Source organism: Gobio gobio (assembly GCF_949357685.1).
Source record: "Gobio gobio genome assembly, chromosome: 18".
Lineage (NCBI taxonomy): Eukaryota > Metazoa > Chordata > Actinopteri > Cypriniformes > Gobionidae > Gobio > Gobio gobio.
The window spans coordinates 42,828,806-42,896,538 of record NC_137111.1 but is presented as its reverse complement, the minus strand read 5'-3'; the positions used below and the strand labels follow the sequence as shown (position 1 = coordinate 42,896,538).

The 67,733-nt window shown below is 38.5% G+C and overlaps 1 protein-coding gene across 3 annotated transcripts; it reads left to right on the top strand.

Annotated features, from left to right (window-relative positions):
* Positions 1-13,102: 13,102 nt before the first annotated feature.
* On the top strand, positions 13,103-41,710 carry zfand3 (zinc finger, AN1-type domain 3). 3 transcript variants are annotated; one of them, XR_013818471.1, is made up of 7 exons: positions 13,107-13,445; positions 29,468-29,508; positions 29,596-29,775; positions 30,144-30,209; positions 34,460-34,627; positions 35,439-35,556; positions 39,997-41,423. XR_013818471.1 is itself a non-coding variant. In XM_079843320.1 (6 exons), exons 1-6 carry the CDS (start codon positions 13,375-13,377, stop codon positions 40,149-40,151), a joined length of 681 nt encoding a protein of 226 aa, XP_079699446.1. In that variant the 5' UTR covers positions 13,103-13,374; the 3' UTR covers positions 40,152-41,710. The 3 variants fall into 3 exon arrangements, 2 of the variants coding, with proteins under 2 accessions (XP_079699446.1, XP_079699447.1); XM_079843320.1 differs by lacking the exon at positions 35,439-35,556 and having other exon boundaries at positions 13,103-13,445; positions 39,997-41,710; XM_079843321.1 differs by lacking the exon at positions 35,439-35,556 and having other exon boundaries at positions 13,103-13,466; positions 39,997-41,710.
* The last annotated feature ends 26,023 nt before the right edge of the window (positions 41,711-67,733 follow it).

Below are 67,733 nucleotides of genomic sequence, written 5' to 3'. Positions count from 1 at the left end.
GGAGGTGCTCTGACCTCATATGTGGTGCCATTTGAAAGCGTAGAATGTCTTCTTTCTGGAGATATGCATCACTTTGGGATTTGTTTTACACAAAGTAACTTATTTACACTAAATTACTCTGGGAACATTTGGCCTACCCAAATTTAAACGCTCCCCCTAAACACATACTGTGGTCTAAATACACAAATTTGCTTTCATTTTACAGGAAAACCTTTGAAGTTACATAAAACACTGCAAAAAGTGAAAAACGTTTAAGTATAATAAAACTGTAATAAGCTGTAATAAAGCCGCGTGTAATATTCAGGATGGTTTAGCATGCAGGTTTCCGTAGTGTAGTGGTTATCACGTTCGCCTCACACGCGAAAGGTCCCCGGTTCGAAACCGGGCGGAAACAATGTTTTGAAACTAACTTTATTTTACAACAAAATTATTCTGTCCTTTTTCATCTACACATACAACAGTCTTGATTTTTTTTTATTTTCACATGGCTGTAAACTAATTAATAGCAAGATGTTTAGATGAAACAAAAAAGGGTATATCTCAGGCCATGTGTGCTCTAACACTCTGCAGACAGTTTTGGCTGTTTCCAGCACATGTCAGCAAACACTGGAAAATTTATTGATATTGCATTTATACCACTGTATATGGGGAGACTTGTATATTGGAGAGATTTGGATAGGCAAAAATTACATATAAAAGGTAAAAGATCCATTTGAATAAATCTAGCATACATGATACAGACAAAATTATTTTTTCCAGTATTTGCTGCCATCTAGTGGAAACAGCCAAAACTGTCTGCAGGGTGCCAGAGCACACACTTTCAAAAATGAATTTATAACCATAAAAATAAAAAAGTGCCTCTAAAGGGGGGCTAAACACTTTTAGCAGTGTTTTATGTAACTTCAAAGGGTTTCCTGTAAAATTACACCAAAATTATGTATTTAGGCCACTGTATGTGGGTATGGGAAGCTTTTAAATTTGGGGAGGCCAAATCCAGGTGGAAATCCCCAAATATTGTCCCAGAGCTAAGGAGGCTAAGAAGGCATTAATTGATTAGTCGTGGGAGAAATTGTAAACTTACTAATGAGTAGGGCTGCCCCAATTCCTCGATTAAATTAGAGTTCTCGATTTAAAAAAATCCTCGATTGCAATTTACAGAATTTCCGCCGAAATACCGGAAGTGGCTACATAAGCTGCACCATTAGACCATTTTCTAAGGCTGCAAAATGTATTAAAATAGTGTAAAAACCATACTATAGCATAGTGCTATTGTGAATGGCTGCGATTCAATTAAATGAATATAAGCCCTGCAGGTTTAATATATACGTGCCTTAAATTGTTTTTTTGGGGGGGGGGCAAACACAACGTTTTTGGGGGGAATGCAAAACATTTGCATTTGTTTATAACGTTCAGTTATAGAAATGGAGAAGTGTAAAATCAGTGATGAAAACATATCGGTTGTTCTAGAAGTAGCTTAGTGACAATTCCTGGAGACTAGGGATGCACGATATATCAGCAACATATCGTTATCGGCCGATAAATGTTTATTTTTTGATGTTATCGTTATCGGTCCGATAAGAAAATTTGACCGATATAGTCAAGCCGATAGATAATGTATTATTTCCTTCAGCTGAGACAGACGCGCGCGCTGTCCACCATGATGGGTTTTGAATTGCTCTAAATACGCAAGTCTAACATATAATCTACATAAAATGAAAATGAGAATACGGCTGTAAAAGAACGTGGTGTTTCAGCGCGTTTGTTGAGGGAAGAGCGCGCCCACGGAGTTACACCTTCACGACAAGCACAGTCAAGTTCGCTTGTGCATTCACAGCCTTTTGTGCCATTGTAAGTTGTAATATTATATTTAATATTAAATATATTTATTTAATGATCTACTAATTATCTTCCACAATCGGCACGAACACTTCGACATGTGCCTAATATTAATGTTACCGTTAGAACAAGCAGCCTTGTAAAGTGTACTTTTTGATGATGTTTGAGGTCGTGCGTCACCTTTTTGTGGTCTGTCTTATCCTCTCGAAATCTTCCCACACTTTGGATTTTCTACCCGACATAATACCTCATGGTCCAACAGTGCATGATCTGTCAGTGCGTGAGTTCGCCACTTCCTGAAAGTAGTTTTTTTTTTGCGACTACCCGACTAATCAAAATTTGATCGACCAAGTCTCTTCTAGTCGACTATTAGGGTGCAGCCCTAAAATCAGCATAATTAGAAGGATTTCTGAAGGATCATGAGACACTGAGGACTTTGCATCACAGTAATAAATTACATTTGAAAATATATTAAAATAGAAAACAGTAGGGCTGTAATCAACCAAAGAAAATCTTGGCCTGAAATGTTTGACTAAAAATGATGTTAGGGAAAAAAAACGTTAAATTAATTAGCTGTGCGCAGTACTTGGTAGCCTTGTTGTCTGCCTAAATTAATTATAAATAAACATAAACTAGTAGGCTATTTGCAGTATATTAAATCGTTTTTGGACTGAAATGAGTCTGACACACGAGTCTGTCGGCTCTGACAGTGTTGCGTCACGTGCACCTGCGCAATATCATAGCCTATGATTTCCGAAAATATAGTACTATGTTGTCAACTAGTGATATCATCACAAGAACTTTTGAGGAATATGCAACATAATTAAGACAATTGTTTTTGTCACATGTATTATAATAACTGACGGACACTATCATTTCAGCCGCTCTGTGCAGCTCGAACATAGGATCAGCTCAGCTTCACGGCTGAGACACGAATAGACTATTAACTTAAAGCTTTTACTCTTAAACACAAAAGGCACGTCCACTTTAATAAAAAAGAAATATTTATTAAACTTTGAACAATTTGAAAAAGTGCTTATTTGCATACTTATTCTAGTTAAGCTATGATAAACACTAAGAGGGGCAAATTGCTAAACCTCACACACCACAGCTTCATAACACTTTACTGTAGACATTACATTACTGCAACAAGAGTCCAATCCAGTTATAACCTGATTAATGTTCTTATAAGATGGATGTATTCTGTTATCCTATCCACAACCCTATAAACACAGAAACACTGCTAGCGCTCTGTCAATAAAGCTCTCGCTCTTTCTTGGGAAGGAATTAAAGGATAAGAGAAGCACTCGTTTATGGAAAGACATGCACACATAAAGATTTCCCATGAAATCCATGGCTGTTTGTATCTTAAACATCCCTCCTCTGAAATTGGCCCTCGTGAATCAAGCAGCTGTATTGACTTACTAGTTTCTAGAGCAGCACGTGACACTTTTTAATTTTTATTTTGCTATTGTGGTATCATTCTATCTATTGTTCTGTCTGATTGTCCACTTCTGCCATTTTAAATTTTGAGACAATTTATTGGTCAAGCAAACATTTTACATTTGTCTTGATATCTTTCTTTTCTCGTTAAATCTGAATCATACTGAGAACTGGTATAATACTTTTTGAGCTACATGACATTAGTAATAGATAATGTAGGAACCAGAAATGCCTCCCTGTGAAACCCCCTTTTGGAATCTTTTTTTTTTAAGAGTGTGCTTGTGAACTAGGAACTTTCACTTCATACTAGTTTGCTTCAAGTGTATTTGCACCTGCGGTAGGTCCATGAATGGCTTTGGACACTGTATCACTCTGGCCCTGTTTACACCTGGTATTAAGATGTGTCACCCAAATCTGTAAATTCTGTCATTAATTCCTCACCCTCATGTCATTCCAAACTCGTAAGACCTTTGTTCATCTTCGGAACACAAATTAAGATATTTTTGATAAACTCCGAGAGCTCTCTGACCCCTTCATAGATAGCAACACAACGACCACTTTCAAGGTCCAGAAAGGGAAAGACATGGTTAAAATAGTCCATGTGACTCCAGTGGTTCAACCACAATTTTATGAAGCGACGGGAATACTTTTGTTTGCAAAAAACAAACAAAAATAACGACTTCAACAATTTCTTCTTGTCTGTGACAGACTCTTACGTTGTTGACATAGTGTAAACAGTGCAGCGCTTCCAGAATGCCGGCTTACCATTGGCCGACACTGTTCATGTGAGCACCACGATGCATGCACACGAGTCGGAAGCACTGCACTGTTTACACTACGTAAAGGTCTTAGTAAGATCATTTTTCATCTAAGTATCCAAACATTACGAGGCAGATGACAACATAATGTGATCAAATACCATAAACGTGTTACAGTATTTCTCAATTGATTTGACACATTACTTCAAATGAATTTAGTTGCTCTCAAAACAACACCACACAAAACAGTCTTATGTTGACAAAACAGTTCAATATTCACAGCATATCTAAGCACTGCAGTTTATTCTAATAATGCATTTATTAAAAGTAAATGCTATTATCAAAACTACAGATCTATTCTCTATTGATTTTATATTTTATAATATTCAGCTATAGACACAAATATACTAATGAAAATACTTATTGTAAAGTTTTTTCAGGGGTTTTGTTATATACATTTTTCCTCCTACCCCAAAAAATTACTTACACAAACATGCAGCAAATGTTGACTGTTGTACTGAACTGAACTTTACTGATCACATTTATTGATTTACATCTGACCAGAGAATTTCCCCTACATGACAGAATATATTCTTATCATATTCTTATACTATCAGCAATCATGGTATAGTACTCTTAAATATAGACACGGAATGCCAAAGTAAGACTTTGGATCTGTTTCCTAGCTTCTCTCAAGAAGAGGCCATGATTTATTACATGGTCAATTATAGGGATGCACCGATATGAACATTTTGACCGATACCGAAAATTCTTTATATTTGAAAGCCGATAACCGATATCTAAATCCAAATTTTATATAATTTTTGAGAGCCTTATTACAAAAAAAAAAGTCTTACCAAATATCCCAAGCATACAATTATAATCATATTTCAAGCAATTCAAAACCATCATGGCGAAACAGTACGCATGTAAAGTGTCTCTCAACTAAAGGAAATAATCCATTATTTATCGATACAATTTTCTTATCGGGCCGATAACGTTAAAAATGAACATATATCGGCTGATACCGATATGGTGGCCGATCTTTCATGCATCCCTAGTCAATTAGGGTGATTCCCATTACATTTGAAAGTCTGTACCTTCTACGTCTCTTCACTCCTCTTCCATCCTTCTGGCCCCTTCCTTTCTGATCGTGTCTTCTTACAATTTCTACTCTTATTCTTTCCGCTTCACCAATGCCCTACCCATATCTTCTCCCTCTCGTTTTCTCCATTCTACTCTTCCTAAGCCCTCTCCTTTTCTTAAAGGGGATAGTTCACCCAAAAATGAAAATTAGCCCATGATTTACTCACCCTCAAGTCATCCTAGGTGTATATGACATTCTTCTTTCAGACTAATAAAATTGAGTTATAGCCCTTTCGCATAACATTATGCATATTATTTGTAATTTGTATGAAATGAATGAAAACTTACAATTGTTTAGGACAATTACAAAGTGTTCAGCTCACTGTGAGTTTGGAGAAGTGTGTCAAATCGACTGAGAAAAACCGTAACAGGCTCCACAGCGCTACCCAGTGCATTTAATTATAACTGTGAGTTTTAGTGCTTGGGACTTATAATGGATTCACAGCATTTACGGCCAGCAAAGCAATATAGTAAAATTCAAATAGTATTTTTATTTTTCGAAATAATAATTACAGATCGAATATTCGACTATTCGTGCACATCCCTAGTTCAAACAGCCACAAAAGACCGCCTACTCTCCGCCTACTGACCTGATGCGTAAACATTATGGGAAGCGCGCTAGCCAGACAGGAATTAAACTTTGTTGGCTGGGGAGTTTGGTTTGAAGACGAAAACCGTACCAAGCGTCTCTCACCTTGCGGCTGTCGGAGCAGAAATGAAAGCTGCTGCTCTCCATATGTTTTTCTGTCGTCTCCGGGCGCATTCATAAGTAAATTTCACAAGTATATTTTGTTCATTAGATTGAAAGATCTGAAAAAAAAAACATACATTTACCCGCCCATAGACCCTCCCCTCAAAGAAATCAGGACAGAAGGGGTTGAAAGTGGGCAAAAGAGACAGATCAAAACACCAGATGTAAACGGGAATGTGTCTCCCTCGTCTAATTGTGATCCGATTGAACAAAACGCATCTTAATACCAGGTATAAACGGTGCCATCATTTTCATTGTAGCACTCAAAGGAAGCTTTTGAATGTACCTACTTTGATATAAAAGTGAAATCTGAGTATATTTTACCCAAAGGCCTTGTTGCAGTGATATTGAAAAGCATGAAAGTTCATCCGTGTTCATCCATTCACTGCAAAAATGATCGCAGTTGTTTTCCCGCTCTTCCAGGCACCTTGAGCTTCTGACTCTTTTTTTGCACATCAATGCATCTTCAAGGTCCCGCTGCACCACACCTCCTGATTTTCCCCATTAAATAATCAAACCTCCTTTGAGAGCGTCGTCTTTGTAGTTTTTCTTCAGGCAGGAAACAACACAGAGGGTACATGGGGATTTCTAACTCTGTAAAAAGTTGAAGAGTTGACATGAACTCTTGTAAACCCTCATGAATATGTGTATCAATCAGATGGTTATTTTCCTGAGTGACTGTTCGGTGTTTGTGTGCGACTCGAGTGAACGAAACGTTGCGAAATAAAGCGAATCTGTGTCACTGTTGAAGCGCTCAAGCTACATTATAGTTCTGTCATCTTTGAAACAGTTTCTCATTAATTCCTAAAGTTCTGTGTGTAGAAATGAGGGGGAATTTGTCTTTGAAGTTTGTGTGGAGGGTCTCAGGAGACCCGGAGGCCTTAGGCTGGACTTAGCCAGTGATGAGGGAAGATGTTGCTTTGAAAGAGAATCATTCCACCCTCCGCTCATGTTCAGCACATGGTTGCACAGAGCATATGCTGATACAGAAAGGATCACTTGCTACAATGTTTGGTAGGTCATGAAACGGTGACTAAATTTGCTTTACAAATTCTGTAGACAGATTTTTCGGACCTTGAATATTTGCAACACGCCAATGTACGGACATTTTTTGACATCAAGCCTTGTGGGAAAAAAGTTGGGGGAAATGTTATACTGTTGTTAAGTAACAGTAACAGTAAAAGTCTGTTGGTGCCACTGCCTAAGTGACTACTTCGCTCAGAGAAGCTGTCAATCATGACGTCACACCCAAGCGGCAACCTCCCGCAGTTTCTCTTGAAGCCAATACGGAAGTGACTTAAACTGCAATTCCTCGACTGGCCGCTAGGGACAGGCTCCAGAAGAGACCAGAATCAGACTCCATTTTCAAATGCCCAATTTTACAGCAGAAAACACATGTTTACAATCTGGTACAAATTGTGGCTTTGGTCTATACGGCTAATTTTGCCCTTCATGACAACTGTGAGGGGGGTGCAATTTTTTATAACTAATTTGTTTACATTATATAAAGCCTTAAAGTCCTTCATAACCCCGTTTTTATAGCATCAAATAACTAACTAAAAGCAAACTTATTTAAAGAATGAACACTTGAACTAACGTTATAAAAACTGCTTAAAATTATAGAAATCGTCTTTGGAAAAAAAATTTTTGAAGTGTAATTTGATTGTTTAATTTGTCTATGTCCCATTACATTTCACGGAGAGGGCGGGCTTTATGGCCTATACTGTATCCAGGCTCCTGGGGGCAATCGAGGCGCTTTGGCTTCACTTTTCAGGACTCGTGTGGCACATTTGGGTCACACTTTTTATCCCATTAACTGTTGCGGGGTGTTTGGCACTATTTTTTTAATTGCCAAAGTTTCTTCATATATTTTAGCAATCATCATGAATTAGGTGTAATTCGAAAGCTTACAAACTCAAAATTCATCCTGAAAACCATTTTGAAATTGGACGTTGCGTTCCCATTGAAAGGGTACTCTATGGCTGTGTCCGAAATCGCACCCTATACCCTTAAATAGGACATTATTTGAGGGGACAGCCATTTGTAGTGGTGTCTAAAACCATAGTGGACGTTATTGAGTGCAGTCATTCAATCCCACAATGCACCGCAATAACGAGTGTACAACCGGTGTACGCTCAACGACTAGAGAATACCCATAATGCATTGTGAGAGTTGCACAAGTTTACGTTTTGTGATAGAATTGACATTTGGACAGAAATGTATCAATTTGTTTCAGGAGAGTGCATCAAACAAAACAAAAATCAATGGAATGTGGATGACAACCAGTGGCTATTTCTGGTGCAGCGCCTACATAAAATCTCATGGGAACTACGATTTTCGTGATATCAACTTCAAATTTGGAACACAACTTAGTTGGACATCTGTCTTTGATTTTATAGTAATTTTGTTGTAAAATATATATTTTATTTATAAAAATGTGTCCAAACTTAGGTCTATATTCCAAAGCATTCTTGAATTACAGCCATTTGGGTTTGGATAGCGCATTTTCACATCTATTCTCTAAAAGGGGGGTGACAGTTAAGGGGTTACATTAGGTGTCTTTAAGTACTATGCATTTATATCCAAAAATAGGTACAATGAGGTTTTGCAAAACGTGTGCTGCTATTGAGGTGGGATACGGGTTGGTTAGGGTCATGTTTGGTTAAGGTGTGAGGGAAGGGTCAACAGTATAATTACTGAAACGAATGTAAAAACGTGTACACATAATAATGCAGGGTATTCAATTATTAATTTAAATGTTAGTACACATACTGCATAGTAGTTAAAGACACTTAATATAAAGTGGGACCTGTTATTGTAATTATTAATTACAAGTTGTATTAGCCACAATGATTAGATATATTCATATGTTACTTTTTATTTTTGTTGTTTCATGAATTATGCTCTTACTGGCCCCCCGACTGAGCCTGGTTTCTCCCAAGGTTTTTTTCTCCATTTCTTTCACCTGATGGAGTTTGGGTTCCTTGCCACTGTCGCCTCTGGCTTGCTTCGTTGGGGACACTTTATATTAAGCAATATTACTGATTTGACTGCACTGACACTATTGGATGAGAACTGAACTGAGCGGGACGATGACATCCCTGTATTTTGCAGAACTGCTTTAAAGATGAAGTGAACTAATTTTAGTCATTGATGACTAGTTATTACATCGGAAGTGAATCAACACTGAACTGACTTCAGCCGAACAATGACACTATTTTCCTTTAGAGCTGCTATACAGACAAAATTAGCGCTGCATCATAGAATCACTTTCCTGTGAAGCTGCTTTGAAAGAATATGTACTGTATAAAGCGCTATATAAATAAAGTTAACTTGACTGCCTTTGGGGCACATTGTCGCAAAACAAAATGTTTATATGTTGTAGTTTTATTATTATAATCATTAATTGCAATTTCTCGTTGCCACAATGCTTTGATATAATATGCTACTCTTTATATTGCTGTTTCATGATTTGTGTTTTTACTGCCATTTTGTTTGTATAAAGTCAACGTGTGATGAACGAATATGATTCTTAAGAAATTGTGCGTATCAAAAATATACGATCTCAGGCCGACATCATAACCACCTTCCTAATATTGTGTTGGTCCCCCTTTTGCTGCCAAAACAGGCCTGACCCGTTGAGGCGACCCCTGAAGGTGTGCTGTGGTATCTGATATCAGATGCTTTAAGTCCTGTAAGTTGGGGCCTCCTTGGATCGGACTTGTTTGTTCAGCACATCCCACAGATGCTCGATAGGATTGAGATCTTGGGAATTTGAAGGCCAAGTCAACACCTCAAATTCATTGTTGTGGTCCTCAAACCATTCCTGAACCATTTTTGCTTTGTGGCAGGCGCATTATCTTTTTTCAAGATTCAAGATTCAAGAGTTTTATTTGTCACATACACAGTTATATACACAATATACAACTGGCAGTGAAATGTAAACAGGTCCGCTCCATGGACAGTGCAAATAACAGTTACAAGAAATTAAATAGAAATAGAATAAAATTAGAATAAAAAGTATTAACATAAGTAGAATTATAAATAAATCAAGTAAAAGATAAAAATAGGAAATAAGATTAAAAAAAAATATAAAAAAATATGTGGATATGATAAGTGAGATAAACTGTAGACTTAAAAATAAGTGGTTAACATAAAATATATAATATGTATATATAAAGAAGTATAATGTGCAAGGTTTATTACAGGTTGTTACGCAGTAACAATAGGAACGTAAAGTGCAGTGCAATTGCAGTATGTGGATGTTAATGTTAAAAAACTGTATGTTTATGTGTGTGCGGGGGTGAAGTGAAGTCACGTGACTGAGTTCAGGAGTCTGATGGCCTGGGGGAAGAAACTCCTCCTGAGTCTTTCAGTCTTTGCCATCAGGCTACGGAAGCGCTTACCAGATGGCAGCAGGGTGAAGTGAGAATCTGAAGTGAGAATCTGCTCTATCTGCTGAAAGAGCCACAGCCACCAGGGAATACCGTTCGCATGAAAGGGTGTACATGGTCTGCAACAATGCTTAGGTAGGTGCAGAGCCATAGAGAGAGAGAGTTGCGACAACGGAAGTTCAAAACGCTTGATAGTCACGTGATTCATGTAGACCTCGAATAGTTCCAGGAAGTGCTTTGACGGGCAATTCAAATTGATAGTCACAGTGACAGAACTGCGCTTTTTGGTAATTAATAGTCAATAAATGCATTGATTTTCAATAATTTTATTACACATCGACATGTGTATGTAGCATGAGTATGTAGTTACAGAGATGTTGTTTTTAAAATATATATTTTTTTAATGATGAATAATCTACACAAGCAGGCTTTAATGTACAAGTTATTTTGATTAAAATGTGCTGATCATTTAAAATCTTACTGATTAAACGTCTTACCTTTTAAAAGTGCATCACAAACGGTCTGTTCTGCTGTTCTCTATGGCGTGGCTGCTACTTCCGGGAACTATTGAGTCTCCGCGAGCCGCCATTGCTGTAAAAAAAAACGTTCCATTGGAGTCTATGGAGTTGTCGCAACTCTCTCTCTCTATGGCTCTGGGTAGGTGGTACGTGTAAAAGTAACATCCACATGGATGGCAGGACCCAAGGTTTCCCAGCAGAACATTGCCCAAAGCATCACACTGCGTCCCCGGCTTGCCTTCTTCCCATAGTGCATCCTGGTGCCATGTGCTCCCCAGATAAGCGACACACACACACCCAACCATCCACGTGATGTAAAAGAAAACATGATTCATCAGACCAGGCCACCTTCTTCAATTGCTCCGTGATCCAGTTCTGATGCTCATGTGCCCACTGTTGGTACTTTCAGCGGTGGACAGGGGTCAGCATGGGCACCCGGACTGGTCTGGACGCAACAAACTGTGATGCTCTGTGTATTCCGACACCTTTCTATCAGAACCAGCATTAACTTCTTGAGCAATTTGAGCTTCAGTAGCTCGTCTGTTTGATCGGACCACACAGGCCAGCCTTCGCTCCCCACGTGCATCAATGAGCCTCGGCCGCCCATGACCCTGTCGCCGGTTCACCACTGTTCCTTCTTTGAAGCACTTTTGATAGAGACTGACCACTGCAGACCGGGATCACCCCACAAGAGCTGCAGTTTTAGAGATGCTCTAACCCAGTCGTCTAGCCATCACAATTTGGCCCTCGTCAAACTCGCTCAAATCCTTACGCCCGACCATTTTTCCTGCTTCTTACACATCAACTTGTTCAAAATGTTCACTTGCTGCCTAATATATCCCACCCACTAACAGGTGCCGTGATGAAGAGATAATCAGTGTTATTCACTTCACCTGCCATAATGTTATGCCTGATCGGTGTATGCCTATTAAGAAATGGATTTTGAAAAATAAACCATCTTTAAGAAATATTCACTGTAGGAAAAAATGACAACTATAGCTCCAGTTGACCTATAATATATTATATATGTAACCCTCCTGTTTGAACCGCCCGCTCCAAGCTGGACTCGAACCGGGTCTGCCGACATGAGAGTTGGATGCTCTAACAAGGAGCCTAAAGGCTGCAACCCCTAGCGTCAGTCGCTAGAGCGTCTCTTGAGATCAGATGAGTGAGGTTTACTCGCACAGCGACTACTAGCTGGCCTCCGTTACATATACGTGTTTAAAATGTACTCTGACTTTGCTAGAATATTATAATAATACAAATGTGAACATGGAATCTCTATTGTGCAGTGTTTTTTCAGCATTTTTATTTCCGAAATCTGAAATTTTGACTGATACTCCAGTTAGGGTTTAGGAAAAAGTCCCAAACCCCAAGACCAAAATTTGGACTGACTCATTCTAGATAGAACTTTCCATTACATCCACCCAACTCATATGTATATTTGTATTTGGCTTTCATTTCTTTAACCTTAATATCTATGATGGAATTAAGTACTTATGTGAACAGAATCCCTTTTATCCACCCATCTATCTATGATGCAGCATTTTAGTATTCATAAAGTATTCAAGTTCATTAAGCACATACAGCAACTCTAAAGCGTTAGACATTCTGGCAAGCCAACAACAGTTTGATCCACCTTTTCTAGTTTTAATTCACAATGAATCGTGTAGACAACCCTAAATAAACCCCTTTGAACCCTAAATATTTTCAACACACAAAGCAATTTTTGTTAATCCTACGAAAAAGGCTCATATATCATTTACTTTGTGTATATAAAATGCAATCACTGGAATCCCCTTCCAGTTGCGAGAGAAAGAGAAAATACTGTATGGCCTTGAGCCAGTGTGTTGTCAATGTGATATTCAATGTCACGTATTTGTAATGTTATTTCATATTTCTAAGGACTTTTTGCGTCCTGCTTAAATATGTGTTATAGTCAAGGCCATCGTGAGCAGCTCATCTTATACAGGGGTCTGCAGCAGGTCTTGTACTTAAACAGCTTTGAAGCACAAATCCCCTTTACAAACAAGGAATACAGCTTGGACCGTTCCACTTCCTTTTGGGGCAACATTGGTTCGATAAAACGTTATTAACACGTGATATTAGTATATATCGACAACATTTAAACATCATAGTTTGTATTTAACTTTTTAACAACAAGATTTTGTGTAAATATGAGTACAACCGGAATCTGAGAATTTAAATGTTTTTACTCATGATTAACAAAACCCTATTTAGGAGTTGGTATCTTCCACTCGCCAGCTGATCGGCCTCAACTCCCGGTGCGGTCCGTCGGACTGTACGCGGCCATTAATTTCTTGAATTTTGTCTAAATTACGTCGAATTTATAGTAGCGGCTGCTCGTCTCCGTTTCTATTAGTTCTTACGCTGCGTTTTCAGCTCGGGGATGTCGTTGTAAAGCGTTTTTGATCAAACGTCGAGCCGAGGAATTCCCGCACAAGCACTAGGCCGCAAGTGGATCCCCGGTGTTTCCTGCAGAAACCTGCCGCCTTCACATCGCCGCCATGGGGGACACAGGAAGCGAGCGCAGCAAGCCGCCTAGTATTCCTCCCCGCTGCCCTTGTGGATTTTGGGGGTAAGATGATTCATTTTACACGTGAGTGTACCCGTGCGGCGAATTTGATGTGGATGAAGGCGAAAAATGTGAATGAAATGTGGAGTGTTTGTTGTTCATTGTTGTAGGCCGATGGATGGGGGTGGGGAACAACCACTCCTGTTTTTCACATCCACAGCTGCTGTTTCTCCCCAAATTCACGCATAAAACATACACTTCCATCAAACACATATCACATTTAAACAGCAGGGCTGATCAAAAGCAGATTTGGGCGATCCTGTAGTTTTTAACGAGCCGTGTGAGCTGGACTGACAGATCACAGATATCTCACTGTTCTCTATCTCAATCATGGGCTGTGTTTGAAAACCTTATATGTTCAGCACATTTTGGCATTATATATTGTAAAATGTTGCTGTTATATATAAAAGCCTGGTTAATATAGACGTTTGCAGATTTTTTTTTGTTGTGGCACCATAGGGAGACATCGTTTTTTGATAATTTTTTTTAACCTGCCTAGCCAGCATTATTATTAATATTATTTTGGCTATAAACAAATCCTAGTGTGCTTCCTACCAAGAAAACATGTTTGCAGTTATAAGTGGCACCATTTTTTAAAACCGTTTTAGAACCTAGTAAGCAGCCTACCTAGACAGCCCTTTTAGGGCACCACAGGGGACCGTGTGTTTGTGCTGTATTTCAAAACATTATGTGTTGGCTAACTTGGCTTACTAGACCAGGGGTTTGCAATCTTTTAGATGATATGGACCCTTAAATGTGATCTTCATTGCGTGAGGGACCTCCACCCTAAAATTTAAAAAGCAGCTCTATATTTTTATGTATAAGGTCCCAATTTATACACTGAACCTCATTAATATAATACTGTATTAACTTGATTTAAATCCATTTTGTATTGTTTTAATCATCATCATCATCATCACATTTTTAGTATTTTGTAAGTTTATTCGTTTTTATCAAAACCCCTGTCCTAGACAACATATTGGGCATGTTTTTACATAATTTTTTCCTGCATCTCAAAACCTAGTGTGCGTCCCACCTAGAGGGTTTTGTAGATGTTGGCATTGTAGGTGCTTTCGGCATCATTGGGGGCATAATTTGTGTGCTGTAGGTCAACCTAGTGAGTAGCCTACCTAGACAGCTGGTTGATCATTTGGTACACACCTCTAATGTCTTTAAATTCGGTCTAGGTAGACACCTCCCTAAGTTGAGACACTGCCCGTGTTCACATAGCCGAATCAAAGTACAATGATAGATAGACTTTTGCCTGAGTGACACATCAATCAGGGCTCTTCTTCAAGCATGTGTCAGGCTCACAGGTGCAGTCATTTGACACTCCACATTGTCTGTTCTCCAAACAAATGCACCAGATCTGGGCAAGACCAAGACAGACCTCTGACAGGTGATTTTTCATCAGCCTTTTATTTTTAGACATTTTAAAAAGGATGGTTGGATAAAAACTAATAAGTGTTGGTTGGTTGGATAAAATGCTGATGATGGTATACCTGTTATTACATGTTTCATGGCTCGTGATTTAATCACATTAGCCCCTCTCGCATTACTCAGTAACTAAGCTATTATAAAATAGGCTCAATCTGCGGTTTTGTGTAAGTTAGACTGTAAATCCAGAGCTAAGTGGTTAATTTTTACTTGCCAAAGTTTTCACTGGCCCCACCACAAAAAAGTGATAAATTAAAGTACGTATTGTTTTCGTAGTTATTTTTTTTCCAGTGTGATGATGAAAATTATATTAACATGTAAATTAGGCTGCTGTCTCTTTAAGACATACGGATCCAATGTACATGACCCGCATTTTCTTACTCAACTGTGTAAGTTCAGATAAGATGTTACTGAATGAGAGGATACTCGCCAAGACTGACATTTTGGCATAATTGTGTGTGTTTTTGACCTTTCAAACTTGGACACCCTGCTAATACTACATACTAGAGCTGCCTGATTCTGGATAAATTCTGTGTGAATAACGGGGCGCGCGTGCGCCTACAGCGCGTGACGCTCGCTGTCTTTGTAGTCTCTGAGGACACGAACGCATAAACTGTCCCTTCATGAGAATTTACCATTTCATTTGAAAAAACTGTCATATCATGAACACAGACACTCGAAGGTCTTCACGGCAACCCGTCAAAATAAAAGTTTGGTTTAAAAAATTTTAATTGGCAGAATATATCAGGCTACTGTTGTAGCCTACAGTAGATTTAGCTACGTCTCTATGTAATAATAATACGTCTCTACTAGGGCTGGGTAAAAAATATTGATTTCTCCATTTTAATCGATTCTCACTTTTGCAAAACAATATCGATTCTTTTTTTTTAACGAAATTCAAAAACCTATAGTGTTTTGGCGCTGTGGCGTTAGATCGCTCTGCCGCAGCTCAACTCAAGAGAACCAGCAACGCGGAGCAAACATGAACGGATCTTCTCTTCCGCCTTAATACCAGTAACGGCGCGAAATAAACACGTATGAGCTTCTGAAAGTGTGTTAAAAGATACAGGACAATTTACCGAAATCTGTATCATGTCACACAGAATCGCTCAATCAGTGTTTCAACCGCAGAAAGATGTAACGTTAAGTAAAACGGCTTGTAAACAATGCCACGTAACGTCAAAGTTACCTCTGAAAAACCATATCCAGTGTCCATAAACTCGTTAGTCAGCTAGAAAAATTCAAGGAACACTCCACTTTTTTTGAAAATAGGCTCATTTTACAAGTCCCCTAGAGTTAAATAGTTGAGTTTTACCGTTTTTGAATCCATTCAGCCGATCTTTGTATCTGGCGGTAGCACTTTTAGCATAGCTTAGCATACGTCATTGATTCTGATCAGTCCATTAGCATCTCATTCAAAAAATGACCAAAGACACTTTCAATATTTTTCCTATTTAAAACTTGACTCTTCTACAGTTACATCGTGTGCTAAGACCAACTGAAAATGAAAAGTTGCGATTTTCTACACCTATACGGCTAGGAACTACTTTCTCATTCCTGCGTAATAGTCGCGGATCTTTGCGGCCGTACCATGGCTGCAGCGGCGCAATGATATTACAGCGCCTGAAAGTAGCCCCCAGCTAGGTAACTTTCAATGTGACCGGCACTAAGTTTGTGTAGTTGCAAAGAAAGTTTCAGGCTTGCAGCCGACAAATTGTGTTGTGGATTTACCTGTGATTAGCCATGGTTCTGTGTGTTGTAAAGGGCTGTGATAGTAAGTCAAAGGTGTAAACTACCACCATGTTTCACAGAATACCAACGAATCATTGCGCCGCTGCAGTACCGACTACTGGAATTTTGGTACCGTGACATCCCTAGATACAATCTTTATTTGAACTGTTACTTTTGAAAGGTAATTTGATCAATTTTCATCACTACCATAGACATCAGTGTTTATATCCTTTTATTATAACTATAACCTGTTGAACCTATTGTAACAGAAATAATGATATTGTGTGAATAAAAAAAGTCTTTGTGACGCTGTTTGATACTTCTACATGACATCGGCTCTCTCTGGCTCAGTGGCACTGCCAGCGCATGTTCTGCTGTGATTGTACTTGTCAAAGGTTTAATAGACAGACAAATCGTTGTCGTTTAGGAATAAGATCGTGTGGGTGTTTGAATAAAGATCACTGTCTTTAAACGATTAATTGTGCTGCTCTACTGCATGCATATTTTCAAAATTGATTAATTAAGGGTGGATCTATCTCAATGATAAACCCATCATCCAGCAACTAGTTGACCCTCATGTTGAGCAATGTTGTGAGTTTGGGGTTGAACTACCTGAATGAAGAGTAATTTTTTGTGATTCTGTTAAGTGCTGCTAGTGGCAACAAATGGCAGATGCAATTGACAAAATGCAATGTTATGTTTCATTCCAGCCCTCATGAGAATAATATCCATTCAGTGTTTACCATTTCATTGAGCATGTTTTATTGAAATCTTAATAAGGTTATGACACCAAAAACTACTAGCCTAAATCGTATACATTTCAAGTATTATTTGTTACAGACAAACTGTCAGTAATAAAATAAGAACAAATAATCAGATTTTGAGCAATGGCATATAACAAATAAACAATGCTTTTCAGGATGGTGTAATAGTAGTTTTCAGGTAGAGAAATTGAGTAATCAAATGTAAAATACTGTATAAATTCAATGCTGATTATTCCGTATTAAAAGTTACAGAAGTTATTTAGTCAAGAGCACTGAGGTTTTTTTTTCTTGTTTTTTTTCTGTCTTTGGTTGTTTGATTATCATTATCTCGGACAGCTGCAGGTTTATTAGGCTGCTGTCACTTTAAGAGCTGCACTGATCCAATATACTGTTACACATGCGTTTTATTTCCCAACCTTTTACATAAACCTAAGACATAACCAACTATGTTTATGAGGATATTCGCCAATATGGGCCGTTTGACATAATTTTGTTTGCATATGTCTGTTCAAGCGCAAGAAGACGTGGAAGAGAACTTGGTTCGGTACTCACTGTGTGAGAAGTGTGTGATCTGAAGCGTGCGCCCAGAAAGCCGCCTCTTAGACTCAAGCGGAAAGTATACTTTGTTGTTTTAAGCGTACGTGGATGTATACGAACGCACAGCCTTGCAAAGTATACTACTTTTGAGTCGTATGCGCGTACACAGGCATTCAATGCATGCTCAGTTTTAAGCAGTCTCTCGCCACAAGTTACAACCCATGTAAATACTGCAACAAAAAATAAATAAATGACAAACCTGGCCATACAAACATACGCTGACCCTCGTGTACACGTAAATAGTGAAGTGTACTTCACACAGCGTGTATCAAATTGGGTTCTTTCACGTCTTCTTGCGCTTGAATATTTAAATTGGCAAGGCTTAAATGATAAATGTTCGTGGCGATGCATCACTGGCCCGACTGGGCAAGTGACAGTTCTGTCAACTCTCCCGAGCATCTTTTACTCTGGCCCCAGGCCGTCAGGCAGTCCTTATTGTCTAGCCCTGTTCTGGAATGAAGTCAGGGTGTACTTCAAGGTCTGTGTGACTGTACATGGGTGTGTGTGTCTACAAATTGGTCTTTTCATCATCATAATCACTATAGTCATGTTCAGCTTTCTGCTTTTAATGTGTCATTTGTGCGGTTGAAAGACGTGGTTTATTTTGGACTCTTTATTCAAGTGACAGTAGCTGTCATTGAAGATGTACATGAGACATGAAGCTGGGCGTTGACATAGCACATCATATCTGGCCTTTATAAGGCAATAAACTTTATTCAAAAATGTCACAGACTTTTAATGGCTGTTTATCCCACAGCCCATCCCTATTCTGGTTCCGTTTTTCCCATTCAGACAGACTTTAACAGATTGCCTGGTTTGCTTTGTGGCAGAAAAAAATATGAAGTGATACAGTAGAGGAGGTGTACGTTGAATCAGCCCTGTAAGAATTGGTAACACATGGTTCTGTTTGCTTTTAAAATCAGATGTTTAAACCATTTTACCAGTAACAAGTTTGTCTGCACAGTGGTTTTGGTGTGTAACGATTATGCTGATGATTTCTGACTGAAACTTCTGCCATCATTTTCTCGCCCCTTTTTTGGCATATTGTCCTTTTACGTTTAGTTTGATAAAGTACACGACTCAAAAGTGTTTTGAAGATGACACAATAGTTTTATATGGTTAAAAGTCCATGTTGCAAGTCATTATTTGCTGTAGCAGCTCTTTTGTTTTAAATGAAAAATGAATCATGCAAATGACACAAGGATAAATAACTTCGGGCTTTCCATTTGTTTGTCTCATCACCTTCTGCTTGGCATTTTCCATATATTAAAATATTAGTAAAAACGATATGTTGGTTGACTGTTGTATCAGTGCATATAAGTTGGGATGATTAAACAGAATTCTTGTGATTTTTATTTAGTGTGAAACTTTTTTTTTTTGTTGTCTGATTGTAGTTTGAATGCATTAATGTGGACCAAATGAGTTACTGATGGCTTGTAATGTCACTAAAGACAGTGGTCTCTCATAATTGTTATCCGTCAAAATCTGAAATGTATTTAATGTAATTTAATTGGGAGTACATAAAACCTAGTGAACCGATACTTGAGGAAAAGGTTTCGGCTAACCTGTTTCATGTGTAAAAGCAGTCTCAAAACGTGAGTGGTTTTTCCCTCAACCTTGTACTTTGTGTAGACTTGCCTAACTGGTGTTGAATGACACAAGCAAACACTGCTCTGTTTTGATAACCAGTGTCAAGAAAAATTGTGCACACCTACATCTTCACTAACATGTCAAGATTAGACCTACGGCTAGAAGTATCTTGAAGTCACGTGAGTAAAAACGGCCAGTGTAATTAATTATACGGAGTAAAAGCGAGGATAATAATAATGAAATAAAACCGGTGCAGCTGTTGCTAATGCTATAGTTATTTTAACAAATCAGTCAAAATGACTCCCCTAGTTATTGCTTTGAATTGCGTTTGAAAGAAACTCAGAATTTGCTGAGTGTGCAGAAATTACATAATCTTTTAAAGATGCACATTTGCTGGTGCTGCTGTTGCGATTGTCACACTGATTGATAAAAATGTTTTGTTTGTGATCAACTTTTTGCTTCAGAAATTCTAGTATCATTAGTATCCTCTAGAAAATGAGTCTATTAAAGGGTTAGTTCACCCAAAAATGAAAATTCTGTCATTAATTTCTTACCCTTATGTCGTTCGACACCCATAAGACCTCCGTTCATCTTCGGAACAGAAATGAAGATATATTAGTTGAAATCTGATGGCTCTGAAAAGCCTCCATTGGCACAATGGCACTTTACACTCTCAAGACCCTTAAAAGGTACTAAAGACGTCGTTACAAAGTCCATCTCACTACAGTGGTTCTAAAATAACTTTATGAATCGGCGAGAATAGTTTTTGTGCGCAAAAAAACCCCTAAATAACGACTTGCATAGTGATGACTATTTCAAAACAAGGCATCATGGAGCTTCGAAGTGTTATGAATCAGTGAGTCGAATCATGATTCGGATCGCGTGTCAAACTGCTGAAATTTGGAGATTCAAACCGCTGATTCGACTCGCTGATTCATAACGCTTCGAAGCTTCATGATGCCTTGTTTTGAAATCGTCATCACAATGCAAGTCGTTATTTAGGGTTTTTTTGCGCACAAAAACTATTCTCGCCGATTCATAAAGTTATTTTAGAACCACTGTAGTGAGATGGACTTTGTAACGACGTCTTTAGTACCTTTTAAGGGTCTTGAGAGTGTAAAGTGCCATTGTGCCAATGGAGGCCTTTCAGAGCCATCAGATTTCAACTAAAATATCTTCATTTCTGTTCCGAAGATGAACGGAGGTCTTACGGGTGTCAAACGACATAAGGGTAAGAAATTAATGACAGAATTTTCATTTTTGGGTGAACTAACCCTTTAAGGTGTAATTTTAATTTATGTCATGGTAGGATTATATGTCCTAGTATAGTTATGTTTGCTGTAAATTATTTGTATATTAGAGAACTGTGGGGCAATGTCTACTTTTAGATAATATAGTGAAGAAAAAACTTCATCACTTTGTATTTTTTTTTTGTCCTTTTTTATTTAGAGCTTCATGGATACTAACCACAGGATCAGATTATTCAAAATAAATACGTCTGGTCTAAAAGATCTGGTCCAAAATTGCTACTGGCTGGCACATTTCCACTGTTGCACGTAAGGGTGTGAACCTACACTGGTCTCACGGTTCGATTATCATGCGTTCGATTCAGTTCAATTCGATATCACGATGCACTGCATCCTCATGTATACAATTTTGTCAGTCAGTTATATGAACTGAACCTTTAATTTGACCTGCTCAAAGAAAACACGCTGTTTGAATGTATCAAACAAAACTCAAGTCTGGGCACAGAAGACAACAGGAGCGTTTAGAACAAATACACAAATACTAAAAGCTGCTTCAGGAGGTGATCTGGGCCGCATTACAGTCAAAACTAAAGTCTAAATGCATCTGGTTGTTGAAACATTTTACTCCTCCCAACAATGCTAAAAAATTAACGTGTGAGAGCGTGTTATGGGCTATATGACATGTTATAGCCAGATATGACAGCGCTACTGAAGCACGCATCGCCGCAGACGAGCAGCTGTGTATCTCTTCATCAAGCTAACGCACAAACTACTGAAAGTAAAGCCGTAGATGCTCAACATCCAATCATATTCATGAAAAGTAATGAAACTGAATGATCTTACCAGTGCTGTTGCTGCGCTCTCTCCTATTGCGTTCTTTGATCTTGAAATGAACTGATGATCAATAAAATGCAGCTCATATCTGTTGTTTTCAGTGACATGAACTCGTATAAATCTGCATATAGTGCGGGAATTGAAGATCGGATTTATATCCGTTTGGCAGAGATACATTTATGTGCCCAAATGTAGATTAAATGGTTTTCGTTTTCCCTCTGCCATTATATGCTAGCGCGACAAAGCACGTACGCGACAAATTACGTCAGAAAAGAATCAGTACATTATGATCGGTTATGGTCTATTAATGAACCAATCCCGAATCGTCCTTGTCTGCACCGCGATGCATCAAAGAAAGGGTTAATTTCAACACCCCTAGTTGCACGGTATATACCGTCCTAATTGTATTATGTTTGCTCTGGTTCTAAAGACATTTCTCTGTTTGTGTAGATGGCGGGCGCTGCAGTTCAGAGGGGCTGAAGTGTGAAGGGCAGCTGTGGCATTTCATTTTTCATTCGATTTCCATACTTCCATCTGGCATCTTACATTTTAACACCTGTTAGCATGACAGCCTTCTCATTTTCAAGCATGCATGATCATTTGGGAGCTGGTGCGGGCTGGGAATGAGTGTGGAATGGATGGTGAGATCATCTGTTGTGTTTGGTTGCACCGTCCCCTGTGATTCCCACAGAATACTCTCATTATTGCTAAAGAAAACCTTCACCGTTTCAATGTTGCTTTTATTTCCTTTCAAGGTAGGTGCGGTAATATCAGACCATAGTGTAGGAAACCTTGAACAGCACCTACCTTTTAAAACATGCAACATTCCTGACAATCCACTGTAGATGTTTACTTTACACACTTTGTTTCTGTGTGTATTCAATTATAGGTAGGACTTCACTCTGTTTCTGAAGTCCTGTTTGAGTGAAACAGAGCTTTTGCATAAATACATATGGAATTGTTAGTCAGACAAATAAGAAACTCTCTTGGTTTTCATTGGTCTTTCACAAACACTGTTTAGTCAATTTAGTTGATTAATATTTGGGGTTTTAACTTGTGTCTAATCCCAAATATGTGCAATACAGTCCATGTTTGCTCTTGAAACACACTGTTGAATGTGATAAAAGACTAAGTATGATGAAATAATTAGGGCTGTAATCAACCAAAGAAAATCTTGGTCGACTGAAGTCCTGAAATTTTCGACTAAAAATCGACTAAAAATGACGTTAGGAAAAAAAAGTTTAATTAATTAGCTGCGCACTGTGCGCAGTACTTGGTAGCCTTGTTGTCTGCATAAATTAATTATAAATAAACATAAAAAACTAGTAGGCTATTTGCAGTATATTAAATAGTTTTTGAGCTGATTATTTTGCACTGAAATGAGTCTGACACACGAGTCTGTCGGCTCTGACAGCATTGCATCACGTGCACCTGCACAATATCATAGCCTATGATTTCCCAAAATATAGTACTATTGTCAACTAGATATCATCACAAGAACTTTTGAGGAATATGCAACATAATTTAGACAATTGTTTTTGTCATATGTATTATAATAACTGACAGACAGTATAATTTCAGCCGCTCTGTGCAGCTCGAACGTTAGGAGCTCAGCTTCGCGGCTGAGACACGAATAGACTATTAACTTAAAGCTTTTACTCTTAAACACAAAAGGCACGTCCACTTTAATAAAAAAATGAATATTTATTAAACAAGCCAGATCAAGAGCAGAAAAAACGCTCTCACAATTAAATAAATAATATAAGTTACAGAAAACTAGCCTTCTTCTATCTGTCTCTCTTCTCCAGTGGGTTGGGCTAATCCAAAAGTGAAAACAATGGGGGTGTTTTGAAGACAGTCTGTTACCTGTGAAACACGGGTGCTCTGAAAACACCCCCATTAGCAATTAGTGCTTTCCACCTGATGAAATGAACGCGGCGCGGCAAAACTGATGAAATGAACGCGGCAAAACTGATGAAATGAACGCGGCAAAACGGACAGTACAGATCCACTTTTGCGGCACGACTGAAGCGTGGTGTTGTGACGCTTCCCCTCATGTGTATGTTGATGGGCGTTCCTCAAGTTTACCGCTATGGGTGTGGGTTTGAGCCAGCGGGGAATGAAAAAAAAGGACCGGCGAGAGACTTCTCTTCGCCAGTTGGTTGGGCCAATCCAAAAGAAGTGAAAACAATGGGGGTGTTCTGAAGGCAGACTGATACCTGTGAAACAGGGATGCGCTGAAAACACCCCCATTAGCAATTAGTGCTTTCCACCTGATGAAATGAACGCGGCGCAGCAAAACTGATTAAATGAACGCGGCAAAAACTAATTAAATGAACGCTGCAAAAAATCGACCAATCAAAATTTTGGTCGAGCCAGAACGTATCGACCAATAATCGACTAATCGACTGGGAGATTACAGCCCTAGAAATAATAAATCCGATAAAGCTAGTTATGTTAACAAATCAGTTGAAACAACTATCGAGTTATTGGTTTGAATTGCTTTTAAAAAAGGTTTTACTGGTGTTTGCAGAAATTACATAATATTTTAAAGATACACATTTGAAACCAGTTTTATTTTAATTGAGTTAGATCCAGTTATTGGTAGGTGGGTTTATTTTGTAGGAAGCACTGCATCAATCACACCTTCAAATTAGATTCAGTGTTATTGTGGTTATTTAGTAAAATGGCTTGATTAATGGTGTGATGTGATTTGTGTTCCTCAGGTTGTTGAATGTGTCGCGCACACACACTGACTCTTCAGAAGGTGGGCTGAGGTGTGTGCGCGTTGGAGTCTTGATTGGGCTGTTGCCTCTTTTCATAAGCAGTAATTGCGGATGACATTTAACAGGAGATGTCAGATTAATCCAGAGAGAGGCTGGCTTGATTGGCTTGGAATCATGTGACAGAGGAAGACATGCACACAAACTCACTGTTGCATTCTCTGAAAATATGTAGAAGTTTATCAGTTTTTGTGTCAAATGCGGTATTTATTTACTAGGGTTACAAATGGTTATTGTGATTAGGGTTGGGCCGATAGATGATGCCATCGTCCATCGCCGATGCCTGACAGACATCACGATGTTGTGACTTCCCCCTCCGGCAAATATTGAAGTTGTTCCCGATCACAATACAAATTACATTCAAAACAGTTCAATTAACTAAACTACATTTAAACACTAAAGATTTTATTGTGCAAAAAAAGGTCAATCGAGTTATAGGCTACTAGATGTTTTACACTACCAATGATATTCAAATTGGGAACCGTGGTACGCATCTGGACACTGGCATGTTTCCACCGCTGCCACGATAGCATCATTTTTCTGTTTCTAGACGTGAGCAGAGCATCAAAACAGCGGTGCGGATCACACCACAAGCACTCAGGATCGTTTGTGGTAATGATATATCCGCACTTTATCCTCTAGTAGTTTTATCTAAGCCAAACACATTAACGGAGCTTAGCGCTCAAACGCAACCCCCCGTTGTCATCGTACATCCCGATACTTCACTGTAGACATCGTCTGATGCCAATTTGGTAGGCAAGCTAAGTTGTTAATTTATTAATCTAATGATTATTAGAACAATTATTCGACTAATCGTCAATTATTCCACAGATTATTTGACTAATTGTCAATTATTTTCCAGATTCATCAGTGGACTTTGATCGGTTATTCCGTTTTTGCAATTAGTTAAAGTATTGACGCTTTTGAAAATGTCTAATGAACTTCGAGTCAACCGAATAGACCAAACTCCTTCAGGTGTTACACTGACTGGTACTGTTTTTATTAGGGCTGGCCTTTGACATGAATTTCACCATTTCTGTTCATAAGCTTGCAATTCAATTCCGATATCGTTTCAATATCAGTTCAGTTGGATATATATCAAATAGAGTACATTTTCATTTTTACATATTATTTTTTAATAGGTAAAAAGTATACATTTTTCATCAATTTCATTTTTATCAACTAATGCTGTAAACTCAACAGGGAATCCAGTCTGCTGGTACATTACTTATAATATTAAAGGTTAAAATAAAACTACTGATTTGAATACAATTGCATTTCAGTCATGACAACTCTCAGAGGGTTTGGTATGGTGATGGATATAACAGTGTAATTGTATTTGGTCTTGTTGGAATAGATCTGAATACTAACCATCTGGAATTTTCATTGTGGTTTATTGTCAAACCAGTAACTGTTTCATCCATAGTGCTGTACGATTGGAGTAACTAGACGATTATTTTCCACCAGTGTGTTCGATTCAGACCGATTTGCGGATAAAATTGTAATAGGCGTGCACTATAGCATTCATCAGCCCATCATAAGTGCTTGTGAGGTGGATCAACAGGTGTAACTGTTTCAGCTCATCTCAACTGCAACCGTCATACGTTATTCAATCAGCACTTTTCCGACCTTTTTATTGCTCCTGCACACGCAGCTACCCCATCGGTGTGTTCATGTGGTGATGTGCTCTTCTATACTCGAATGTGCTCATCTTCTTAATATGCATTATTCCTACCCACAATGCCCTGCTCTCTCCCCATGCTTCCTTCCGCCTCCTTGATTGGCCGCTGATTATGATTGCGCTTGATTGTGCCGAAGAAGGTCTGTTGTTGTTTTCATTGCTAACCTCTGTCATCCTGAGAGAGAGTTTCGAGTCGCATGCAGGAAGTGCAGTGGTTGTTTGTTGTGTCTGTGTAAATAAAGTGTTTGATATGTCACCACCCTTAGCCCGCAGGTAAAGAACGGTGAGGAGCTCTCCACTGAAGAGGTGTCTGAGGCTATGTCCACACTAGTGCTTTGTCATTTTAACACCGTGTTTTAAAATGAAAACGATCCTTCTCCATACTGGCGATTCTACTGCATTTCAGAAAGGATCTCCGTCCACACTACACGACCGAAATCGCTTGTCACATGACCTTTCATGCACGTACAAGTGTAAGCAGCTGCCAATTGCTCTAATAATTGCTTGTGTCTTGTGCATGTAGGCAGCTGCAGTATTATACAATGTAGAGTTTTACTGCACAATGGCTGCTAAAAATGACAACAAAATCAGCAAAGCTTGCAGTTCCGTCTCCATGTTATTGTTTTGTTTACATGGTCGTCGAGGCTGGTCTGTTACAGAGATGTTGAGAGAGACGGCTCTGGTCTATTATCATCATGTTCCGGTAGCGTAATGGTCATATAATATTGGCTTGACGAATCGGGGAAGGATACACAGTGATCCAGAAAACCCAATCAGGAGCGAATGTAGGCAGCCATGCCTTTTGTTTTCAAAAGTCTCCAGTCTCCGGGTTGATCCGTCTACACTGAAACGCTACCCCGGAGTGTCTGTTTTCGAGGGTCGAAAAGTCTGGGTTAGTATGGATGCCATGCATAACGTTAGCAAAAGTTATGCATTTTAAAGCGAAAACGCGTGTAAATGGGGCCTGAGGTTTTTTTCATCCTGCAAACAATTAAGATTGGTTTTTCAAATGTCCCCATTAAAATATCATTAAATAGGTATAGCACTTGTGTAGAGTAAAAGTTGATTGCAAGCCATAGTGTTGTTTGTTTTGTGAGGTAATTTTCAGGACTTCATTAGCGAATATTTCTGAATTAATTTCTAAACATTTTTACCCAGTAATCATAAGCAACTGGAAAGGTCACACAGGAAATTTTATTTAGTCAAATAATTTTGCTAAAAACATTTTCATTTTGTGTAATTAATTAATTTAATATTTAGATTTTTAGGTTTTCAATAAAGAATGATTTGATTTTTGTGGTGGTGTTGAAATCTTTGTCAACAATCATGAAATTTGATTGTTGACAAAGATTGGTGTTGGTTTCAACTACTAATATTTTGGCGTTGTAATGGTCATTTCACAATAGACATGCAGGGATCGTCATTAAGCCTGTTCACGTGCTTGTCCTTCGGAAAAGCAAATCTGTCATTCACTTAGTCGAGTAAAAAATGTGCTTGTCTGGGAATTTTTTTTTTTGTGTTGTTAATATAATTTATTCTGAAGCAGTATTCTCACCTGTGTTCAATCAGCATTGACATATTTAACCCTTAAAGAGTTTCTGTATCTTGGAGGATACAGACATTTAACAGGCTGTAGGGGGAAGGGCCATGGGGGGATGGGCATTATGTGGTTGCAGTTGATGAGAAACACTAATGGGAGGATGGGTCATGTAATCAGGGTCATGTGACTTTATGCCAACATTCCAAACATTTGTATCAAAATCCAAAATGGCAGCATACGTGGACAAAGACACTGGCCATGAGATAAGTGTTTTTATATTTTCACAATTATGATATTTTAGAGTGATTTTGTTTCAGAAAATAGTTTTTTAAGGATAGTTTTACATGTTCTTGTGCATATTTTTAAAATAATCGTCTCACAACTTTGATTATCAGCCATTGAATGTCTGTATCCTGGGGGATACATTGCCCATATAAGGGTATTTAACAGGGCTGATCACTCACAGATATTCTTATGTTTTGAGGCCTAAATGTTAGTAAATGAGTGGAGGGAAGAGGGAAGGAACCCCCCTTCCCAATACTTTATTTCACACACACACACACACACACACACACACACTCGCACACACACGCACACACACGCGCGCACACACACACATACACACGCACACACACGCGCACACACACACACACGCACACACACACACACGCACACACACACACACACGCACACACACGCACACACACACACACACGCGCACACACACACACACACACACACACACTCAGACACAAATGTATACCCTGCATAGGCATCTTGGGAGAAAAAGTTCAGTTTTTTCCAATTTTTCTAATGTTGCATGGATAACATGAAAAAATTTAGCTAAATAATTGTTCATTCAATGTTTTAAAAGTTTTCATATGAACTATAATAAAAAAAAAATACATGTTACAATGTAACCCTAAATGGGCAATGTATCCTGGGAGATACAGACTGTAACTTTGAAAATAAAGGTCATATTTTGAAAAAAATTTATGAACTGTGTCATTTTAGTCTAGATACATACAAAAATAGCAATGAATCATTTTTCCATCAAATTTATTTATGCTTGCCCCTTTAAGGGTTAAATGTGCATTTTTTTTTTTTTTTTTTTTTTACCTTTTATAAAGTGCATTTCCCTCCTAATCTTATTAAATATAGGCCATGCTTCAACTTTCATTTCAATTCATTGATTAATTTCAAAACACTGAATCATTCAGTTACACACACTTGCTGTGAGATGCGTTATGCTTCTGATGTGATCTTTGTTTGGAAATATTTTCGCTGCTGAAATAGAACAAAAACAGTCAATATTGCATCTAAAATGTTAGTGACTTAATGTTAATTAATTGTTTATGGAACTGTCATATGTAATCAGTTTCACATTTTCAATCGTGATTGTATTCAGGAAAACAGCACTCTTGGTCGTGTGATGTTGCTTAACTGTATCTAATGTTATAAATATAAAAAACTCAATTTCAAATTTTTACAGCAGTATGTTAACTGAGTTTCTCTGTGTGAGAGGCGTTCATTTGTTTCGATTTCTCAACAGCGCAACCTTGGTACCGTCAGTTCATTATATAATATATTATCCACTATCGATCGCCACTTTTTCCACAATCATTCTTGCATTTTGGTGATTCCCTAGTTATTTTTTGTTTTTGACATTTTTAATCAGGCTACTTGTCCGGTCGGGCAAGTAAAATTCTTTCACTTGCCCCTTCAAAAAAATCCACTTTTCCCGACACGTTAATTTCGAGCCCTGGACGTGCTCTTCCTCTATACAAATATTAAAGAGAATATCTCCTTTTCTCTCTCCAGGTCCAGCAAAACCATGAATCTTTGCTCCAAATGTTTTGCTGGTAAGTTACTTCTAGTACGTGGTCTATATATTCAGTTTGTCTGAACTGTGTCTGAGAGACTCACATTCTCTCTGTTCTCTCCATCAGACATACAGAAGAAACAGCCAGACGAGGACTGCACTCCAGAGCCCGCCCCCAGCTCCAGCAATAGCCAATCAGCAGTCTTCTGCAATGAGACGAGCAGCAGCAGTAGCCAAACCCTGTCCTCCAAGCCAGCCAGCTCTGAGGAGCCCTCGACAGAAGCCACGCCTCTTCCTGCACAGGACGGTGAGGACAGTTTTCTGTCTTGCCTGTAATAACCAAGATATTTCAGCGCACATCGCATCTAGTCTCAGATGCGCCCTAATCATTTTAATATTCCACAGCAGTCATGGAGAATGATAGGCTGCTGAATATTGCGGATGCAACGGACACATTTATAATAAATAAAGACAACCAGAAAGTCTGAAGATCCTAACAGATCTAGACTAGTGGTTCTCAAATGCTGGGTTGCAGGGAAAAACACTTCTAAATAGCAACGTCAAGGTCATAGGTTTGATTTCCAGGGAATGCATGAACTGATAAATGCAATGCAAGTCACTTTGGATAAATGCATGAATCTAAATCTTATATCATTCTCTCTCTCTCTCTTCCAGAAGTCTCCAGTACAGACACAGCTCGCGGCACGCTATCCACTCCTACAAAACGACCCTGCGACTCAGGTACACCTCACCACTGCTCGTGTTTCTGTGTGTCTGGCAGCTTTTAATAGTCTAGCACATCACTCCACTTTGGAACTGAGCTGTAAACAGCAGCGTACAAATGTGGTTAGAAAGTCTCATAGCAGCTGCTTGAAGGTAATCGGGTGTTACCAATTGCACAAAACGTATCTCTTATCTCTTTACTAAAATATCTTTTTAGTAAACTTAATTTAAATATCCCATTATTATAGTTTTTTTGTTGTGAATCGATGCAGAAACTTGATGCATTAATGTGTATTTTCTCCCACCTGTTATCTACCTTACACATTCATTACCACGTCTCTATCCACAAAAAAGAAAAGTTTTAAAGCTCTGAAAGCACCGAAAGCTCTGGTTTAGACTGACTAACCAAGGTCAGAGAGGGCTAAATCAATAGAGTTCAAGCTTTGGTCAAGTCGTACTTCTGTCTAGAGTATTTGCAAACTTTCTGCCCACTCTGAAGGCCCTCCTCAGGGGCTCCATGATGTTACCGCTTCTCTGGGCTGGGTGCTATGGATGCTGATATTGTAGCGACAATATGAAATTCCTGTTGATAGAGATTTTGGTATATAGTTTTTATTGCAGTATGTAAATATATGCGGGCTGCCTAAAGTTATTGACACGTTAGAGCAATAAAGAAACATGCATGAATGAGACAATATAGTATGGGAAGTGTTTGATATTAAAAACATTTATTAAATGCAATAAGCCTAGAAAAAAGAAGTCTGTGCTCACGCAGACTGACACGCATAGAAATCAGCCTCTCTGAACAGCATGCCAGAATGCCAGTCATCACATAAACACAGTTATGTCTTAAGTGAATGTAAACCGCTGGAAATCAGATGTGTGTCAGTATATTAGATCCATGCATTAGTGACAGCAGCCGAATAAACCTGCGGCCGTCTGTGTCATTAATGTTAATCAAACGAGAGAAAATCACTCACTGCTCCTGACTGAATAGCTTTGACTGGAGCTTTAATAAGGAATGAGTATGTATTTAATTCGTACCGTGAAGACAGGGTTTTATTATAATGTATATTTAATTTATATTAATCATGACATCACAAATTTTATGATGTCATCCCCTATGGTATTAATCATGACATCAATACTTTCATTTTTCATCACCACATCATCACTGCATTATTCAAGACAGCACTGCATCCATAACAGGGCTCTAGACTCATTCTTCCCACTGGTCGCTCTGGTGCGACTAACTTTCTCAGTTGGTTGCACCGAATTACAATTTGGTCGCACTTTTTTTATATTAATTATAATGACCTTACATGTTGATGAATCGTTCTCTTAATTTATATATGCTGGTTTTTGCATTGATATAAAGAGTGACAGTAGGCTTGCTGCGATAGTCTGTGTTGCCGGTGTTCAGGCGCAACACCAATTACATCACTTTCCCACTGCGGCAAGGCCCCCCAACGTCGTTTTGATTTTCACGTAAAATCATTTAGTTCAGTTAGAGAACAGACACTACAATTAAAAACTGAACGTGTCTGCTTACAGTCTGATGAGCGAAATGTAGAAGCTCCTATTTAAGGGAGTTTGTCATCGTACTGTTTTGTTTTTGTGTTCTTCATTAAGAATAATAGGCTAATGAACCCACCATTCAAGCAACCTGCCCCCCGAACTAGCGCTAATTCTAAACCGAAAGTAAAATGCACATGGCCGCACTGTCATTCATTCATGGCTCTACAGTCATTCACAGTGGGTGTACACTGGCGTATATCTATCGCTTTTATTTACTTTTTTCCTTTTTTATTCAAAATATTCACAAACTTGTTGGCTGTGTCATCAACTAGACTACCTGATATTCCGATTCTCAAATGCATTTAGTCCTAAGTGAATGTGTTTTGTTGTTGAGAAAACCTAAACCTCATGTGGTTGAAAACACTGAATAGTTGTGATATGACAAGCTCAGCGCCAGCCAAATGTAGCAGGGTGTGATCGTACGCGTTAAAGGGGTTAACGAAGGACATGTGCCAAACAGGTACCAAAACAACCTGAACATTATGCACATTATGAAATTAACTCGCACATTATCAAAAAATTTGCACATTTGCGACCGTTTTGGTCGCAGTCTAGAGCCCTGCATAATTAACCATGATTGTCATCACCACTGGCATTAATCATAACATCATCAGTAAATTCATGGCGAAAGCTAGATGTTTTACTTTATAACGTTTTAAATATGGATATTTTTCTTATACAAACTCAATCGATTCACTTCAGAAGGCTTTTATTAACCCCCTGGAGCCATGTGGATTACGTTTATAATGGATAGAAACACTTTTTTGAGCTTCAAATTTTGGTCTCCTGTTCACTGCCATTATAAAGCTTGGATTAGCCAGGACATTTTTCAATATAACTCTGGTTGTATTCGTCTGAAGGAAGAATGTCTCGTTCACCTAGGATGGCTTGAGGGGGAGTTAATTAAAATTTTTGGGTGAACTATCCCTTTAATCATTACATCATCACTGCATTAATTGTAGGGATGCACCGGTTGACCGGCCAAAAACCGGTTTCTTTGTATTTTTCTGCCGATTTATCCGGAAGTGCGCCCGCGTGCACATACGCCTATATTGCAATCATTCGCGAACATGTCACTTGTGTGTTACAAACGGAAACTGGAGAACTGAGGGAAGAGACGAGATACGCTGAAGGGAATGAAGAGCCGCTTTCCTGCGCGAGCTGAAGTTGCCTCTCCGCGCCCTGCACAAGTGTAGAAAGTGAGCGTTTGTTCATCTCAGATTCTCATGTGTTGGATCGGATGAGAACGAAACAGACTAACTTGTGAAAAAGCCGAAATACTTCTTTTTGTAGCCTAAAGAAGAACATGCATGCATTTTAGAAATGAAATACTATCAGTTCTGTAGCCTATAGGATGATAATTTATATTTGGTAACGGTAATGGTAATGAATAATGGTCATTAGTTAACTACATTAGTTAACATTAACTAATAATGAACTGCACTTATAAAGCGTTTATTTATCTTTGTTCATTTCAACATTTACTAATGAGAGATAACTGCATTATTAAAATCTTGTTAACATTAGTTAATGCACTGTGAACTAACAAGAACAAACCATGAACAGCTGGATTTATATTAACTAACGTTAACAAAGATGAACAAATGTACTGCTCATAGTTAGTTCATGCTAGTTAATACATTAACTAATGTTAACTAATGACCATTATTCTAAAGTGTTACCTTTTATTTTACCTTAAAATTACATTGACTTAATTTGATTTAAAAAGCACCTGCTGTGTAGCATCTTAGTTTTTTTTCGTTGCACTAAACATTATTTGATTTAACATTTTGGAACAATTATATACTTTGGTTTTATTGAATTTCACTGGTAAAGACTTTTTTTCTTTACACTGAATTTAAAAACAAATGCTGATTTAAGTAACATCTTTGTTTGGATGCAGAATAAGCAGTTGTTGCCTTTAATTTCACCTTTCAGCCTTTTAATTTCCAATTAAATTTCCTGTTAATTTCAGATTGCGGACTTGTTTTCATTAGCCAAAAGCCAATTTAGCCTGTTAAATACCAAATAAACATCTTGTTCATGTATACTTTCATTACTTTATTGTGTAAAAAAAAAAATCGGTATCGGAATTGGCCAGTTTTCTTGAAAAAAATCGGTATCAGAATCGGCCATGTAAAATCATGATCGGTGCATCACTAATTAATTGTGTCATCACCACTGGCATTTAATAATGACATTTATCTATTCAATTTCTGTATTTTTTTCGTACTTGAGTCCTACTATTAAATAGACCCACTGTACCTCAAAGACTGTTTATAAAGCACTATTGTATATATTTCTTAAGCATTTGTCCTGTTGTTTTTTTATACTTAATTGTAATTATAAAAAAAAAACATTCTTTAAACCTCAAATCTTTCTTTAAACTGGCAAAATATTAAAACTATATATACACTGAATGTAGTTTGAATATTTGTGCAGTTTGAAGAGAGATTTGAGGTTTAGAGGATGTCCTTGCTAGGTTGTTACTATGGTGTTCTGAATGGTTTAACCTTCAATCCATTACAAATGTATGGTAAGTCAAACACTCGCTACAATGCAACCCAACTGAAGTTCTTTGTGTTCCCCAGTGTGTTTTATAGCGCAGTTCGACTCGCACCAGGTAGTTCTACAGTAGCAATGCACTTGCAACTGTGTAAGAAAGAAAAAGTTCTTGTCTGTGTGTTCAGCCTCAGGTTCGGAGAGCGAGTCGTCCCCGGAGAAGCGTGTTCGTGTGGGAGAGGCCTCATGTTCTGAAGATTCTCCACGAGTTCCCAAGCAGAAGAACCGTCGGCGGTGCCATCGCTGCCAAACCAAACTGGAGCTCGTACAACAGGAGCTGGGGTCCTGTCGCTGTGGTTAGTATGGCCGCCATCTTGCGCCGTGTCATCTGCGAGGCGATGTGACAAAACTATAACGCGTGCGTGAAGTCTCCACAGCTTTGTTGACGACAACGAACGTTTTCTAGTTTTGTCACATCACGTCACTTGTTCCGACGGCGTAAATGATGGGTTTTCCAATTCTGTGTGGGCCTGTTCATTCCTCACCTGACTGTTTGCAATTTCAGCGAGAACTTTTAGATCCCTACAGAACTAAAGTATATTTAACCCCCCTCGGTCATTTTAAATTTCAGATGCTAACTGTAGGTAATGAAATAAAAGTGAGCGTTTAAACATAATTGCGCGGTAACATCAGTCCTCCTGGCTGTGCTAGTTATCGTTTTGTCTTGTTTTGTTAAACTGAAGGTGGTATTGTAAGTCATCAGTCTAATGACAATTCCCACTGCTCTGCTAATACACTTATGGATCTGACTGTTCCCGTGACAGCTCGCATCGGAGTCATTATCCCGCCGGGGTTTGTCTCAGGCAGGACTCCTGCTGCTATTCATCGCTGAAAACTCTGCCGCATTTTCTTCCTAGGGTTAGGAAATCTGCTTGGATGCTTTCTAAAATGTACAGTAATGTACACACGCGAGTAATCCGAGTCGGTTTAAGTGTTCTGAATCAGCGATTCAGGCTGATTTGCTTATCGAATCGAATGATTCATTAATATGAAGCGCCTCATCTGAGCGACTCTTTCATGAATCAGGCAGCACATTATGCTGTGGGTTTATGGTTGCATGCAGTCAGTGAGAACAACCCTGTTTTTCTTTTTCGTCAAACAATTCAGAAGCTGACAACTCATCTAGAATATATATTCGGCGACGTCACCCCTGAATAGCGCTACATGATGCGCTGGTGTGTGTAGTGCCGTGCAGCTCTTCTGTGGCTGTCGTAATTGAAACATTGTAAGCTTTTAATCATCTCTGACTCATTAAAAACACCATGTGTATTAATGAATATATTAAACTCCTTAACGAGACTCTCTTCTTAATGAGGCTCTGAAGACGGAATGGATCCTCTGTGCACAGAGCTGGTTTTTATTTACTTGGAAATGATCTCAGATCACGCTCTCTAAGAAGTCAAACTGCATTTGGTCTTTGTGTGGGGTTTGCTAGCGTAGAGATCGCTCCGCTTCTAATGGATTTGGACATAGCATGTGTGCTACGGTCATTAATGACGCCTCAAATTATGCGGCAGAACACCTTAGCAAACATAGCAACACACCGTTATCCACTAACCAAAGTGTTTTATTTTAGCTTATCATTTTGCACTATTCATTTTAGGTTTATCATTATAATATTATCATCATCAGTGTTGGGTGTAGGGATGTTAATGATTAACGACATTTAATCGATAAACGTATCGATCATCAATTAAGCAGGGTCATGCGCAAAACACAGGAAAATGAAGCGAGCGTGCCGAAGTTCTGTTTGGGACCGTTTTAAGAGCTGGAGTTACAGCTCCGTCATGACTATAAGTTTGCGTGTGCATTCGCAGCCTTTTGTTTTGTGTAAATGTAAGTTCTAATATTGTGTTAGGCCTATCTATAGCTGATTTATCTCATAGGATGCATTTGGTCAAGAATTAGAGCAGTAGTAAAGCGTGGTCAGCTTCAACGCACGCAGCTCCAACAGCAATGCGCAATAATTACTATGATTAGGATTGTCATATTACATAACATTAATGAGAACACTATTTTAATAAATGGTTGTGAATTCATTGGGTTTAGTTGCCTGTTCAGCACGTTGTTCCAGAAGAGCGCATCCACACATTCTGAAGAGCAGTTTGTCCATTTAGGGCCACTGTCGAAACATAGTTGCTAGGGGTGTCGAAATTAATAGTTTCTTTGATGCATCGCGATGCAGACGAGGACAATTCGGGATTGGTTCAGTAATAGACCATAGCCGATTATAATGTACTGATTCTTTTCTGCCATCATTTGTCACGTACGTGCGTTGTCGCGGTAGCATACAATGGCAGAGGGAGGCGAGTGCGAGTAAATAAAAATGCTCCTACTTTTAAAGGGTGGGTGACATGAGTCAATCTCATGTCAATCTTGATGCCTATAGAGTAGTACTGCATTCTTCATATCTCCGAAAAGTCTTTAGTTTTATTATATTTATAAGAGAAATATATGCTGTGCCGAGTTTTTTCGGGGGAAAAACGAGCGGCTGGAGGCGTATCGTGTGGGCGGAGCTAAAGAATCATGATTGCGTTGAGAGCTGAGAAAGCTGTGACCTCCTTAAACATGGAAAAAACGTTATCCTAAATAAACCATGGAGATCAATCGGATTTAGCCATACATATATGATCCAGAATCAGATCTAGAGGCTGAAATTGAACAGGAGAAGCAGCTACGACAGCTACAGCAGTCGCTGTACGTCTCTATGGTATGTACTGTAAAACGTATAACTTATAAGGGTACCTACTTATAGCGGTTCGTCATGCGCGAGTTTTACAACATTTGTGTCTGTTTACTCATGGTTTATGACGACAATTTGGGGGACTACTTTGGAGGACTACTGTATGCGATTTAATGTTAGCAGTAGCAAGCGGAACGGTTTTGCAAGTCAGACTAGTGCGTGTTTACATAGAAAAACAATGGAATAGTAGCACATTTGAATGAACGAGTCAATAGCTTTCAACACAGACATTTGAAGCAGTTTTACTCACCGCCTGCTTCCAACCTTAAAGGTCCTGTTCTTCGTGATCCCATTGTTCAAACTTTAGTTAGTGTGTAATGTTGCTGCTAGAGCATAAATAATACCTGTAAAATGATAAAGCTCAAAGTTCAATGCCAAGCGAGATATTTTATTTAACAGAAGTTCCCTTTCAAAGCCTACAGCGAACGGCTGGTTAGGACTACATCCTGGTATTTCCTGCTTTAATTACGTCAGTAGAGCAGTAGAACAGACTAACCTCCGGCCACAAGAATACGCGAAAAAAGGGGGCGTGGTCTTGTTGCTGTCCCACGTGGAGAAGAAGAGGACGTCGCGTGGAGAAAAGGAAGTGCTGCGTTTCAGTGTGTTTGTCGCCATGTCGTCGAGACGCTGTTATTTTCATCCCGGAGTCAAATCACCTTTGTTTGGCTTTCCCAGGGACGCTGTAGAGATTATTAAGCGCGTATATATCTCCCGTTAAGAGGCGTGACCTTTCCACGTGCGCTAAGCTGCTGTCGAATCACAACACAGGACCGTGCTACGTTCGCTAAGCTGCTGTCAAATCGCAACACGGGAACCGCTGACACAATCAGAACTCGTTACGTGTTTCTGAAGGAGGGACTTCATAGAATAAAGGAAGTCTTCAGTCGTTTGTAGGACAGTGAAAACAGCGGTGTACAGATAAGTAAATTGTGTTAAAAATACATTTTTTTTTACACGCGAAACATGAACACATGTTATATTGCACACTGTAAACACAATCAAAGCTTCAAAAAAACACGAAGAACGGGACCTTTAATCGCTGGAACTGCTCCATCTTTCAGCATTAGACGAGCTACAAATCCTGAGTTTAACTGGTCCTTGTTTATAAAACGATCGTCGCTGAAATGCAGGAATCCCATTAACGCGGAGTTCTTTGGGAAGCTGTACAGGGTTGTCTTGGGTTTCCCGGACAACCAAAAACACACTTCTTTGTTGATATTGTTGATTTCGTGACGTCCTATGACTGCAGCGCAGCCGGCTTCCCTTAAGTCGAGCACAGCGCTATAATGGGCGTGCATTTGCTCTCTTGCTCTAGTCGCACGCGCGCCCTTCCAGGAGAAGAGCCCGTACGGCCCGTACAAGGACATTCCGCCCCATCTGACGTCACACATACCCATACTCGAAAAAAATTTCCGAAACTTATGAGAAACCTGAAGGAGTATTTTTGGCACAGAAATACTCCATCAAACGTCTAACTTTTTTTTTTTTTTTTTACTTTGTCCATGTTTAGCATGGAATCCAAGCCTTTAACAGTATAAAAATCTCAGTATGCATGAAACAGCATTTCACCCCCCCCTTTAAAGCAGACATCTGGGCACATTTCGGCGTTTATGAACAACCTGGTAAGCACGACCTGGAGAAGACACGCGCTGTGTTTAAATCATGTCACGCACAAATAAAATGTGCTTGGGGTAATAATACCACTAACTTGAGAAACCACGTCAGCCGTTTTCATCGTGAGCTGTTAACGCCTGTCAGTGCCCAGCTGGACCCAGCTCAGCCAAAAATGGATCAAATTATATCAACGTTAGAGTTCTTAAAGGGCCTATTTACACCTGGTCACTTTGTGTGTTTTTACAGATCAGATATCTATTTCATTTGCATTTGGTCACATAAATGTATCTCCGCAAAGCGGAGCGGAATCTTTAATTCCTGCACTATATGCAGATTTATTGGAGTTCACAACCGATATGAGCTGCACTTTATTAATCACCAGGTAATTTCAAAAGAAAGAACGCAATAGGAGAGAGCGCAGCAACAGCACTGGTAAGATCATTCACTTTCGTTACTTTTCATGAATATGATTGGATGTTGAGCACCTACGGCTTTACTTTCAGTAGTTTGTGCGTTAGCTTGATGAAGAGATACACAGCTGCTCGTCTGCGGCGATGCGTGCTTCAGTAGCGCTGTCATATCTGGCTATAACATGTCATATAGCCCATAACACGCTCTCACATGTTAATTTTTTAGCATTGTTGGGAGGAGTAAAATGTTTCAACAACCAGATGCATTTAGACTTTAGTTTTGACTGTAATGCGGCCCAGATCACCTCCTGAAGCAGCTTTTAGTATTTGTGTATTTGTTCTAAACGCTCCTGTTGTCTTCTGTGCCCAGACTTGAGTTTTGTTTGATACATTCAAGCAGCGTGTTTTCTTTGAGCAGGTCAAATTAAAGGTTCAGTTCATATAACTAACTGACAAAATTGTATACATGAGGATGCAGTGCATCGTGATATCGAATTGAACCGAACCGTGAGACCAGTGTAGGTTCACACCCTTAATGGTGGCGCAAAATGGGGACTTCACTGTAAGGGGACCTGCGGTGTATCCCAACCCTAGTAACAACACCCCTTCTTCATTGCACTGATGTATTGCAATTATTTAGAAATGATCTGAGATCAGTATAGTCTCTTTGGCATTCATTTTACAAGCAGACGCTTCAGCAGGCTAACAGTGACGTAATTAGTGACTTTTTAGTTTCATTAGTGATGTGTTTGGGAACAAGATGAACTCTCAAACATGCTGTTAAATGACAGTGTGTTACGTGCTGTGCTATTAGAAAACGCTTTTTAAGCCCAACCTTGAGCAGGTTATTCAACACTTGTATCTGATCGTGATCGCTCTTTATCTCTCTTGTTCTCAGGTTATGTGTTCTGCATGTTGCACCGGTTGCCGGAGCAACACGACTGTATGTTTGACCATCTGGGCCGCGGCCGAGAGGAAGCCGTGCTGAAGATGGTTAAACTGGACCGCAAGGTGGGCCGAACCTGCCAGCGCATCGGAGAGGAGTGCTCTTGAACGCACACACTCGCATACACACACACGCACGCCCACACACACACACACACACGCACGCATCCACCGATCACTCACCTGTTAGTGGCATCTTTTTTCCTCCAACACATCTCAGAGGACCCCGCACCCCTGCTTGACCTCTGACCCCTCAGTAGCCTTGTGCTCATCACACACAGGCGACCCGCACAGCCTTAACGTTCTGTTTTCAGTCCCCTTCCACATGCAGGTCAGCAGGTCAGATGAATTTGGGCTCCCAAGCGGCCTGTACTTTGGAGAACTGCTCTTGTCTCAGAGGCTGCGATCGACTCCAGGGGAAACACATCGATCGATCGAGACCTCTGGGAACTTCTTCTCCATCACACGGACAGACGCTGACCGAGGGTGACCCGGATCACACGAGGCACCCCGTCCCGGAAACAAAAAGCCCGGCTCTGCCGCGACGCGTCGAGTTGTTTCTCTCGACCCGATCCGCGTCAGAGCCGTGCCCGTTTCACTCGCGTACACTCACACTCACATATGCACTTACAGCCGTGTTTTCATGCGCCGTTCAGCGCAATCAAAACGGTACCCTTCGGTGTGGGTTCAGTCGGGAAAGAGCCGCCCACAGCTCATCTGAGAACTGTCGTTCGTTCAGGTCTGAATAAACACACTCTGTAACCTCGTACAGCTCCCATCAGCCCTTGCATCATACACTCTGCCTCTTTTAAAGCAGCTGAAGATCTCGGTGGCTTTTTTTTTTGTGTTGCCCTTTTTCTCGCTTTCTCTCTCTCTTTCCTCCATCATTCTCACTAGATTCCTGCTATTTCTCCTGCCTGCTCATGCTAATCTTTCTTTCTATATTCTCTTGATTCTTTCTCTCTCTTTTGCTTTTTCCTTCCCTCCCATACGTGGCATTTTGGAGGGATGTGTTCAACTCTGGTGGGAACGAGGAAGGCGGAGTCTCAATTTACAGGCGCTTTTTTGTTTTGTTTAAATTTTTTTTTATTACTTTGACTGGTTTTTCTGTTTATGTCGACATGGACAGCTGAAGATAAGAGATGAATATTGTGTATCTTAAGAAAAATCCTTATTTAACCTCCTTTGTGTTTCTGGTTAACTCTCACTCTAAGCATAGAGCTGCATTACTTTGCCCTTTTTAGGTTAACATTTAAAAAAACATACAAAAAATGAAGATATGGATAAGATAAAATTCTGTAGCCTTTCTTTTTTGTTTTCTTGTTTTCCTTTTTTTTCCCTTTCCTCTTTTGCTGAAAAAGAATAAAACTGGATTAGAGGATGTGTGGCATGCTTTTCTTTTGTACTATATCAAGTGATTTTCATTTAAATACAGAGTTTGTGCAAAAACATTTTGACTTCTACAACAGTGAAATATACAAAGAACAATCATAAATGTAGTAATATTCTACCATTCAAAAGTTTGGGATCAATAAGTTAAAAGATTTTAGTCTTTTATGCTCAGCAAGTTTGCATTTATTTGATGCAGTAAATATTTTGAAATATTACAATTTCAAATAACTAATTTCCATTGTAACATTTTCAAATATAATTTATTCTTGTGATGCAAAGCTGAATTTTCATCATCATTACTCCAGTCTTCAGTGTCACATGATCCTTCAGAAATCATTCTAATATGATGATTCGCGGCTCAAGAAACATTTGATTATTATCAGCATAGCAAAATGGTTGTGCTTGTCCGTATTTTAGTGGAAGCCGTTAGTATTCAAAAGAATCTTCACTTTTGAAGATTTGGTCACTTTTGATTAATTTAATGTTTATGAATTTCTTTGAGATCATATTCTGACCCCACACTTTTGAAAATGGCTACTGGGTAAACCAACTTTCTTCAACAAGGGTTTTGGTCATATTAAATAAGTTGTGTGTGTGCAGTACTGAAGAGTTTTAATGCGCGTGAGACCTGAAAAAACCGAGCTTGATCATGCAGGCCCTGAGAGTTAACAGCTGGAATTGGAGCATAGCCAACAATAATTCTTCTATTTTAATGTGGTTAAAAAGAAAAATGATCAACCAGGGTAAGCCAAATGTGAATTTCTTTGACAAATAGGTTAGCTGTAAAAGCTGGAAGCACAACCACAGGACGGACAGAAATTAGCAGGCTAGAGGAATGGCTTCATAAATTCCCCTGGATGGAATAAACACCTGTGACCCAGTTTCAACACAACCTGCATCACGAGCCACACAAATATGGGTCTGACGGCGGGCGTTCATAAACTGCTGGTGTTTGGGTCAGTGATGTGTAATCTGGGGTTGAGAAGGGCTGAACCTGGATCCCACGAGCACAGCGGCGGTTACGGTGGTCTGTACTCTTTAGATGAACTGATAATGGCTGGGTCTGAAACCAAAGCACGCTGCATTACTGCCAAGTCAGCCAATGACTTAATGTTTGTTCATTTATTTTAGACGGCCAACTTTTCATTGACATTAGCTAAATATGATGGCATGTAAAAGTGCACTTTCCATGAATACTGTACATTTTAGTGTGCCTCCTGATGTTTTTTATTGAGACCTATAAGATGTTCAAATAACTTATCTAACAAAAAACATCAGTAGCATGAAACATCTTTTTTTAAACACAATTGTCTGTATTCCTTTAATTCCATGCAATGTCAATGTTTATATAATAGGATAGTAAAACCAATATATATATATATATATTATACTTTTTTTGTTGTTGTTGTAAATAACACACCAGGGGCCTGTACCATGGTGGTAGTTTAACAAACTCAGGGTTACAGGATAAGTTTAGAGTTGACAAAACCAAACCAATCTATTCAGGCTTTGTTGGTCCCATGATTCTGATCATCAGCTTTCTCTGTTAACTCAGGCTTTGATCCTGAGTTTAGGAGTTTAGCTGTGACATCAGAAGTGAACAGCCAATCACACATTGTGGATCAGTGGAACTGAGATTCATTTCTCTCTTCTGCAGAATATTACATGATTGAAAAATATTAAAAATTTAAACAAATTTTCACAGCAAGAAGAAAAGAGCTGTCTGTAAAACAGGACAACTTAAAGAAAAAATGCAAGTAAAAGTTATGAAGTTAGTTTAGTTGATATATAAAGAGAATTGAACATTTAAGCTCACATGTAGTCATTTTTATAGCTTTATTATTGATTTTAGCTTATTTGTATGACCTTTATATATGCTATTTATATTAATTTTAAGTCCTTATTAATGATTTATTAACTAAAATGATATATGTAGGCTAATTGATTAAGGATATAATTACATAAATTATATCTAAATCATTAAAAATGATCATTATAAATGAGCATTGTTAAAAGCCAGACGCTTTAGTCTTTATAAACCATTTGCTATGTAGTGACCTTTAATTTGGAGTAGAAAAAGGGGGAGTGGCTTTATTGCATCAGAGGTGTGCTGTGCTCACAGCTGATTGGTCCAATTTCAGTTTGAGCTCTCTTATCCAGAACATACCCTGCCCTGGAGCAGGTTAGCCGTGGAGTGTAAGTTACTACGGCGATGAACACTGCTAAAATCCAAACCACTTTAATGGTACCTAAAACCCCGGATTGGCACAAACTAAGCTTAAACATATCTGGTTAGCCAGTTAAACCGGCTTCATGGTATAGGCCCCAGGCTTGTGTATTTAGACAAACTGTCCCACTTAGGGATATATTAAACAGCAAGTTCCTGGTCTGCAGTGGTCAGTCTCTATCAAAAGTGCTCCAAGGAAGGAACAGTGGTGAACCGGCGACAGGGTCATGGGCGGCCAAGGCTCATTGATGCACGTGGGGAGCGAAGGCTGGCCTGTGTGGTCCGATCAAACAGACGAGTTACTGTAGCTCAAATTGCTCAAGAAGTTAATGCTGGTTCTGATAGAAAGGTGTCGGAATACACAGAGCATCACAGTTTGTTGCGTATAGGGCGGCAGAGCCGCTGACCAGTCAGGGTGCCCATGCTGACCCCTGTCCACTGCCGAAGTGCCAACAGTGGGCACGTGAGCATCAGAACTGGACCACGGAGCAATTGAAGAAGGTGGCCTGGTCTGATGAATCGCGTTTTCTTTTACATCACTTGGATGGCCGGGTGTGTGTGTGTCGCTTATCTGGGGAACACATGGCACCAGGATGCACTATGGGAAGAAGGCAAGCCGGCGGAGGCAGTGTGATGCTTTGGGCAATGTTCTGCTGGGAAACCTTGAGTTCTGCTGCCCATGTGGATGTTACTTTGACACGTACCACCTACCTAAGCATTGTTGCAGACCATGTACACCCTTTCATGGAAACGGTATTCCCTGGTGGCTGTGGCTCTTTCAGCAGATAATGTGCCTGCCATGAAGCAAAAATGGTTCAGGAATGGTTTGAGGAGCACAAGTTGCACAACAACAATTTTGAGGTGTTGACTTGGCCTCCAAATCTAATCGAGCATCTGTCGGATGTGCTGAACAAACAAGTCCGATCCATGGAGGCCCCACCTCGCAACTTGCAGGACTTAAAGGATCTGCTGCTATCATCTTGGTGCCAGATAGCCTACCACAGCACAGGGCTGTTTTGGCAGAAAAAGGGTGGCCAACAAGGAAGTTGGTCATAATGTTATGATTGGTCTGATATAAAAAGGTCTGATTAGTGTGTGTGTGTGTGTATATATATATATATATATATATATATATATATACACAGTGAGAAAAAAATCAGTGTTACTTGCCATTTGAAATTTAGTAGCATTTCTGAGTGAAAATTGTTTCTACACTCTTTTTCCTGTGTGTGTGTGTGTGTGTGTGTGTATACACTATTCATGGAATGTAGCTAACAGTTGTCAGCTGTGTTTTGATGAATGTTAGGTAAGTGGATGATGAGTGTTCAATCTTCTCAGACATCAGTCTCGCAGCTCTGCGTCAGCAAAGAGAGAATCTCTAATCATATCTACACCTTCAGACGCAGCGCGGCCGGAGTCACCAGGGCCACTGCAGCACTGTAGCAGACGAGCAGATCAATCAAACCAGTGCAGACCAAACACTCCTCACCAACTGAGCTTTTGATAAATACCTGGCTTATTGTGCTGAAGCATTCAAAAGAAGACAATACATATAGTGTGCAGAGTTCAGCATTTATTGAATAAATGAATAAAGGCCTTGTACTTGGTGTACTCGGGTCATTTCTACTATACAGTATTTTCATGTGTATTATATGTTGAATAAAATATTTAACATAAACGTTTGTATAGATGTAAATCTTAGCAGTTATTTTTTTCTACAACATCACAATGAATTGTACATGGGATAAATTTGAAATAATTTCACTCCTTTATTTTTACTTATAAGTTTCTGTACTTAAGATTAACTTTTAACAGGAAAAACAGGTTTTAAAAAAAGTTCCAGGTGCTTTTAGTTTCTTTAATGAAAAACATATTTTTCATACTGATTGTTGACATGAAAACTCCAGGTGTCTCTTCATTTTTACTTTTCTTAATCAAAATGTTCAAAACAAAACATTTTCTTTCTTTCCACCCTGTTGTTTTTTTGTAATTAAAGAACAACAACTAACTAAATGCTATTGTATTTTATATATATATATATATATATATATATATATATATATATATATATATATATATATATATATATATATATATATATATATATATATATATATATATATATAAAATAAATAAACAAGAAGAAAGACAGCATATACCACTTCAATTTTCAGCACTTCAACTCTTTGGCGAATAAAAGTGTATCTTTACATTTTTTTTGTTTCATCGTCCTCCAGGAAGTGACATCATTTTGGAGGGTCGTCATGAAATCAACAGCACAAACATTAGTGAGTATTTAGTGCTGGATTTGATAAATCGCGGGGATGTTTGTGGTATAAGTTGGTTTGTCTCACACCCTGTTGGATAAAATTACAAAAGCCAGTTTGATCATCATTTCAAGATGACTGAAACAAAACATAAAATAAACGAACTGCGATTTGACACCCTCGTGTAAAACAGCAGTCAATCCCTCACTGAGCACTGACTAACATCGAGATAACTTTCTTGCCCTTAAGAATAATCAAGTTATAATTTATAAAATAAATAAATGTCAAGCTTTTCAATTCACATTTATTTGTATAGCGCTTTTCACAATATCGTTTCAAAGCAGCTTCACAGGAAATGCATGCGTTAGGCCTACAATTTCAAGTGATTTGTCCACGTTATGCATTTCAGAAATGCACAAAGCACACGGATTAGCTAACAATGTATTATCTATATAATAATTAAGGCACAGAAATAAGTGAAATAAGAATACATGTTATTAATGATTAGGGTATAGATCGCATTTGATCTTGACCAGAGCAGATTTGAGAAGTGTTTGGAGTGCTATTGTCCAGAAATGCCTCCTTTAAAAAAATAATAATGTTTAATTTTATTGTTAAATGCTGTTCTTTTAAACTTCGTATTCATCAATGAATCCTGAAAGAAGTATCACAGATTCCAATTATTAAGCAGCACAGCTGTTTCCAACATTGATAATAAAAAAAGAAATGTTTCTTGAGAAGCAAATCATCATATGAGATCATGTCACACTGAAGACTGCTGCTGAAAATTCAACTTTGATCACAAGAATAAATAATATTCTAAAGTATATTAAAATAGAAAACCATAATTTTGAATTGTAAGAATATTTCACAATATTACTTTTTCCTGTATTTTTATTCAAATAAACACAGGCTTGATGAGCATAAGAGACTTCTTTCAAAAACATAAAAAATAGTAATGTTTTCAAACATTGGGAATGTATATATATAGGCTCAGATTAGCCCTAAATCTCCATCACAGGCCCTCTTGATAGGATATTGTAGTGCAGAAGTGGATTTGAGGGCTGCTGAGTGTCCAGTTGTAATCCACTCAAACCCTGATCCTCTGACGGGCAGCGGTTGGCCGGCCATGCGGGTGTAATCCAGGCAGATTTATCCACAGCGTCCGGTAACCGGCGTCCCGCTGCGTCCTAATGCTGTTCTCCTTCCCAATTAGCCTCATGTTTCTCTTGCACTTCTTGCAAATGTTTTCCTGAGACAGAACAATTTGTTCTGGCTGATGGCAAGTGAAAGCAAATTACCACTGGATTAATGCAGTGAGTGTGTGTGCGCGCGCGCGCTCGGAAGGGTTCATGTGTGTATGAGGATGTTTTTCTAATCAAATTAAGATGGCCAGCAGTGGACGACGTCCTTATTTACTGTCATATTAGTCAGATATCTGGTGGAGGACGAGAGAAGAAAGACTGCATGGGTGTCTAATGTGATTTGCGTTCATTATGTCTGAGAATTGAGTTGAAATTACATCTCTTGTTAATGCACACTTTGTTCAGTCCGAGTCTTAAATGAACAATCAATCTGGAGCTTTTAGTGTCGACAGTGACCTCTCTCAAATCTCTCTTAATCTTCTGCTCTTTGCATGTGTTTCTTTCCATTCCTGACACTTGATCTATGATTCTTTTAACAGTAGTACATATTGTAGACTATATATACACTGATCAGGCATAACATTATGACTTCTTGAAACTAGAAAATGTTTTTCTATCAACACAATTGCATAGAACATACGTCTAAGTGCCATATACTCTTTTTCCAAAGTTTGTGTGCCTGTAACTCTAAGTATTACAGATATTTCGGTATGATTTTAGATTCTCATTCGTAATAAAGTTATCTTTTAAGCCCTATATGGTTCAATCACATATTGGGATCCCAATGCGACTCCATGTCTAAATTGGTGCATTTTACCCATTTTCAATGGTCGAAAACCAAATGTGGGCACTTTTCAAACATCTTATTGTGTTTAAAGAATAATGTCTGAAGAACAAATAATACTCAAACTAGAAATGTATATTGTTTCCCTCTATCAAAACAATTGCTTACAACACGGTCTTTGATTGCCAAATCAAGAAGAGAGATCTTATAGTTTCTTGAAACTTTTCGTTTCTAAATGTGCCTCAACTTGACCATTTCATTGTACTTTTGGCATTCAGAGACGTGTGTTGTATGCAGTTGTTTTGATAGAGGGAAACAAGATACATTTCTAGTTTCAACATTAATTATTCTTGAGACATTCCCATTTAAATGCAACAAGTATCAGCTGTGTACGGAGTAAACCAAATTTGATCGTTGACTGTTGAAAATGGGTAAAATTCAACAAATTGATCATGGAGCCGCATTGAGGTCACCCTATCTCTGGGATTGAACTATATAGAGCCTTGAAAATGAAGATTTTAAAAGAAAAGTTAGTTAAGAACCAGAATATAATATCATATTGAGATATCTTTAATACTTTTAGAGTTACAGGCACGCAAACTTTGGAAAAAGAATAATTTTGGCCCTCAAGACAAAAATGTTCTATGCAATTGTTTTCATAGAGGGAAACAAGATTTCTGATTTCTGAACAGGACATTTCTGATTTCAACATTAGTTGAACATTTAGTAAAGACAATAGTATCAGCTGTATGAAAAGTGATCCACATTTGGTTTTTAGCCACTGAAAATGTGTACAATTTACTCTTAGAGCCATATTGAGATCCCAATATCTAGCTATATTGGGCCTTACAAATATGGATATCAAAATAAAGGTTTGTTTAGAACCAGAATCTAAAAGGATATGAAGAGATCTTTAATACTTCCTGAGCTTCAGACATGCAGACTTTAGGCCAGAGGTGGACCAAGTACACAACTCCATTACTTGAGTGAAAGTAAAAGTACTACTGGTCAAATATTACTCTGTTACAAGTGAAAGTTGTTAAAAACTATTTTTACTTAAATAAAAGTACAGAAGTACTTGCTTTTAAAAGTACTTAAGTATCAAAAGTAAATTTCCTTTTTATGGAAATTAGATGGCGGCAAAGACTGTCTTTATGAGTGAGTCACTCAGTAGCGATGACTTTTATATTGAAAGGACTCAAACTTGTCAGGACACGGAAATACCCCTTATCTGTTAAAAGGACAAGATATCGTAGCAGACATTCAGCTGATTTTTTTTTCAATTATGAACATAAGACAGACCTTAAGGAATATGCTAAATCCGAATGGCAGGTAATACACTTGGTCACTCAGTCTCTCTCTCACAGTAAGCTTCAATGAACAATATCAATGAGAACAAACATATGTTTACGTTGCTAAGAGTGGTTGCTAAGGGTGCTGTGCAGTGATACAGGGTGAAGCGGTCTTGGCTGAATCCGAAATGGCCCCCTATACATTATTTTTAGGGGACAGCCATTTGTAGTGGTGTCCGAAACCATAGTGGACGTTTTTGAGTGCACTCGTCGAGTGTACAGCCGATGTACACACAACGCCTGTCAGTTTTATGTAAAAATAGCTAATAATAAAATTGAAAAGCAGTAGCAAAACCTTTTTACATGTAATGAGACCAATTCTTTTGTAAACCACTCTTATGTTGCCTTGAATTGACTGCAATTATTGACATACGAATAGTTCGAATAGTTTTAAGAACGGTTTGTATATTCTGATAGTGTTTCATAAGTCAGTCTCAATGTTAACTTTTGTAGTCTTGCGTTGAAAGTCAGAAGTCTGGTTTGGTCCACTTTGCAGCTTTTCAACAGAAACAGGAAGAGAACGCTTGACCGAAATGTACAACGGCCAACCACATCTGGGTCAGTCTGAAATAGATCAGATCACAATAATAGACTGCTAGAGAAAAGGTCGCATAGAAAACAGTCAAAGTGCTGCAAATGTGTGAAGAAATTGCAATCTGAGTTTCTGTCTGGCTGAAAGTAATAAGTAGTGATTATTTCACAGACTGATAGAATATGTTTAATTGCTTCTACTGTACATGGCTTCAACAAAAGTCTTTTAAAGATTCAAAACTATGAACTTTGGCAAATCCAGTGTATATCAAACATTTTGCATGTGGTTAAAGCTAAGGATGAATTAATTTAGTAGACAAGCTGTAGTCAGAGATTCATTCTCAGGAATTAATTCACACATTTTCTTTGAATCTTTCTGAAAGAAGTCTCTTATGCTCACCAATGCTACATTGATTTGATAAAAAATACAGTAATATTATTAGAATTTAAAATAACTGTTTTATATTAATATATTGTAAAATGTAATTTATTCCTGAGTTTTCAGCATCATTACTCCAGTCTTCAGAGTCACATGATCCTTCAGAAATCATTCTAATATGATGATTCGCTGCTCAAGAAACATTTCATATTCTTTTCAATATCGCGGAACAGTTGTGCTGTTAATATGTTTGTGGAAATCATGATTCGTTGATGAGCAGAAAGTTCAAAAGAACAGCATTTATTTGAAATGAATAGACATTTGTAACATTCTACATGTCTTTACTTTAATCAATTAAATGCATCCTCGCTGAATAACAGTATTAACTGTGTTAACTTTGGGCAGTGTTGAATGATAATTGTACTTTTTAATTTTATTTCAGCTATCAGATGGAAATAAAATGGCTGGAGTAGCTCTGCAAAGTGTTAGCCCAGGTGTCCGCTGGTAATTGTGTGCAGACGGCTCTGTTGCTGCAGTTCTCACGATGTCCATGATAATAAGGTTTGCAGTGAATTTCAACATTTTAATTTCTCCTGTCTCGCCCCCTCAGTCTTCCCCTCCCTCTCCTCCTCCTTTTTTCTCATCTTCCTCCCTCTCTCCGTGTCTCGGTGGCTTTTGTTATTGATTTTTCTGTCCCCCGGACTCTTAAAACAAACCAAAGTGGAGGAGATTGTTTTCTTTGGAAGGGTTCTCTCTCTCTCTCTCTCTCTCTCTCTCTCTCTCTCTCTCTCTCTCTCTCTCTCTGACAGGGGGTCTTTTCCGGTGTCTATCTGCTTTCAGTTGTTCATGAGCTGAGAGGGCACTGGTGTCATGGAGAGCTTTAGTGTTTGGTGCGTTCGGAGCGAACGGCTTTGGAATATCAATCAGCTGCTGCGAGTGAACCAGCAGGAAAACTAACAGACTCATCTGATGGAGAGAGAGAGAGCGCTCAGCCCAGAGGGACTCCTCCAGACGCTTGCGTCTGATTGGTGGAGAGATAAAGGTGGTTCAGTGGCCACCTATGACCACACAGCAGTGCTTGAATATCTGTGAACGCTCTCTAACACCTTCTCTCTTTAATCCCCCTCTCTAAATTCAGTTTCAGTTTTCAATTTAGTGTTTAATTGGCATGAGGACAAATTGGGCATTCATATTTGTTTGCAGCTTGCCTGTACAATGAAAACGAAATCTGCAAAAGGATCTTAATGTTATTCATTTAACCTTAATTTTAATTTGATTTACATTTGTAATTACATTTATTTATTATTTTAAATTACATTTACTATTACGTTTTACATTTACTATTAAATTAAATAATAGTGCAAATTAAATCTATTATTATTATTAGTGGTAGAAGTATTAAGAAATATTTTTTTTTACATATTTCAAGTATTTTTAATTTAATTTAACTGAACTTATCTTGATTTATAAATTGAATAGTTATATTTAATATTATTAATAATAATACACTTTAAAAAAATCAAGTTATATTTTCACATATTAAGTAATATTAATAATTTAACCTAACAAATCTTAACTAATTTAATTTAATTTTAAAGTAATATTTTTTACATATTTCAAGTATTTTTAATTGAACTGAACTTATCTTGATTTATCAATTTAATAGTTAAATTTAATATTATTATTAATAGGAAACTTTTCTTTTTTAATTTCAAGTAATATTTTCACATATTAAGTAATATTAATAATTTAACTTTACATATCTTAATTTAATTTAATAATTATATTTTGGTTATATTTGTAATTTAGTATAATTTATTACTATTTTACATTTACTATTACGTTTTACATTTAATATTAAATTAAATAATAGTGCAAATTAAATCTATTATTATTATTATTAGTAGTAGTAGTTGTAGAAGTATTAAGACATATTTTTTATATTTTACATTTTTTTTTGTACATATTTCAAGTATTTTAATTTAACTGAACTTTAATTTATATTGATTTATTAATTTAATAGTTATATTTAATATTATTATTAATAAGAAACTTTTTTCAAGTGATATTAAGTAATATTAATAATTTCACTTAACATATCTTAATATAATTAAAAAAAATAACATATAACATAACATAACATAACAAAGGCCCGAGCCAAAAGAGCCCATCTGTTTCAGGCTCAGGTCCGGTCTGAGCCTTGAGGTTTTGTTGTTGTTGTTATTTTGCCCATTTTATTATCCACCGGACACAAATCCCAGGTTTTATGGCATGGACTGATGATAATAGCAGACCTCTCCTGAATATGTCCACAGCATAAACAATGCAGGACGAGTTACATGGGGAAGTTAAATGCATAAGGTTAGGGGTTTGATGAAATATTTTATGTCTCAGTGTAAATGTCAGCATAAATGAGGCCTGCAAACTGATTCATGTCTGTCTCATCCATTACCCTGCAGCAAAACTCAGATCATTATTGATCTATATGTGAAAGTGTGTGTATCGGTTCACCCCTCTGTGTGTACATGAACCTGCTTCTGCACGTGTGAGACTGTAAAGCTTTACTCATGTGTCAGAGACTCAGAGTCGGGTGACAGAATAATCTCTCTGCCTTTCCCTGGATTCCATTACCAACAAACAGATAAAACTGCTGAATAACATATAGTGGCATTACATTACCGCCACACACAATCAGCACTGCTAACTGCTGGAAACTAATATTACAGATGACTAATTCTGACTCTATTTGCCAGTAATGTAGGACATTTATATTATTGAAATGGAATTATTTTCATTTTAAATATTTTTTTTTCTTTTTAAATAATTTTATTTTAAAATATTATTTTATTTTTTAATTTATTTATTTTACACTTTTTAAATTTGTCTTTTTTTAATATATTTTCTTTGTATTTTTATTTTCTTTATAATTTAACATTTTTATTTCGGTTTATTTTTTAAATATCATTTTATTTTTTTATTATTTTAATTTATTTTCAATATGTTCTTTTTTATTTTGATTTATTTTTAATTTTATATTTAAATTTTAATTTCTAAAATATTTTTATTTTATTTTATTATTTTTTATATATTATGGTTTTTTCTTTTTCTTTTTTATTATTTTTAATGTAAAAAAAGGTTTTCATTTATTTGACATTTATTTTATTTTGAAATTATTTCATTATATTTTTAAATTTTTACTTTACATTTTTATTTTATTTTTTAATTATTTCAATATATTTTTCAATATCTCCTTAATTTCTTCTGGGAATGTTCTTTATTTATCTTATTTGTTTAAAAGTGCATGATAAAAAATGATATGATCAATAAGTCATTGCAACATGTTTTATATTACTTTAACTCATCAAAATAATGTAAGCAATTGCAACTTTTTTGTACAAATTATACGAGATTCAACTCAATCTTTTAAGTCAATTCCATATTTCAAGTTGAAATGACAGCCAATTTGATTATACTTAAAAAATGAAGGCAGCAGCTGAATTTAAGTTTTTAATTTGAAATGGATGGTGGATTTTTTTTTACAGTGAGATTATTGTTAACTGTGTGCATCTCCTTGGATGCTGCCATTTATGTGTGAGTTGTGGATATCGGTTTTGAGCCATTCTATTGCACATTTCCACGTAGGAGGTTATGACTTTCAGAGTTGAAATGATGTGTTGAGCCGTGGTGCTCATGTGGATTATGTGACTTTGAGTCTGGATCCCGCTCTTCTCCACACCATTTCCTGTCTTGCTGCCAAAAATCTAATTAAAAGATGAACTGGGAGACAAGTGCAGTTGATTGGGTTTTTATGTAAACAACCGTTTTGTTCCGTCTTAAATAGAAATGATTGAATGCTATAAAATATGCTGCATTGAAGGATATTATGTTAGTAATTGGATTATTGGCTCGATCTGTGTATGGGAAGTCGTCTACAGTGTGTAGGATGCGGCACTGAGATAATAAGATGGTTGTAACACATCCAGCTTTCGTTTGGACCTTCATGTGAATTGATTTGGGCTCTCATTTCAGGCTTGTCAGCGGCGTTGGGCAGATGAAGAGATGCGGGGAGGGAAAGGGACGGCGAGGGGCGGGAATGAAAGCGAACAGCTGGGGCGGCCGGAGCGTGACTCTCCTCTCTCATGCATGGCTCTGTGGTGTGGCAGATCACAGGAAATGCTTTCAGATTATGTGTTGAGGGATCACACCGACGCTGGATGTGAAATTCTTCTCCGACGAGTACCTGAGGAGATTTCAAAGCCTGATTTGCAAGTTTTATCAGTGTCAGGGCCCAACACTATTTTGCTGCAAGGGTCAGCAAATTAGATTTTATTACCCACTGTGAGGGGACCAGACATTTAGAACTGCATTTTGTATGCAAAATAAACCCTTATTGATCAAACGTGATGTTTAGAGGAAGATAGCGATTAAACTGAAAATATTTATAGGCTACCTAGCCCAAATGTGACTCTTTAGCATAAATGTAAACACTGAGACAACTATAGGAACGTAAGTAACTCAGTGTATGAACAAAAAATAACTAAGTTTTGTAGGGCCAGTGATTTATTGAACTCTTCAGGGGATGATGCTGATGCACCTGCTATATATACAACTAAGTGTGTGCATGCAAAGTGGAGAAGTTGGAGTATGTCAGTGAGAAAAACCCCACCGCCCTTTTCTCCCTCACTCTCGGGGAAAGTTCTGTTTGATTGAATGCGAGAGAGAGCAGTATTTTCTAGGACTGTGTTTTTTTGTTGTCTCCCAAAGCTCTACTTCTAGCCTGAGTGAAATGCCAACAGATCTTCCCAATAAACGCCACCCAGGACCCCCGTTCAGGTCTGAAGTAATGGAGGGAGGGATGGTGGGGGTAATGAACAGATGATAGTTCCTCTCTTTGGGAGAAGTGTTGAAAACTTACTTGCCTTTTCAGGCTCAGTGCACCAGAAGTGACATGTTCCATAAAGTCTGACAACCAGAAAGACATTATCTATCTATCTATCTATCTATCTATCTATCTATCTATCTATCTATCTATCTATCTATCTATCTATCTATCTATCTATCTATCTATCTATCTATCTATCTATCTATCTATCTATCTGTCTGTCTGTCTGTCTGTCTGTCTGTCTGTCTGTCTGTCTGTCTGTCTGTCTGTCTGTCTGTCTGTCTGTCTGTCTGTCTGTCTGTCTGTCTGTCTGTCTGTCTGTCTGTCTGTCTGTCTGTCTGTCTGTCTGTCTGTCTGTCTGTCTGTCTGTCTGTCATTCGGTATATCTATCATTTTATCCGTCCATCTGTCTGTCTGTCTGTCTGTCTGTCTGTCTATCTATATCTGTCTATCTGTCTGTCTGTCTGTCTGTCTGTCTGTCTGTCTCTCTGTCTGTCTAATCTATCTATCTATCTATCTATCTATCTATCTATCTATCTATCTATCTATCTATCTATCTATCTATCTATCTATCTATCTATCTATCTATCTATCTATCTATCTATCTATCTGTCTGTCTGTCTGTCTGTCTGTCTGTCTGTCTGTCTGTCTGTCTGTCTGTCTGTCTGTCTGTCTGTCTGTCTGTCTGTCATTCGGTATATCTATCATTTTATCCCTCCGTCTGTCTGTCTGTCTGTCTGTCTGTCTGTCTGTCTGTCTGTCTATCTATCTATCTATCTATCTATCTATCTGTCTGTCTGTCTGTCTGTCTGTCTGTCTGTCTGTCTGTCTGTCTGTCTGTCTGTCTGTCTGTCATTCGGTATATCTATCATTTTATCCCTCCGTCTGTCTGTCTGTCTGTCTGTCATTCGGTATATCTATCATTTTATCCCTCCGTCTGTCTGTCTGTCTGTCTGTCTGTCTATCTATCTATCTATCTATCTGTCTATCTATCTATCTGTCTGTCTGTCTGTCTGTCTGTCTGTCTCTCCTATCTATCTATCTATCTATCTATCTATCTATCTATCTATCTATCTATCTATCTATCTATCTATCTATCTATCTATCTATCTATCTATCTATCTATCTATCTATCTATCTATCTATCTATCTATCTATCTATCTATCTATCTATCTATCTATCTATCTATCTATCTATCTATCTATCTGTCTATCTATCTGTCTATCTATCTGTCTATCTGTCTGTCTATCTGTCTGTCTGTCTGCCTGTCTGTCTGTCTGTCATTCGGTATATCTATCATTTTATCCCTCCGTCTGTCTGTCTGTCTGTCTGTCTGTCTATCTATCTATCTATCTGTCTGTCTGTCTGTCTGTCTGTCTGTCTGTCTGTCTGTCTGTCATTCGGTATATCTATCATTTTATCCCTCCGTCTGTCTGTCTGTCTGTCATTCGGTATATCTATCATTTTATCCCTCCGTCTGTCTGTCTGTCTGTCTGTCAGTCATTCGGTATATCTATCATTTTATCCCTCCGTCTGTCTGTCTGTCTGTCTGTCTGTCTGTCCATCTATCTATCTATTTGTCTGTCTGTCATTCGGTATATCTATCATTTTATCCCTCCATCTATCTATCTGTCTATCTATCTGTCTGTCTGTCTGTAATTGTATCCCTCTATCTGTAGTTCCATCTGTCCATCCATCTATCTAATCTGTCGATCTATCTGTTTGTCTGTCTGTCCTGTCCTATATCTATCTATCTGTCTGTCCGTCCGTCCGTCCGTCCGTCTGTAATTGTATCCCTCCATCCAGCCATCCATCTATCTGTAGTACCATCTGTCCATCTATCTAATCTGTCTATCTATCTGTTTGTCTGTCTGTCCTGCCCTGTATATCGATCGTTATATCTATCGTTTTATTTATTGATCCATCTATCCATCTGTCTGTCATCTATCTATCTATTGTTCTGTCTGTTGTTCTATTGGTCATTTTATCGATAGCTCATTCGATCTATCGCATCTCTTTATTCCCAACAAATGAGATGATTATGCAGTTGAACGATATTCTTTTGTTTAGGGTAAAAATCCAAGTTTTGCTCCTAGTACCTCAGACAGAGAGAGAGATCCATGAGTGTGGCTTCTCTGTAAGAATAGCTGAATGATGCTTCCTCTGTTTTTATTTTAACTGGGACATGAGTGATCTTATCATTAGTGCAGCTCACACCGCTGTCAGATGGAGACACACACAGAGAGAGAGGACGTGAGCTTGTGTGTAGTGTGTGGCAGGGAGAGGTGGTCTACTAACCATGTGTAAACTCCTGCTGTGTGATGTATCGTTTCCAGATTCAGATATGAGTTCTGCCTCCCACCGTTACACTGATGCTCAGACAACACCTGTCAAATGCCATCGGCCAAACGGGAAGCTGGAAGCTTGCAATGTGTCTGGAAATGCTGTTTCCGTTTATTTGTGAGTGATTTTTGTTTTAATTGCGCGAGTCATCTTTCTTACATCTGCAGTCTGTAAACTATGATTTCTATTACTTTCAGACTCCACATATGGCACCAAACCAAAATGTAGAGAATGATATATACAGACAATTATTATATACACACAGTATGAGGACACTTTTAAGTGTCTACATTTCATTGTCATTGCATTAGACCAAAAATATCAATTGGCAATCAAGTGGCATCTGTTCTGTGCTCAAGTGATGATAGAGCTAACTTTTTTGAATTGTTTCGACATTTACATTTAGCAGACCCGTTTATCTAACGCGACTTACAAAAGAAGAACAAAGATTGATAAAAAAAGAGCCAACAATCGTTGTAGTACACAATCCCAGGTTTATTAGACAACTATATTTGGAAGCTAGCTAGAGAAGAAATGCACATTTAAAAAAAGTATGGATGGAGAAAAGGAGAGGAGCAAGCACTGAACCTTGAGGCTTTCCGGTGATTAGCTGATGTGACTCAGACTCTTACCAGTCGAAGAGTTTCTGCAGCGGTCAGTAGGGCAGTCTCCGTGGAGTGTTCACTTTTGAAGCCAGACTGGTTGTCATCTAACTTTTGCCTGATCTCAAGGTATTTTTTTTGTTCACACAAAAAGTTCACACAGGTGTCCAAGGACAAAACCATATAGTTCATCACATGAATATGTTCCACAAAGTCTGACCATCCATCCATCCATCCATCCATCCATCCATCCATCCATCCATCCATCCATCCATCCATCCATCCATCCATCCATCCATCCATCCATCCATCCATCCATCCATCCATCCATCCATCCATCCATCCATCCATCCATCCATCCATCCATCCATCCATCCATCCCTCACTCACTCACTCACTCACTCACTCACTCACTCACTCACTCACTCACTCACTCACTCACTCACTCACTCACTCACTCACTCACTCACTCACTCACTCACTCACTCACTCACTCACTCACTCACTCACTCACTCACTCACTCACTCACTCACTCACTCACTCACTCACTCACTCACTCACTCACTCACTCACTCACTCACTCACTCACTCACTCACTCACTCACTCACTCACTCACTCACTCACTCACTCACTCACTCACTCACTCACTCACTCACTCACTCACTCACTCACTCACTCACTCACTCACTCACTCACTCACTCACTCACTCACTCACTCACTCACTCACTCACTCACTCACTCACTCACTCACTCACTCACTCACTCACTCACTCGTTTTGAATGGTAGTCTAAATAATTTTATATATTCACATATGGCCCCAAAACCTTTTAACGGTACAGTATAAATGTACATGAATAATGCAAATTAATTATGTTATGTAACGTTTGGTCGAAACTCATTTGCAGGAAGGCACACTTTTCTAGGTGAACGCTAGCCATGTGGGATTAACATGAGGCACCCCAAAGTATTATATGCAATATTATAATGCATAAAACCTTGTGTGTTTTCAAAATATTGTGCACTATACCATATATACAGTGGGGAGAACAAGTATTTGATACACTGCCGATTTTGCAGGTTTTCCTACTTACAAAGCATGTAGAGGTCTGTGATTTTTTTTATCATAGGTACACTTCAACTGTGAGAGATGGAATCTAAAACAAAAATCCAGAAAATCACATTGTGTGATTTTTAAATAATTGATTTGCATTTTATTGCATGACATAAGTATTTGATCACCTACCAACCAGTAAGAATTTCGGCTCTCACAGACCTGTTAGTTTTTTTTTAAGAAGCCCTCCTGTTCTCCACTCATTACCTGTATTAACTGCACCTGTTTGAACTCGTTACCTGTATAAAAGACACCTGTCCACACACCCAATCAAACAGACTCCAACCTCTCCACAATGGCCAAGACCAGAGAGCTGTGTAAGGACATCAGGGATAAAATTGTAGACCTGCACAAGGCTGGGATGGGCAACAGGACAATAGGCAAGCAGCTTGGTGAGAAGGCCACAACTGTTGCACAATTATTAGAAAATGCAAGAAGTTCAAGATGACGGTCAATCTCCCTCAGTCTGGGGCACCATGCAAGATCTCACCTCGTGGGGCATCAATGATCATGAGGAAGGTGAGGGATCAGCCCAGAACTACACGGCAGGACCTGGTCAATGACCTGAAGAGAGCTGGGACCATAGTCTCACAGAAAACCATTAGTAACACACTACGCCGTCATGGATTAAAATCCTGCAGTGCACGCAAGGTCCCCCTGCTCAAGCCAGCGCATGTCCAGGCCCGTCTGAAGTTTGCCAATGACCATCTGGATGATCCTGAGGAGGAATGGGAGAAGGTCATGTGGTCTGATGAGACAAAAATAGAGCTTTTTGGTCTAAACTCCACTCGCCGTGTTTGGAGAAAGAAGAAGGATGAGTACAACCTCAAGAACACCATCCCAACCGTGAAGCATGGAGGTGGAAACATCATTCTTTGGGGATGCTTTTCTGCAAAGGGGACAGGACGACTGCACCGTATTGAGGGGAGGATGGATGGGGCCATGTATCGCGAGATCTTGGCCAACAACAACCTCCTTCCCTCATTAAGAGCATTGAAGATGGGTCGTGGCTGGGTCTTCCAGCATGACAACGACCTTAAACACACAGCCAGGGCAACTAAGGAGTGGCTCTGTAAGAAGCATCTCAAGGTCCTGGAGTGGCCTAGCCAGTCTCCAGACCTGAACCCAATAGAAAATCTTTGGAGGGAGCTGAAAGTCTGTATAGCCCAGCGACAGCCCCGAAACCTGAAGGATCTGGAAAAGGTCTGTATGGAGGAGTGGGCCAAAATCCCTGCTGTAGTGTGTGCAAACCTGGTCAAGAACTGCAGGAAACGTATGATCTCTGTAATTGCAAACAAAGGTTTCTGTACCAAATATTAAGTTCTGCTTTTCTGATGTATTTAATACTTATGTAATGCACTAAAATGCATATTAATTACTTAAAAATCATACAATGTGATTTTCTGGATTTTTGTTTTAGATTCCGTCACTCACAGTTGAAGAGTACCTATGATACAAATTACAGACTTCTACATGCTTTGTAAGTGGGCAAACCTGCAAAATCGGCAGTGTGTCAAATACTTGTTCTCCCCACTGTATATTGTATATGTTATTTTATGACTTTTGTTGTGGAAAAACATCTGGATCATTGCATATGCATCTGCTTGCCAATCTGCCGTATCCATTACATCAGAACATCGCTTCCTCTGGCTCTCGACTGTTATCTAACCTACTGCTGGGCTGTCTGCATGCACTCCATATTAACATAGAAGACTGTTTGATTAACATTTGTATATCTTTAAGACTGAGTGCATGTTTGACTCGCATCTGAATTGTTCAATCCTCAACCGACCTCCTTCAGCCCTTATAAAGATCTTTTTGCATTAATTATTAATGCCTGTCATACAGTATGCTTGTAGATAGTGGTCAATGTAAGATTTGAGGTGTAACCCTCGCTGCCATGGTAACCTTGCAAATGGGATGAGGTCCTGAAGGGGTTTTATATGCTGTCTTATAGATTCGAGAGAGATTGTCCTTACACAACACACAGAAGCGTATTCTCTGTGCAGGAAGATATGAGGATAGAATCTGAGTGACTGCTGTTCATTGTGCTCTGCTCTGTTAATTGGTCTTTAAGACCATCTGTAGGCTAATTGACTGTCTGCTGTTAAATGCCATTAACTGCACAACCTTTGCACAGCCAATTCATCAATAAAAAGTCGTCAATTATATAGTCGTCATTCAAATATAACGAGCAATCTTGCTGGCTTAGCATGTGTGCAGAGAGAACGATATAACTATTTCTTGCACCCTATTATGTGGAAAGTTGAAATTGGAATATAGGACATTGTAAGTCAAATTATAGGGCTGGACGCTATGATAGAATGTATTGTATTTTGCTGTACCCTATATTGTATACCAATATCTATTTGCATAGGCAGAACTTTGTGTTAGGTTGTACGCTATTAACGAGAGAGAAACAAAGAAACAAGGAATAATGTGAAAATACAGAGCAGGATGTGCCCCAAACAAGTAAAATGTTCTATTTTATGTGCAGATCAGCTATTTTACTGCTTCTAATGTGGCTTATCCAATCAGAATTTTGAGATTTATCATAATTTTTTTTAAGAAATATCTTGTTCCTCTAAAGAAGTGGTCACCAACAGGCGGCCCACGGGCCAAAATAATATCTGGCCTGCGCCCGCAGCCAGATTATTTTGATAGCGGCTGGTTCTGAAATAGATATGTCATGATAGTTTAACGGAGGCTAGTGAGAGCTGTGCAGGTAAATCTCACTCCCCTCATGTCAAGAGACGCTCTAGTAGGGCTGTAACGATTTGACCAAAAATAAAAACCTTGATTAATTGAACATTTTACCTCGATTACAATTAATGAATGATTATTTTGCTTCTTTTTTTTCTGCTTTCCATTTTTTGCCCTCATAAGGGTTTTGAGTAAGTTCCTGATAATGTTTTTACTGTAAATATTTTCTACCATTTAAAGGTGGATTTTTTTTTTCTAATGAAAAGAAAAGTTATTTTTTTATCTTTTTGATTTTAAAATACTTGAAGGAAACGGTTCACTTTTAGCAGTTATATTCTATGGGGCAGATTTCTGCTTGTTGTACATCAGATACAGATAAATTAGCACAGTAGGCCTACATAACATTTATTTGAATGCATTAATGAGAGAGTGATTGTGTGTGTGAATTACTCATACCGTCTCTCTTCATTATGAAGCTGTGGTTTGTACTTACTTCAAAGGTATTAAAATATATGCATATAACGGTTGAGTTTCTAAGCTACTTTAGTGACTTTACTTTAGTCACAGGACAGCGTTGACACTGCGTTTCTGCGCGCGATCTTCACGTGATGTGCGAGCTTCTGTCTGAGTGTTTGTTTGTCACAAATGTATCAGGCATTAGTTCAACATAATAACACACATCTGATGGTCTAAAATCGCTTTAATGTTCAAACGGGCAGGCCTTAAAACACATACAAATGACAAAGCTTTGTGAGGACGCAGGTGAAAGAGGTCTGCCTTCAGGATGCGCGCGCGAGTTGTCAGAGACGCGACACGGCTCGGCTCTCTGTGTCATTGAAAAAAGCTGAGCACTGAACGGATAAGTTTTCCGTATTGTTGTTTTTTAATAGTGCACAATCGCTTTGAATGTTCAAACCTTTAAACGCATTTACTTGACAAACTTAATGAGGACGAAAGTGAAAGCGATCTGGCTTCGGGGCTTGCGCGTGCCATCTGTGTGTGTGTGTGGCAGCGCTTAGGAGAATGGCAATTAACTGACCTGTATAAACTGTGTAAAACATGCAGTTACTATAGTGATTCTGGGCATCTATAAACACAGATAACTGTCCTGCATCTCTGTGTGTGCCTGCAAACTGCACTTGATGTGACTGACGGGGCGGAGTCACGTGACTAAAACCGAAATAACCGACATGGGAAAAATACGTCGGTTCGAGGTTCTGAATTTCGGTTTCAATTATTTTTCGATTAATCGTACAGCCCTACGCTCTAGTGACTGACACTAGATGTTGCAGCCTTTAGCCTCCTTGTTAGAGCGTCCGACTCCCATGCGGAAAGACCTGGGTTCGAGCACCGCTTGGAGCGGGGCGGTGCGAACCGGAGATATTACAACAACAACTGTTACTCACAATCATTTTGTCTTTAGTGATTTTGCCTTAAAAAAAACTACGAGAGCGTTTTTGAAGCAAGGTTTTTGCAGCAAATGTATTATTCACAATATGGAAAGAGGAAATAAAACATAGTTCATTAAGAGCATGACTCAAACATGCCATTAATGGGCTTATTCAAGTCCTTTTTTATTTGTTCAGTTATTTTTATCCATTCCGTATCTCCCACATATATATGTGTTTTAGCAAGGCGGTCTGTGTTGCAAGTTGGTGAATGAAGATGCTTGCCAGATTACATGTCACTACTGCTTTATTAATTTATCCAATTTTTTAACAGAGTAACAGCTCACTGCCAGTTACAAAAGGCACTGTAACAGTATGTCACAGGCAATTCTAGTTGCATTTTTCATCAATTAATTTCTCAAAATCTCCCTTGACTTTGTTCTGGCCCACCATCTAGTGGCGATTCTTTTTTTTGGCCTGATGCCAACCTTACTTGCTGACCCCTGGAGCTATATGTAATAATGTTTATGTAATAATCTCTTTTAATTGCCATTGTGTGAACAGCCTGTAACAAAACCTAAAAAACAGGGACTTTCCTAGGTTGTCTATGAAAGCTACAGGCTGGTTTTAATGTGAAGGCCTCTGCACATTTTTGCCGGAAAAAATCTAAAGGATGTGACGTTTACATGTGCAATTGAGGGTCAATAACACATGTACAATGTTCAGGATAATGCAGAAAGAGTCATTCTGTACTACAGTGTCAATGCTGCGATTGCTCTGTTAGTGCTGTTGATTTGAATAAGTGTAAACGCTGAACCCTGGTGCGCACCAAACAAGAGGACAGAGAGCGCTGAAAAGATGGGTCTCAGTCCGCTTCCAAACGAACTCTGGTGAAATATAAATGCAACATGGACTAAAGACATGTAAACGAACCAAAAACAGGACATGTTGTCACAAGATGCGACCCTAAAAAGGACAGAATGCTCAAGCATGCCTGTTTTTTCTCGTCATAGAGTTTACCTATCATAGTTCGGTACAGGCATCAGTGTGTGTGTGACGGAGGGATTCCTGACGGTGTTTCGACTCCTTTACACATTTCATAAGCTCTTCACGAGTACTCAGTTGGTTAAAATAGCATCATATGTAGCTACGCACATACAACGAGTGCATTTAGCCCAGCATTGTTTTGGATGTTTTGGTAAGTTCTGTTTAAATAAAGATCTCGTCTCACTGTGAAAATGTTACAATCGACTGGTGTGTGGTCTCACGGTCCGGATGAATCTTCTAGTGGGTGCATTCAGAGGATTATAATGCTAAAAGTGGTTGATGCCCTCATGTCTGTGGTCTCCCACAGTTTTAAAATCGATTAAGATTTGAAAATCGTCTACTGTGCCCCAGGCCTAAAAGTATTTTATTCACAACATTTCCAGAAATAAGGATTAACCACTTTTCACATTCAAAAATCTCATATGCTCTCCAAGAGTGCATTTATTTGATCAAAACATACAGTAAAAACACTAATATTTGTAACAATATATAACACTAATATTTGTAAAAGTGTTTGTTTACTGTCGTTTTTGGTCAATTCAATGCATCCTTTGTGAATAATAATATTTATATATATATAAAAAAATCTTACCCCAAACTTTTGGACGGTAGTGTATACACTTTATTTCCTGTCTATTTCCAGCAAAAATACTGTTGTTGTGATATAAATCTGCTCATAACGTAATTTTGCGATTTATCTAAACTTTACGGTCATACCATCTACCCCACATGAATTTTTGCTGTATTAAAGCAGATGTGTGCTGTGTCATAGTCATGTGTTGTTAATGTTATCATGGCCCCAAATTGCCACTTACTCTCCACTTTACTTGTTTCCTTGGCCACTGAGAGGTGCAGACGCGTCTCTGATCTGCACTTATTCTTGTTTGAAAACTGGGATAATTAACCACTAATTCTAGTTTATTGAGGGAAAAGGTTTTTGTCTGACATTTAAAGGACGCTATACACTGCTAAGCTCAAGTGGCCTTCTCTCTCTCTCTCTGTCTAATAGTCTCTTTACAGGCTCTTAACACTGTTTGGCCCATGTTTGACCGTATGATCATGTGAATAATCCCTTAGTCTACACACTTTGATGGCTTGTTAATCAGCACACTGTATGCTCACCCACTACATCCAAACCAATACTCTTGCAATTCCCAGAGGTTGTGCGCCCTAATTTACTCTTGTGGGTTTTAAGGCTTCTGATATGGGTTGTGTGCATGAACTCAGGTGCCTTTTCCCTCTTGAATGCTGTGCTGGTTGTGTTAAACCAGCCTTTGCCTCTCTTATTGGACAGATATAGAGGAGAGAGAATGGATTTTTTGGTTGAAAGAGGGAATAGGATCAAGACACATGCCAGACTCGAACCTGAATCAATTTTAATTTCTTCATCTGTATGTAGCTGAAACATACAGTGTTTCTGAAACAACAATTTGATGAGCATCAAAGCTTTTAATAGCCAGTTTATAAAATATATAGCATATAATATTAATCACCTCTTTTTTTGTGTGGTATATCTGCCAAGTTGCAATTAGATTTTTCTATTTAATTAAGAAAATGCTTCCCTGCTGCGTCCCTGTGTGGCCAGTAGGACTGAGTCTGAGCATTTACATTATGCATTTGGCAGATGCTTTTATCCAAAGCAATTTGCATTGAATGCTATACATTTTTTTTATGGATTCGCTGGGAATCAAAAACGCTTTCCCGGTATTTGCTAATCCATTACTATGGTGTAACTGGGTGGTTACTGTGGTGTTGGTAGATAGAGCCCACATTTAAGTCTTTATGAAGTTTTGGTCCCTAGATACAGCTGGGAGATTGTGGCCCCCTGTTAACCCCTGTATTTAGCAATGCCAACTTGTAATTGGATTGAGAGATGGATTTTAATACCAGGTGTAAACAAACTCTATAGGTACTTTTTTCCCTTACCCATTTTATTATCTGGTGAAAATTGTAAGTCTGATTGCTTAAAGGGTAACTTCAGTGATTTAGCATTAAGCTTTGTATCAGTAGAAACCCGGTAGTATATTCGAATTATGGTACTTTCCCCCCTCATGTCCCCCTGAGACGAGAGAATTATGCATTTTATTTCTGGAGGATTTTTGGCCAGAGCCTAGAGACTACAGGAGCTGTTCTGCATGTTTTCAACTCGCCCACAGGGGAGGGATCTCACTCACAGAATGTAAATGCGCACGGCCGCTGCCGCTCGGCTCAGGCATTCATAACAGAGCGGTGCAGAGAAAAGTGAGTGTTTCAACTTTTCAATGAGTTCCTTTGAAAGTTAAGCTTCCATAGGCATGATCTTATAACTCGCCAGACTGGACACGCGCTGAGAATGACTGCCGCGCTTACCTCAGCTCTGCTCAGCTCTTCGCTCTCGTGATGAATGAAATCTGACTCCTGCTGCGTTTGTGCTGTGACTTTCGTTCGGCTCACTCACACTTTATTGAAAAGACACATTCAGTGTTTAAGTGTAGTGTCTAGTCTCTAACTGAACAAAATGATTTTATTACTATGAATATCAAAACGACGTTGGGGGCGGTGCCACGGTGGGCAAGTGATATAACCTGTAGCTGTGGCTTTGAGAGTGGCCTCGTTGGGCAGCGAAGCAAGTGCATTCTGGGAGTTGTTGTCTTTCATCCACATGAGACAAAAATAAATTTTCTGTCTTTTCTCGGTCTAGAAGGCACCAAATTCAAAAATAATTTCTACTACATAAATGACCCAGTTTAAATACACATTCATCTTCCCAGTGCTGAAGTGCCCATTTAACGCTAATCATAACCTTAAACTACAGTATGGAAACAAAGTGAGGTTTTGGACAATATCAGCATATTTTCTTGGCATAAATGTGTTAAAGTAACTTGCTGTTAGCTATTTACGTACACCTGATCCATTAGTAATCAGATTGAAAAGCCTCTATGTAAACACCTCAAACAATCCAATTGAGCTCCATCCGAATACAATTTAAATCGGATTATAAGGGTTGGTGTTGACCTGAAATAATCTGATCAATAGGAAAAACACAAGCATGTAAGCACAGTGCTGGGTAACACTTTATTTTGATAGTCCACTTTAGACATTCTACTAACTATAAGTAACTTTGCAACTACATGTCAACTAACTGACATTAGAGTATTTGTAGACTGTCTGCTTAATATTTACTAAAACTTTATTTTGTTTGTCCCCAAACAGACATTCTACTGACTATAAGGAACTTGGCAACAACAATTCAACTTATTCTACTAACCCGAACCCTAACCCCTAACCATAACCTACCAGTCTACTGACAGTCAACTAATACTCTAATGACAGTTAGTTGACATGTCGTTGCAAAGTTACTTATAGTTAGTAGAATGTTTAAAGTGGACTATCGAAATAAAGTGTAACCCAGTGCTGTTATGCGTAACCAGAGCCCTTTTATAATAAGATGTGTTTAAATACGTTTTACTTCTCACAAATGTTTATTTACATCTTACAGTGAGGTCAGTGGAGAAGACTGAATCTTTAATAAATATTTGCTATTCTGACGTAC

Bases quoted from the DNA above. Each gene is read 5' to 3' on its own strand.
- zfand3 (XM_079843320.1), top strand. From the start codon at position 13,375: ATGGGGGACACAGGAAGCGAGCGCAGCAAGCCGCCTAGTATTCCTCCC. The intron at 29,509-29,595 runs GTAAGTTACTTC...TCTCTCCATCAG, and splicing joins TTGCTCCAAATGTTTTGCTG to ACATACAGAAGAAACAGCCA. The intron at 30,210-34,459 runs GTACACCTCACC...CTGTGTGTTCAG, and splicing joins AAAACGACCCTGCGACTCAG to CCTCAGGTTCGGAGAGCGAG.